This window comes from Camellia sinensis, chromosome 14 (assembly GCF_055761805.1).
Source record: "Camellia sinensis isolate YWXY chromosome 14, ASM5576180v1, whole genome shotgun sequence".
NCBI classification, from domain to species: domain Eukaryota; kingdom Viridiplantae; phylum Streptophyta; class Magnoliopsida; order Ericales; family Theaceae; genus Camellia; species Camellia sinensis.
The window spans coordinates 79,607,960-79,680,048 of NC_138974.1; the positions used below are offsets into that span (position 1 = coordinate 79,607,960).

At 33.8% G+C, this 72,089-nt stretch overlaps 2 protein-coding genes and 1 long non-coding RNA gene across 4 annotated transcripts in view; 1 reads left to right on the plus strand and 2 right to left on the minus strand.

Moving 5' to 3' along the window:
- Positions 1–13,625, minus strand: part of LOC114272381 (uncharacterized) — a 14,120-nt gene extending 495 nt beyond the window's left edge. Inside the window, exons 1-4 of the long non-coding RNA XR_003632719.2 lie at positions 13,500–13,625; positions 9,368–9,645; positions 9,184–9,251; positions 2,846–2,937 (exon numbers count right to left, since the gene is read on the minus strand). This is a non-coding gene — a long non-coding RNA (uncharacterized LOC114272381). The remainder of the gene's footprint in view (positions 1–2,845; positions 2,938–9,183; positions 9,252–9,367; positions 9,646–13,499) is intronic.
- A 13,418-nt stretch (positions 13,626–27,043) lies between these two features.
- LOC145807512 (short-chain dehydrogenase TIC 32, chloroplastic-like) lies at positions 27,044–31,643 on the plus strand. 2 transcript variants are annotated; one of them, XM_082905860.1, is made up of 6 exons: positions 27,044–27,340; positions 27,437–28,427; positions 28,588–28,766; positions 30,297–30,381; positions 30,799–30,845; positions 31,184–31,323. In XM_082905860.1, the coding sequence occupies exons 2-6, from the start codon at positions 28,409–28,411 to the stop codon at positions 31,211–31,213; spliced, it is 360 nt and encodes a 119-aa protein (XP_082761986.1). In that variant the 5' UTR covers positions 27,044–27,340; positions 27,437–28,408; the 3' UTR covers positions 31,214–31,323. The 2 variants fall into 2 exon arrangements, with proteins under 2 accessions (XP_082761986.1, XP_082761985.1); XM_082905859.1 differs by having other exon boundaries at positions 27,054–27,340; positions 31,235–31,643.
- A 7,450-nt stretch (positions 31,644–39,093) lies between these two features.
- LOC114272382 (DNA glycosylase/AP lyase ROS1) lies at positions 39,094–55,072 on the minus strand. The gene is made up of 20 exons (XM_028214070.2): positions 54,896–55,072; positions 51,737–52,430; positions 49,897–51,456; positions 49,454–49,798; positions 48,793–48,883; positions 47,387–48,695; positions 47,013–47,092; positions 46,791–46,875; positions 46,615–46,706; positions 46,467–46,535; positions 46,314–46,350; positions 46,144–46,226; positions 43,058–43,567; positions 42,618–42,654; positions 42,431–42,488; positions 41,959–42,089; positions 41,793–41,858; positions 41,589–41,703; positions 41,452–41,490; positions 39,094–39,589 (listed from the first exon to the last, which is right to left on the minus strand). The coding sequence occupies exons 2-20, from the start codon at positions 52,413–52,415 to the stop codon at positions 39,471–39,473; spliced, it is 5,505 nt and encodes a 1,834-aa protein (XP_028069871.2). The 5' UTR covers positions 52,416–52,430; positions 54,896–55,072; the 3' UTR covers positions 39,094–39,470.
- Positions 55,073–72,089: the final 17,017 nt, after the last annotated feature.

A 72,089-nucleotide genomic window follows, 5' to 3' on the forward strand; every position in this document is an offset into this window, starting at 1 on the left:
TTAATTTAATAAAATATAAGCTAATTTGAAAAAAATAAATGTCAAAAAAATATTTTTACATTTTTAAAAACTATTTCTACTTACTAAAGATAAAATTATATAAAATTGATAAATCTCTTAGACATTTATTTATTTATTTATTTATTTATTTATTTACCAAATTAATTTTTATTATGTGTTTGGATGATAATCATATAATGAGTGATTGTTTGTATTTTCATTAAAGTAGTTTCTATTTTTTTTAAAATCAAATATGACAACAATTTTGATATCATTATTAAACCAATCCATTAAATCAAAAAATTCAAAACTAAAAATAATTCATATATTAAACATATCGATTACACATTAAAATCTTAACAATCACCCATTACATGATCATCATCCAAACACATAATAAAAATTAATTTGATAAAATAAATAAAGGATAAATTATAAATACACCCCCTGAGGTTTGATTAAAATAAAAATCGCCCCCTACAGTTTTGAAAATTACATTCCACCCTTTGAAGTTTCTAATTTCATAACAAATCGTCCTTTTTATTAATAAATCATTAAGTCAATTAACAGTTTTTAATGATGTTATAAATATGTTTCAATTAATAATTTAAGTAATTTTATTATTGTACAAGAGAGTAATTATAAATTTCTTTTTTTTAATTAATTCTGTTAAATAAAAATTTTTAACAAGGGGATATTTGTAATTTTTCAAACTACAGGGGATAATTTGTATTTTAAGTAAATCTCAATTGGTATATTTGTAATTTACCCAAATATAAATAAATGTCTAAAAGATTTATCAATTTTACATAATTTTATCTTTAGTTAGTAGAAATAATTTTTAAAAATTTAAAAATATTTTTTTAACATTTATTTTTGTCAAATTAGTTTATATTTTATTAAATTGACAATTTTACCCTTGAAATTAAGCAATGATATCTTTAATTGTCCTTATTTAGAACAATAATCAAAATTTAAAATCAAATGTGTCCCAAAATCAGAGACCAAGTAACACGAGTCCCAAACTATAGAGACTATTAATGTAATTCGCCCAATTTTTTTTAATAATTAGATGCCATTTAAATAAATATCTTATTTTAAAATGACAAGTTCCAATACTAAAGTTTTAAAGGCAAGTTCCCTATATAGCAATTAAAAGCCAAAATAACTTCTTTCCATTGAACTAGTATAAATGAGAGAAAAAGAATCTGCATTCAAATTTTTTCTTTCTTCTCTCTCAATTGATAGAAGAGGTAGTAGTAGAAAGAAAACTGCATTGTACAACCATGTGTAAGAATGCGGTAATGCCACCTACACTAATTAATATACTAATTAATATACCAACTCTAGTTATGATATTATTATTGACCTCACTCATTATACAAATTATAAATATCCAAAACCTCTTAGATTATGTCACATCATCAATTAATACACTAATTAATATACTAATTGATGTATATAACATTATTCATAAGAATGTGTTATCAACCCGACCAAAACCAAGCCTCTTGATATTCTCCACTCATTTATCTATCATACCACAAGAAATGTTTGGAAAGGCCAGTCACACCAAAACCCATCAAAACATGGGCAAAGCAATCCGGGCCGAGTTATCTTAATCCATGGCAAGATTGTTTGGGGGTCGATCCGTGAATTGGGCTCACTTGGGCCCAGATCATTTGTTTTCCTGAGCTCAATAGTTGGCTCGGTTTGATCAGAAGGAAAATAATAATAATAAATAAATAAAAATAAATGTGGTGGAAAGTCAAAGTCAAACCCAAAAAATATATATATATATATATTCTTTCTTGAAAATTTTAGATTAAGATAAAAATTTTGCAAGACGGAAATTTAGAATTTTATATAGACGTTATCTATTGCATAGACAAATTTATTTATTTATTTTTTTTTTTTTTGGTATGTTTTTAGAAATGAAAAAACTAGATACCATGCATATATAAATTGTATAACTTTTTATTTTTTATTTTTTTGTATTTTTCACAACTTTTATACTACACAAACTTATAAAAAAATTATTTTATTCCTCTTCCCCTCACATTCCACCACTTACTTAAGTTGCCCAACTCTTAAAAGGCGATTTGGAAAGTTGGTTAAAAGTTAGTTTTTTAACTTCTTTTTTTTTTTAATTTTTGTCATTTTGTGTGTAAAAAATATGAAAAATGATGTAACCCAAAATAAGTTGAAAGTTAAAAGCTAAAAGTTAGCTTCCTAAATCACTCCTTAATCACAGTATCATATATCTAAAACCTTCAATAGTAATTTTAAAGAAAAAGGGTTGTGACGGGTATTGAAACGGGTTATGAACTGTGAAAGTGAGAGATCCTATCATTTTTCCTTTCTTTTTGCCAAAAAAGCAAAAACAAAAACATTAGGAAAATGGGGATACATCATTTGAGAAGTTTGGTCATAGTTATGCTATTGGAGTTTGGGAGTTTGAGATTCCCAAATCTATGAAGTGGTGTGTGGATGTTGTGGTGGTATTCTGGCAAAAGTTCCTCCTAGCAATACCAAAAGCAACAACAAAAAAAGTCATCACTAGGAGACGAAAAGAGGCTTCTGCTTTCTCCCTTTCAATCCAAAAGCTTTATCACGCACTTATCTAATCCAAATTTAATTCACTTTTTCAATTTTGGATTACCAATCTTAATATGCGTCTGGGCTAAACATTGTTAATCAGATCCGAATTATATCAAATTATTGATCATATATTTGTTATTTAGATTAAATCTGATCTATTGGCAGGCCTTATTCTAACACTAATTCCTCCATTTTCAGCTAAATTTAAGATTCACAAACACAACCAAAGTCAGTCATGTAATACCTAGTCTTGATGACCTCTGTTGCTACCTTGCTAATTTGTAGCAATCTAATCCAGGTCCATCATAATTGCAGAGAACACCACATATCATATGCCTTCAAAAATTCAATCATAACATAGGAAAAGTTTAATACTCAATTAAGCAAATAAAATCTCTGCAATCAAGTCTGATAATTAATTCAAAGCAATAAGATAAAAGAATAGAAAAACTAATATGAAATGCGATAATAAAAATATATATATATATATTTATTTATTTAATTTAACTAAGCATATAATCAATAAAAGAGTATAATGTCAAAAAAAAAAAAAAAAAAATCATGTAGTAATCCCTCTTGATTTGAACACAATATTTGATAATAGGATAAAAGAATAAAGGAACCAAATTCCAAAGCTATATTCATGTCCATATAGTCCAAATCCTTCTCATGAGTCTAATAAATGCATGTTTTCTATTCAGATTTGTCTGGTACTAGCAGACAAAACCTTTGTATATTCCAGTTCAGTTCTGCAAAGAATTACTCCCCTTTAAAAAACATATTTCTACACAGAACCCAAACCCACCACCACCTACAAGCATTCTTTTAAATATTTTTGTTATTCTTTCCGCAAGCATATATAGATTCAAATCCCTCAAAAGAGAATCATATAATCTATATTTCATTTAAAATATAATCCACATCCTTAATTGAAGAGATATCATCATCATACAATGGCCCTGTTTGGTAGAGCTGTGGGAAAGTGCTTATAGCTTATGCCTCAACAGCTTATAGCTTATAACTTTCAGCTTAAGCTGATTTTCAGCTTATTCTTAAAGCATCTCCTGCGCCACTCAAAGAATAAACTGATTTCTGACTTCCAAAAAGTTATAAGCTATAAGCTAAACTAACCACATCAAAATAGCTTAAATTAAGCTGAAAGCTAAAATAATCTGTAATTAAGTTCTGCCAAACAGGCACAATATACACTGAGGTAAACTGAAGAAGAGTGTGCCACTCCATCATTGTCAATGAAGTCCTCTATTCCTCTATTTCTCAACGTATAGAATGAACCATCAAACCATTTGATTGCAAAATGAAATTTTTAGTTGGAAGTGCAGTTTCACATTAACCAACTATGGATTGTGTGGTAAGTGTAACAATACAACAAAACTAAAACCCGCATGGATAGCCAATGGTAAAGGAGACTTTCTTGAGATTAATCATAAATCCAGACATCTCAAGTTTTAGTTCCTTGCGTAAATCTTATTTGAATTTGATTTCGAAGTAACTGTAGATATTTAGGGCTTATTCTGCAACTATATGTCCAATGTAACCCTACTTCAGAAGATTTCTCATCAGAGAAAAGCTATAATAAAATTATATAAAGAATAAGTCTATGTACACATAAATCAATCAAATAATCGGATATAAAATGTATATGAATGGATCAGACTTTTTAAAAATAAATTCTACTAACAAACCTAGTAAGACCTTAGTTGTTCATATATATTCCGTGCCTAACTTTATGATCGATTGCTAAATTTATAACATAAAAAAAATAAAAAATAAAAAACAAAAAAATAGATGAGAGAGTTTGGTATGATACCACATTAGCACTTAAGTGTGGGAGAACCGATACCACTCAAAATAGGTGGAATGGCCACTAATACAGGTTGCTTACATGTGGGCAGTGGGAATCAATTTCACTGATGGATTTTATAGTGTTCTTCAATGCTTTCTTTTTCTTTTTCTTTTTTTTTTTTTTTTTTTTTTTTGAACGGTTCTTCATTGCTTACTTGTCATACAAATATATAAGAGTGTTTTGAAAAGATGATTAAAAGCTGATTTTTTTAATTTTTTAACTTTTTTTATTGTTTCATGTAAAAAATAATATGACCTAAAATGAATTAAAAATTAATTTTTAACTTTTTTAATGTGTCGCTAAAACAACCCATAATAATCTCTTCATAAGTTAACTACACATGGCAGTATATAGTGTAAATGGGGAAAATTATTAGATGCTTTTGAAACAATGCTTGATTCCAACTATTAATTGATATTTTTTTTATATTACATTTTAAAATACCAACTATGTTTAAAATATTGAATTTTATTGTCTATACAAATAACTATCAATTTTTTCTTTTCTTTTTTTTTTTTTTGGGAACGAAATTACTATTAATTTGAAACACTACTTTTTCTTTTTTTTTTTTAGATTCATAAAATGGATATGTAGATAGACTACTTCAATATATCCGCTAGAGAATATTACCCCTTAGCACCTTTTTAGATTCATAAAATGGATATATAGATAGACTACTTCAACATATCCGCCAGAGAATATTGCTCCTTAACACCTACAGCATATCTGTAGGGAACCCCACCGCTACGTTGGGGCGAAACTTAGGCCCCTGCGTGCTCCAGGCGCTAAGGAGTATGTTTAACCTCAACAAGGGGCTATGGAGACTCGAACTCAAGCCTTGAGAGAGGGATTTGAAAGTCTTATTGACTGAACCAATCCCTATTGATGAAACACTACTTTTACTTATTCGAAGAACACTGAATAATTCCTCAATTATTAAGGAAGGTGATGTGGGAAACAGCTATAAGCATGTCCAAAAGGTTGACTTGTTGACACTGTCAGCCTCTATTTCACATTGATTTTTGTAGCCTTTGGACTTTACCTGGACCACTACCTTGACAGTGACTAGAGCTCTCTCTCTCTCTCTCTCTCTCTCATATATCAGATTATTGGTGTTGTGGTCACATGAGCATGGATAGAGTACAACAAAATGATGATGGTAAGTTGGGCCATCTCCATATGTCATTTGTAAGCTCAGAAACTGCCTTGTTTGGGGGCTTCACGGGATTCAAGAGTGGTTGCCCCCCACTCTTTGCATGTATTTATACCAAGCATATGCGGCCTCCACTACCCAAGCTCCAAACTACATAATCTCTCTCTGTCTCTCTGATAAGCTGAACACAATGAAGCAAAACATCCATTCTATTTATGTTATGTTCTTCATTATTTTCCTTGTTACCACCTCACAAACAGTAGCTCGTTTCTTAGCAACCAAACAAGGTTTTTTTATTTATAAATTCGTTCTCCTCCTTGTTCTTTTGGTACTTACTATGGAAGCTAAAACTTTGCATTTTTTTCAGGAGAAAAGGAGACAAAGCTGAATGAAATCACTACTGGGGGTTCTCTAGTAGAGGGGGAAGAAAATGACTCTTTAAATGTAATCATCTTCTTTTCTTTTCTCAGTTTTCTTAGCTACCAAACAAGGTTTTCTTTGTTTCTAACTGTTATTTTAGCTTGGAAACTCTCTGCAGCAGCTGATGGGGGTGGAAGAATGTCAAAATGGAGATGAAGATTGTCTGAAGAGAAGGATGGTTGCAGAGGCACACTTAGATTACATCTACACCCAACACCATAAGCCCTAAAAGACCCACCTATCAATAGTTTAATTATTAGCACCATGTCTTATTTTCCTACTAAACCTATCCTAAAGACCCATCAGGAGTCGTCACTTGTTGGCAATATATTCTTCTAACAATTGCCTTTTGAGAAATTCCATATTAGTATTGGATTTGGGCTTTAGATTTGTGTTTTGTTGTATGCATATATATTGTAACTGTCACATTCAAGTATATTGTAACTGTCTCAGGGGAATTATGAATTGCTTGCGAGAAGTTTTTTCCAAAATCTTATATGGAAAGCCAAGCAGAGACATTTCGATCATGGTAGGTAAAGCTTGAGATAAAACATTAAAACCATTTATTACACAGTTGGGAAGTCATGCTCAGAGAATTTGGAGACTGTTCTTCCAAAAAACTTTATTCTCACCATTTATGTTTGTTATTCCATGGTTTCATCATGAAATGGATCGTGCTAAGCTGGCTTGAATATGAGCCAACTTTTTTAGGTGATATTTTTATGGTAGAAAATTATTGAGTGTTCCCAATTTAATTCTTATTGGTCACATCACTTTTATATTTGTTTTTACAACAATGATTCATCCCTTTTTTTTCCCACCCCCTTTGACCCCCTCTCTCTCTCATTGGTTACATTTTCTTTTTCTTTTTCTTTTTTTTTCTACTCCTTCAATCACCACCCGCCACGTGGCAAAAGGGGGTGAGGGGTGACCCCAAAAGGGGGTCCCAAGTATTATTCTTGTTTTTAAGAGACAGCAATACAAGTGTCTGAAGATGAGTCTGTTAGAAAGGATGGTTTTAATTTGCCCGAGAGAAGTTTTCTCACCCAATTCATCCCTAAGGCCCCGTTTGTTTGGGATTACAGGGAGGGGATTGGGTTTGATAGTGAAGTGGGACTACTATATGGGGTATTTATTTTGAGAGATGTGGAGGGGACTCCTAATCCCTTGGTATTAGTAAAAGCCTTGAAAGGGGGATTGGGAAAGAGAAGGTAGAGATGGTATTAGAAAAATAGTGAGGGGATTAGAAATTTTTTTTATTTTTTATATATTGAGAATTTTTTTAAAAATATTAATGTTTAATTTTTTATATTTTATTATTTTATATAAAAATAATTTAACAATTCCTACACTAACAATTATCATCAAAACAAATATAATTTTACTTAATCTCCTCACTAACAATTCCCTTATTAATCCCCTCCATTCTATCTCTGAAAACAAACAGGGCCTAAGAGCATCTCTATTATTTCATGAGGTTTTGAAATTAATGGCTAAGATGACCTTGCTGTTAAGTGCATGTTTTATGAGCATTCTTTAACTCTAATATTTTGGCATTTAAGCACTACCTTCAACAAGAGCTGAAAGATAAGGCCAAAGAAGAAAGATTGGTTGCAAAAAAGAGAAAAAAATATTGAGTAAAACATGCAAACACAAAACTTACAAGGAGGAAATTTTAAATATAATATTAAAAAAAAAAGGTTTGTCCTTTCAGCATACTAAATTCTGTGCTCTTAGAAAATCACTCAAGCAAATGGAAAATGTATTGACTGGCATGCCAGCAATGTCAACAAGGATGGCTACACGAATATATACTACACATAATTAGTAATGGAGTTTTTCAAGCAAAATCTGCATTTAATAATTTTTTTATTCAAGCTAAATATTAAGGTTCATCTGGCTACCTTATCAACTGATTATGCTATTCTGACTAATCAACATTAAAAAGCTAAACCAAATAGACACATGTTTTGATCATGTTTTCCAAGGAGAAAAATAGAGTATTTATTCTCAATAAGTATTCTGTTCCAGATAGTTTAAATGTTGTAACTTTAGTTATCTTTTTTCCTACCTTGGCAATCAAGATACGCATGTAATTTTTGGGGGTGAACAACAAATATTTCAATTCATCCAAACCAATCGAATCAAACCGATTCCCAGTATTTTGAACAAATACATGATAACAAACGGACGGTTACGAATTAATTTTTTTCAATCCGCCTAATTTTGGACGGATGACAAATTTGAGATTTCTTTAACCACAATCGAACCACCAAGCCACGAGCACCCCTAATAATTTGTAAGATTTTATATTTTCAATTTGTTTAAATATTCTGTGTTTTTAATTGAAAAAAAAATGTTAGATATTTTGTTGTGTTTTCAATTTGGAAATCCTTTCATCAAATGACAAGTGCTATATTTGGTATTTTTGTATGGAAAATATAAAACTTAATTTTGTCATTGTTTTTAAAAATCAAATTAAATAGTTTTTGAATAAAAAAATAATAATGAAATAGTTTTAATAATGCATAATTTTCTTATATGTAATTATTATTAGTATTTGACAATTTACTTGATAATCTTTTGATTATATTGAGTTGGATTGTTATTCAAAAAAAATATTGACAAATTGTTATATTATGTTCAAAATTTGTAAAGGTTTAAACCGCCAAACCGATTCGCATCCATCCACCAATCCGCGCAATCCACATATGTCAATCTAACAGACAAATGCGGATTGACTTTTTCCAATTCGCCAATCCGGTAGATAGATACGGATTAATTTTTTCTAATCCGCCAATCCAGTGGACAGATGGTGGATTAGAGTTTTTCCGGCCACAACCGAACCACAAACAACCCCATGTCATTTGACCTCCCATTATTGAGTTTTTTTTTTTTTTTTTTTTTTCAAATACTGAAGAAGTTCATGGAGGGTCCAGGATAATATTTTAAATTGAATATCGATCTATCTTTTTCCCTTTCTAATTGATATAGATTTGGATAAGATATTCTAAAATCAATAAATTTAAATACCTACTGTCTTATCCTCAATAAGAAGGAGAAAAATAATAGAGGGGAAAAGAACCAAACAAAAAAAAATAGAAATAAAAAAAAAAGAGACCCTGCACATAAATGAATAGTTTACCATGGAACTATTCTCCAAAGCCTTGTTAATCATCAGACAAGCCCTTTCATTTTTCATCAGCTCCCACCCTGCAATCACATAAACATCGAATTTAAGGTAGTAATTAGCGCCGGGGGGGGGGGGGGGGGGGGGGGGGGGGGAATAAAAAATAATAAATAACGTAGCTGAATGGTCATGCACAGACCTCACAGATTATGCTTTCTTCTAGTGGAACCACGGTTTTTTGGATACACAGAAATTATCTACACCTAAGGGAAAGGGGGAGGGGCTGTCGGGCTTTGAACAGCCACCCTGATGAGTTGGGGTGAAGTGCCCTTTGCCAAGGGCACTCATGCACTCAGTGGAACCACAGCTTTTACATGCACTCTTTAGAACATATTCCCTTGGGTAGGGTAGGGCCTGCCCTTGTCTTCATTGCTTTAAATAATTGAAGCCCTTGAAGAATACAATCTTTAAGGATCCCTATGTCAAAAAAAACAAAAAACAAAATTAGAGAAAAAAAATAAAGCAACAGATTGAAACTGAGAGTAACACTGTCGAATGAAAGAAGCTGTAAAAAATGATAAACTCACTATATTATTTCCTAATGCACACGGTAAGATACTGTCCTAAGATCACTTAATGGTCCTTAAATTTGCGGTCATTACATAGTGGAAGAGATTTTTTTGAATTTTAGCATCATATTTTGAAATATAGCACAGAAGTGACATTGGAGAAAAAAACTGAGATACATTTGATTTGGAATTAAATTTTCTATTCAATTTCTAATCAATTGGATGGAAGAATAGCATCTTGTCAATTTTCAACCCAAGTTGTGATGGCAAAACACTAGTGTTTTCACATGAAAAGATCTACTTTACAATCCAGCAAAGATATTTTGGATTATGCAAAGGTTTGTTTAACCAAAAGAGTATATGAAGCAGGTCAATTTGAAAACTACAGAAAATCAAGTTAGTATGCAAACAAGTTCAACCAGGCTACTCTGCAGTAGATGATCAGGGGCTTCATATCAAATCAACGAAGACTACCTAGTTGCTGGCAAAAATTATGTTTTACAAAATCATTGTCTAAAATTGATCCCAAATGAAGTTCGCTCTCTTCATTCAACATGTAAAACGAAAAATAAATAACAGAGATGTAGAGTTTCCTGAAACTATTTTGCTTGATCAATTGAGATGGAATTAGTCAAAGAGAAACCAAATGCACGATGCTCCCACCACAGTGGGGTTTGGGGGGAGCAAGTTGTACGCAGCTTTACCTATGGACTGGTTGTTTCTGTGACTCGAACCACGCTCCATCAGGATTGTCGAGTCGTGATATATCATTTCGGCTATGTCAATGCATAGTAAGAATTTTATTTTTGTAAAGAATGTGATTAATTGAATATGCACCCTGACCCTTTCTAACCCTGATGAACAACATTGACTTAAGAGCAGAAAATGGGGGTAATGCATAATTGCATTTTAAAGGACTTTTATATTAAGAAAGTCATAAACAACACGTCAATAAAAAATTTCACACTTTTCAGTCCTTTAACTAGGTGCTGGGATGGGATGGCAAATGACTGACTGATTTGGCGTCTCGTGACCACTATAGTTATTTTATGCATGCCAAAGAATCAGTGCACGGCCCTGTAGTTTGAATTTCCTCAAATAATTTTGATTAGACGTTTCTTTTCACATGTAAATTCATACAAGACATCAGTAAATTGGTTTCCTAGAATTTTCAACTTGCTAATCTGGGCAATTGATGAAGGAATGATTCTAAGGCAAAGACAATAAATGAAATCAAGTATTTGACCAAGGAACTATTTACCAAATTTGTATGACTCAGACTCCACTCATCAATCGACAATGTCGACCCATGGCCACCGCCCCGCCCCCCCTCCTGGCCACCCAACCCTACCCCCTGCCCTCTTTCTCCAGAGTAAAGGAAGAAGAAAAGAAAAGAAAAGAAAGAACCCACAATCATTTTGGTTGAATTGATTGCCGGCCCTATTAAGCTTTAAAGTTGTTGCTGCATAACCAATTGTCAATCAATCATAAAGAGCAAAGAAAAGAACTATAACATTGGAAGTTAATGTCACAAGGCATCTTTAGAAAGAAATTTTGAGCATCGTTCTCTATTTGCGAAAGAAAATCCTATTCCTGAGTGGCCGACACAAACTAAGGTCAGTGAATCAAGAAATATGAGTTATTGTCAAGCTCTTCCCTTTTCCAAACAGTTAGTTCAGGTAAATGAACATTTCCTCTATGTGAGATTTTAAATAGCTGTTGTTTCAAGTTCACTAGGAAGTGCAACTTAATCAAATGACTGTCAATTTAACAAATGCTAAATATAATACAAATTCACAAACTTCTTTAAGACAGGAAACATTTAAAGAGAACAAATCAAAACAACATATCTATCTAGAGAGCTTCAGAGGTTTAATGGAGGTAATCATTTCCTCCATATCTTTTCAAGTTTGTCACAGAGGTTTTAAGCAGGATGCTCTACCAAGCAGGGAGAGGGTTCTTTTTGAGGTTTCCAGCTGCTTTCAAAAAAATCTTTCTAGTTCTCAAATCTACTCAACTCCGCATAGCTTTTTCCAAACTACTTGGGGTCGGCTAAGGATCCATTTTCATAAGGGGTTTGACGAAGTTTTATGCTGCCTACCAGCTACCTAATGCAACCCTCCTTTGTCTAGGCTTGGGACCGGTTGTGTAAAGATAAAATACTAAGCATGCACAGGTGGAGTAACAAGAACCCTTCTAGCTGTTATCTCCTATTTGTTGATGATATTCTGAACTTCCTTAAGTGACTAGCAGAATTAGTTGCCAAGAAGAAGAATTTATAAACCAAGTATAAACTCTCAAAATCTTTTCTTAGTAAAGTTGTTAATGGATTCAGCAAGTAGATTGACATAATTATGTCTGGCATGGAATCAGATAGCTGAATAGGAAGCCTTTTGACTCTGACTTTGGCATCAGTTCTTATGAAGCACAAACACTTCGAAAATATTGTTGTACGAGTTAGAAGGCAATGAAATATTACCTGGCTGCCCTAAAGATACAAAGGCTTCCTTAGGAGGGTGCCAGCACAAGTTACTTCAATGAAAGAATATTTGTCAAAACTCCCAACTAATTTCCTTTCCTTGTTTTCAATCCCACCATAGATAAAAATAACTAAATAAAACCAAACCCATAATTAAATGCCTTTAGGTTATAAACATGTTTATTAGAATATTGAGTCCCAAATGCAGCCTAAAAAACCTGAAATCTGTGCAAACTAAAGATTCAAAATTCCTGGGTTAAACCTTGACCTGGGCTTCAACATGTAGGAGGGCGGCAGTGGACGACTTTTGGTACAAGTTGTAGTGATGTACAAGGCTACAAGCTATTGCTTGGTTAGATAAACTATATCCGCTATTATTCACTATCATCATTCAAAGATAATAAGAAAAATACAACAAAATGCTAATTCCTATAAATCTACATTGTTTTTTATTATTGTATTTTGTTCAAACTTAAAATTAATTTCATGCGAATAAACAATGGACAAATGTGTCCCCCCAAGAAACCAAAGCACATCCGTGTCTCAAAAAAAAATAAGAAAAAAATAATAAGACATGTTTGGACCAGTATCTAACACGTGTCGGGAAATGTCTGAGAACTATCAGTGTCAGACACAGACACCCAACCTTCTTAGAAGTGTATTTGCTTCTCAATTAGTAGATAACCCTAACCAAATTATTTTTCTTTTTCCTCTCACATATTTAGGGTTCCAATAGGTCGAATGCAAATTTCTTTCTTTCTATTTAATCTTTGGCCACAACCAAGTTTGTGAAGTGCCGAAAAAAAAAGGAAGGTGTCGGTGAGGTGCATAGGAGAAAAAAGACTAAAAAAACTAAAAATAATGGACACATAATAACATGCCCATTTTTTACAAGTATATTCCCTTAGCGAACTGTCCATGCTTTATTAGGCACCAACAGTTTGCACCAAACACAACTCAGACCCACCCATGTTTTGAACAAACCTGTTAACCTACTCATTTGGGTCTAATAAATCAACAAACATTCACGGAATTATAGGTTAATTTGGCTAGATAACAAGATTGTGAATGAAGTGATGGAATTTTTTAACATAATTTTTTGTATGAACATACTAACAAGTTTTGCAGATTTTATGGATTTTTGGGTTTGTAAATTAAGAATAACACCAGCATTTTTTATTGCATAATGAGTCCTAGATAATTTCTACTCATCCACAGTGCCAACAATTGACCAAAAAAAATGCAATCTACTTGCAAATCAAACAAAGAAAAGTCATTAATACCTGACTTGCCTCAAGAATAAGCATTGGAAATCAGGTGGAGGGTCTTCTGGATTTCAAGGTCCGAAATCTCTCTCTCTCTCTCTCTCTCGTATGTTTTCTGTTTTTTTCCCCCGGGAGGAAAATGAATCGGGGCCATTTCCCTAAATAAGTTAAATTATCAATTCAATTTCCAAATTAAGTCAGTTTTGAAAGATTTTTCAAAATATACTAAAACGTGGTTCAAAATTGTGCGGTTACGAAAGGCGTTTTTAATTAAAAAAAATTTCTTCTGAAATCGCTATTCTGAACCACGCTTTTAACTTACAATTTTTTTGTTCTGAAAGCGCGGTTGTGAACCATGCTTTTAACTAAAAAAAAATTCTTCTGAAATCGTGGTTACGAACCACGCTTTTAACTTAAATTTTTTTTCTTCTGAAAACGTGGTTATGAACCACGCTTTTTAGCAAAAAAAAATTTCTTCTAAAAGCGTGTTTGTGAACCACGCTTTTTATACGATTTTTTTTCTTTATGTGAAAGCGTGGTTTGTAACCACGCTTTTAAAACTTATATAAAATCTCTCCAGTCCCGTCTTTTGCAATCACGCTTGTTACACTTAACACCTTTCACTCTCGCTGCCTGCTCTCTCTCTCGCTCCCTGCTCTCTCTCTCTCACTCTTACTACTCTCTCTCTCTCTCGCTCTTACTGCTCTGTCTCTGTCGCTGTGCTCGAGCTCCCTTTGCTTCAGTACTGTCGCTCTCTGTGCTCTCTCTCGTTGGTATGGCTTATGTCTCTCTCTGTTGATCTACTTTAATGCGTTTTTTGTATTTATGAAAATGTGAATGTGGGTATAATGTTGGTAGAATAGGATTCATGAATGTGGGTATAATGTTGGTAGAATAGGGTTCATGAATGTGAAAATGTTGTGAAATTAGAAATAATAAATTAGGGTTAGGGTTTATAATTGTGAAATCAGAAATTACGATTACAGTTTGAGAAATTAGGGTTTTGAATTGTGAAATCTGTTTAAAAATTTGTGAAATCTGTTTATAATTGTGAAATCTGTTGAATGTGAAATCAAATTTCTATTGAATGTGAAATCAAATTTCTGTTCAATGTGACATCTATTGAATGTGAAATCTGTTGAATGTTGAATCTGTTGAATGTTGAATCTGTTTAGAAAAATTTAAATATTATGTTTGAAATAAGAAAATGAGAGTTATGGTTTTCTATTGAATGTAAAATCAGAAATGAGAGTTTTGGTTTTGAATTAAGGTTTTGAATTGATGAATGTGAAATCATTTTTCAATTAGGGTTAGGGTTTTAAATTGTGAAATCAGAAATGAGGGTTATGGTTTCAGAAATTAGGGTTTAAGAAATTTATGATAAGTGAAATTTTTTTAATAATGTTATATGATTTTTTTTTAGGAACAAATAATTTTTAGGAACAAATAATTATCTATAATAATAATAATTTTCTTGCATATTATTATTGTAACTAACTTTATAATTTCTTGGAAAAAAACATGGCAGAACACAAGAAAATCTAATTTTGTCTATATAAAAATTATCTATAATTAAAATTTCAAAATTTTCTATCCCTTTCTTTCAAAATTTCCAAATTATTTTTTTTTTTTTCTTTCACTTTCACTTTCCACAAATTTTTCTTTTTAATCAAAACATATTTAAGGAATAATCAGGACATTCCCTTTTATTTTCATTCCAATAAATTAAGCACAGCTTAACAATATTTTCGATATATTAAAAAAAATAAAAATAGAATCATATAATATATATCAGTGTCATACAAAATTGAATTACAAGGAACTATGTTTAAAGTTGTCATGGTTAGTCTAGTATTAATTATCCCGAGTCCATAGATCCAACTGATCATTATATCATTTTTTCTTTCTCTATTATGGAAAGTATAAGGGGATGTTTGGCATAAAAGAAAAGCAAGTTCAGCCAAAAGAAAATGAGGAGAAAATTTAAGGGAAAGGGGGAGAAAATTTTCAATTGTGAGAGGGTGGTCGTGTCCTTCGCCGCGAATAGTCTGAGTGAAACCCAAGATGGTCATCGACGACGTTCTTCTGATTGTGAATTACAAATATATTTTATAGGGTTTTCAATTGTAAAATCAGAAATTAGGGTTATGGTTTCAGGAATTTGGGTTTTGAATTGTGAATCCTGTATATATTTATTGCATTGTGAACTGTGAATCTTATCTATTTTTTTACAAATTAGGTTTTTGAATTTTGAATTGTGAATCATGTCTATATTTTTTTAATTGAAAATTTAATTTCTGATTGCTTCTTAGTCCTGTCGATATGGTTAAATCTTGTTATTCTCTCGTTTATCTCTTCAGCTTCATCATTAGGCCACTATAACTAGTACAAACAATTTTTTGGGTTGTTTTAGGAAATAAGTTAAAAGCTAATTTTTTGTATTTTTAAAATTTTTTTTTTGGAAAAACGTGTAAAAAATTACTGAAAATGCCTTTTTACCTCTTTGCCAAAAGAGGCCTTTGAAGTCGTCCTGGAAAATGCTATTATCAAAACATTTGATATAAATAAAAAAAAAAAAATTGTTTAAAAATTATGTTTGAAAAAATTAAAATATTTGATTTATAAAATGACTCATTCTCGATAATTTTTACCCACTTGAATTATCCAATTGACTTATTCTCTATGCGCCTGCATTATGTTTATTCAATTAAGTTTTAACTTTTTATGATAGTCGGATGTCTGAATCAGTTTACGTATTTATGGACTAATCTTACAATCCACACCAAACGTCCCTTCCACGTAGATCCGACAAATCTCAATTAATACCTATAAACATGACACATACTGAGAGTTCAACTTGAGACCTAAAAGGAGCATACCTAATTTTTAACACATAATGAGAGCTCATTAATATTAATGAAACTCAAGTTTGACTCGGTTCAGGTCGATAATTTTTTTGTTATGTACTTGTCACTGCTGAGAGACATTAACGAGAATGGGCAGTACAGCTGAGGTAGCGCGGCTCTGGCATGATTGTATAGGATGCTATGTCGATCAGCTTAGGTGGGTACGAGGGAGATTGGAGGACCACTTATGTTGCTACAGGTTAGTAAGAATTTTATTACATGTCAATTCATATTGTATGCCATATATCAGTATTGTAATTGTGTTCAAACTATTGCAGATTTGGGCATGGGAGAGATTGATTCGCATTGCCCCGTCTAGGCAGCAACTGATTGGTCCTGGTGAGCTTCCTATGGGTGAGGGGGACATGCAGTTGCCCCCCGGACCGCGAGGTAGCCGGTGGAGGGTTGATATGGGCCACGAGGTCGTCTCGACCCACGTAGTGGTAGTTTATAGAGACCAGTTGGACCGGATGATCGAGGGCGAGGTATGAAATTTTTTTAATTGCATTTTAGTTTTCTTCTTCATTGTATATGTTTTGAGTTCACGAGCAAAATTTAATTTATTTGTCGTCATTGTAGTTTATCTGGCAACCTTATGCTGGGGTCCTCAGTACGCTCCCCGACTACTGCCGATTGGGTCAGGAGATATGGATGGCGAGAGTGCCACTTATTTGTTTTGACGTGGTTGAGTGGCATCTCCCCCATCGTGTCCTCCGACAGTTTGGTCGGGTCCAGTCCGTGCCAGATCGGTTCGACACTGAGTGGCAATTGCACGTCACTGATAGGCGTGGCCGAGCTGGTACTGACTGGAATCTGTTTTATATGCCATATATATAGTTGTGGGATACCCGTCGGGACAGTATTGTACAGGCTGACTACAACAATGAGGTGATCCCCTCTTCCGACCCTTATATGTTGTGGTATCGGCAACATACACACCTACTAGTCGGGAATCCGAGCCACGTGTCTGAGTTTGGATATCAGGGAGTTGGGCCTTATCTTGAGGCATTGGTGAGTATCATATTATGTGTCAGATAATTATTAAAATCATACTTGATTTACTTTCAGTCAACTGTAGCCTAATAATACGTCTGAATGTTTGTTCAGGTGGCTGGAGCTGGGAGGTCGTATCATTTGGCTAAGGACGCCCATTTCAGACGTAATGGACAGCATGCCTTGCAGGCCGTTACAGAGATCCGAGAGTTATTGTACCAGGCATTCCAGGTTGCCCATCGGGGAGATCGTCTGCATTACGGCCACTACGGTGTACACAGTTCAGCAGCTGCTCCAGACACATCAGCGTCGTCCACGTCAACGCCTACCACATCAGCCCCTTCGACTTCAGTCACCCCACCAAATACTACCCCATACATATCTGGCATACCTTATGTGCTTGACCCTGATTGGACACCGCCCCGATACATGCATGATATTATTACCCCACCCACCTAGTTACCACCACCAGACAGTTCGACCGCGACCATGAGTACACATGATGCAGTTCTCACATTTCAAAATTCATCTAAGTCACATCAATACGACCACATGGCAATAGTGTTGATAAACAATTATGTGATGGACTGAAGGAGTAAAGTGTAATTTACCGAATATAAAAAGAAGCAGAAAATGCAAAGAGGAGAAAATGGGATGACTGTGAAGTTCATTAAGTGAAAATAAGATAAAATATAGGCTGCAAAGTTCCAATCGTGTTTACATATTAAATGACCATTTTATTATTTCGGTGAAAAAAACAACGATAGTTTTGCAGGTCGAAGTGAGTTGGACGGTTGTGTATTTACTTGCACTCTGTTTCATAGTTGTTTATGAAGAATATTACTTTAAAACAAAGAAAATTTAAGCATTTAATTTCATTTATAATTTTTTGAAAACACCAATTTGTATTGAAATCGTCAATTCCAAGTGACTACTTACTGTATTAAAAAAGTAAGCATGAAAAAATAGTTTCATGTGGCGATGTGACAGCTCACTGTATGTTGTTTTATTTGACAACTCACTGCTTAAATATGAAGAGATTGCATTGTCATCCTCTGGCCTACAATTATGATTTTATCTGACAACCATGTCCGTGACTACATCACAGGTACACAAAGTCACGGGTACTCAGGATTGCATGAAATGAATAACATAAAATAATATCACGGGTATCACTTCTTCCATAGGGCCCAGCATGCATTATCGTCACTAGATCATCTCTAGTTAACCCTCAGTATGATGTCTATAAATAGCGACACCCCCAATATGATGTTTGTTCAAGTCATAACAATAGTAATATATCTACAATTACTATTATTATTTGTTTGTTTATTTTATGAACAATGTCTTCAAGAGGTGCAGGAAGTTCACGCCGGCAAAGAAATCCGAAAGTGTGGCTGCTACCTCCATTTACTTATGACTACAAGAGCGAAAAGTACTCGAGTCCGAAGGATTATTATGCTGGTATCCGAGCAGAATGGGCGTTCAGGGTAACGGAGCAAGAAGGATTGTTTAATGATCTACGTAACTTTGGGGCACCGGTACCTCATCGTCGTTCATTGACCATGGCTAGACGAAATGTGAGTGACTATGAAAAAGCAGTTAACAGAATAAAGAAGGAGAACAACAGAATGTTGATACGGAGATGTCGACATTTCATGCTTCAGCTAGCCACCGAAATGGCAGAAGCAAGCAACAGAGATTTGACAATGATTGAGCGAAATAATATCCTAAACAATGAAAAATATCTCTCTGACTACTACATGTCAGATGAGGAATGAGAAATTAAACACCTTTATCTTTCATATATGTTTGTATGTTGTCTCATATCTTCGTTAGTGGAGTGTAAGACAATGTTGTTGTTCATTTAACGTACGGATGTATTTCAAGTATTTGTTTTATGAACCTGAAATTTATGAAATAACTACATTTATAACTGCACATTTATTAGTTCATGACTTTCTTTATTGAATTGCAATGAGTTAATGAATGTTCTGGATTAATGGATTAATGTATGTTGAATTATGTGAATACTTAAAACACATAAAACGGAACAGGTAGCTTGGTGAAAAGCTTCCCTTAATTGGGGCTCGTGAAATAGGGATCATGTACGTAAAGAATGTCAATCTCCATCAGAAAATAAGAAAGAGTCGCCTTCCAATTCTTGGAAGTCCAGTCAAAATGATGACTCTGGTAAGGAATGGGGGGTTGACAGATAACTAAACTTGGGGGACTGGACAAACAAGCTCAAAGCCAAGTGGTTGGTCCAGTTGGGGGACTAATAAAGTTCATACAAACGAACCAGCGCCTTCAACAACACATAAAACAAAATAGGTAGCTCGGTGAAAAGCTTCCCTTAACTAGGGCTCGTGAAATAGGGATCCTATACGTAAAGAATTTCAATCTCCATCAAAAAAGAAGAAAGAGCCGTCTTCCAATTCCTGGAAGTTCAGTCAAAATGATGACTCTGGTAAGGAATGAGGGGTTGACAGATAACTAAACTTGGGGGGCTGGACAAACAAGCTCAAAGCCAAGTAGTTGGTCCAGTTGGGGAACTAAATTTAAAACCCAATTGGTTTTACTTGATTTGCTTGTCAAAATCATTATTTACAATTAATTATACACAAACAGATTGTTTTCTGCGCCTTTTTCAAGAAATTGACGATTCTCTTAGTATAGAATAGCAATCAACGCAAGGCCAAAAATGTAAAAAACTTGACTTGTACCCAAATGACAACAAATAATTCAAATAGTCATACTTTTCAATGAAACACACGAACGTTTGGTCGTAACAACGAATGATGCATAGCTAAGTGAAACACAATATTGTCTACATAAGTTTCATTTTTTATTACAGTCTCAATTCAGAAAGTCACATGGCAACAGTGAATTCACTGATTTACCTTACAGTGAGCATGCCATTATTTTGTCCGTATATGCAGATGGATTGTCAAGTCATGTGACTTGGTGCACATGCTTTGGTTTTCTCGATTTTTTTCTCGATTTTTTTATTACAGTGACAACTCATTTCTTATTAATATATATGGGATTCTCAATTCCGAAAGTCACATGGCAACAGTGAATTCACTGATTTACCTTACAGTGAGCATGCCCTTATTTTCTCGGTATATGCAGATGGATTCTCAAGTCATGTGACTTGGTGCACATGCTTTGGTTTTCTCGATTTTTTTCTCGATTTTTTTATTACAGTGACAACTCATTTCTTATTAATATATATGGGATTCTCAATTCCGAAAGTCACATGGCAACAGTGAATTCACTGATTTACCTTACAGTGAGCATGCCCTTATTTTCTCGGTATATGCAGATGGATTGTCAAGTCATGTGACTTGGTGCATAGGCTTTGGTTTTCTCGATTTTTTGCTCGATTTTTTTATTACAGTGACAACTCAACACCAATTTGATATATGTGGGATTCTCAATTCATAAAGTCACATGGCAACAGTGAATTCACTGATTTACCTTACAGTGAGCATGCCCTTATTTTCTCGGTATATGCAGATGGATTGTCAAGTCATGTGACTTGGTGTACAGGCTTTGATTTTCTCGATTTTTTGCTCGATTTTTTTATTACAATGACAACTCATCTCTTATTGATATATGTGGAATTCTCAATTCATAAAGTCACATGGCAACAGTGAATTCACTGATTTATCTTACAATGAGCATGCCCTTATTTTGTTGGTATATGCAGATAGATTGTCAAGTCATGTGACTTGGTGTACAGGCTTTGGTTTTATCGATTTTTTGCTCGATTTTTTTATTACAGTGATTCTCAATTCAGAAAGTCACATGCCAACAGTGAATTAACTTATTTACCTTACAGTGAGCATGCCCTTACTTTGTCGGTATATGTAGATGGATTGTCAAGTCATGTGACTTGGTACACAGTATTTGCTTTTCTCTGTTTTTTCATTCAAGTGACAACTCATACCTTGTTCGTATATGTGGAATTGTCATGCAGGGGCATCTTTCTAAAGCTGTTCATAACCAACTATATAAACGACTAAAGGTGAAGACACAACCTTACAACTCATTTCACCTTACGAAATTATCATTCATTTGTTTTAAAAAATTAGCATGGCTACATGGTTCATGGAAGGGAGTGAGAATCGCAGAGGTGGTAAGAACTTGCAAAGGGGTGACAGTTCACGACAAGGAGGGGGAAGGGGACGTGGCGATGCTGAAGACGATTCATGGGACGGAGTGGGAATACCTATTTTAGATTATGCTTGTGGTTATCGTGATAGGTTTGGGAAGCGACATTTTTTGATGCCCAAGTATTATCCAGTTCAAGGAGGTTCATGTATGGATCCATCAGATAATCAAACAGGATATGGTTTAGCAGACGCTAGACTTCTGAAGTGGCCCACACTATTTATAGAGCGAGTGCAAATGGAAAGATTATGTCGGGAAAATCGACTGAAGGTGCCAAAAGCACGTTCTGTTGAGATCCAAAAGGAAGATCCTGATAATGTTGATCGACTATGTGAAAGACTACAACGTGAGATTTCTCAAATGTGCTATAGGTTAGCCCACGATATGCAGCTATACACAGTTAAGAAGGATGCCCAGAAGAACAGAACAGAACCAAATGTTGCGGCTATCAAGGGTATCATGGAGGATCCTAAGCTTGTCTCTGACGCTGAGCTTTCGGATTATTCAGACTCTGAACCACCTACCGATTTAAGCGCGAATTAGGTGTTAATGTCTACACTTCGGCTATATTAGGTCATGCATTAATATGCAATGTCTGTGTTAGATTAAGTGTTTCCGTAATGAGTTTGTCAGATTGTCTGGCTAATATTTGTCTGTCTAACTGTTATGTTTATGTATGTATTGTGTGTTCAGTTCATGGTGTCCAGAATGTATTGTTGTCGGAGACTTATGTCTGTACTACCTATGTATTTTTGTGGGAGACTTATGTGTTTTTTCCTCAAGGTTTTCTGAATTACATTATCACCTTCTAACCAAAAATAAAGACAACAGAAAAAAAAAATTATTTAAATGAAAATGGCTTAGTAAAGCCAAAATAAATTTCTGAATAACACATTCTAACCCAAAACAAAGATAAGAGAAAAAAAATAAAAAATAAAAAACTTTACATGAAAACGGCTTTAGTAAAGCGAAAAGAAATTTTTGAATTACATTATCACCTTCTAACCCAAAACAAAGACAAAAGAAAAAATATATATATTTAAATGAAAACGGTTTTATTAAAGCCCAAACAAATTACTGAATAACACCTTCTAACCCAAAACAAAAAAAAAAAAAAAAAAAAAAAAAAAAATTACATCAAAACGGCTTTACTAAAACTCAAAAAATTTATGAATTACATTATGACCTTCTAACCCAAAACAAACACAAGAAAAAACAAAATAAATTTACTTTAGTAAAGCCAAATTTTTTTTTTCTGAATTACACATTCTAACCCAAAATAAAGACAAAAGAAAAGAAAAAAAAATTAACATGAGAACGGTTTTAGTAAAACAATTTTAACCCAAAAAATTATTTTGAAATACATTATCACCAAAACAATGACAACAGAAACAAAAAAAAAAAACCAAAAAAAAAAACCAAAAAAAAAAATTTTCTTCTTCAGAGTTCAGTTAAACTGAAACTAAATAATTGGTGTATTTATGTAAAAAGCGTGGTTCACAAACACGCTTTCACAAGAAAAAAATTTTTGCCAAAAAACGTGGTTCATAACCACGTTTTTAGAAGAAAAAAATTTAAGCTAAAAGCGTGGTTCATAACAACGATTTCAAAAGAAATTTTTTTTTTATTAAAAGCGTGGTTCACAACCGTGCTTTCAAAAGAAAAAAAAAAAGAGTTACAAGCGTGGTTTAGAACAACGATTTCAGAAAAAAAAATTTAATTAAAAGCGCCTTTTGTAACCGCGCTTTATTAATTAAAAGCGCGTTTTGTAACTACGCTTTTAAGACTTCCCAATTTTCACGCGGGACAAGTACACAGACGTTGAAAGCGTTGTTGTAAACCACATTTTAGCCTATTTTGAGAATTCTTTCAAAACTAGGCTTAGTTTGAGAATTGAATTGATAATTTGACTTATTTAGGGAAATGGCCCAATGAATCACCCTACTTTTCAAAAATTGATGCGCGAATTTGATCCATACCTCATGTATTCGTACCTTCTATTATTATTTTATTTTATTTTTTTAGGTTTCAATTCGAATTTGTATTAAAATAGATTAAAAGTTATCTATGTAAAAAAATAATTTTATCAGAAAATTATAAATATAAAAATAAATCATATTTTATTATATAAAATAAATGATAAATATAATTAAATTTAAATCATCTATTTTATAAAATAAAATGTAATTTGTTCCCATATTTATAATTGTTCGATAAAGCTAATTTTTTTACATGAATGACCTTCATTTGCGGGGACTATATGATAAAAGATTTAGATTATCAATGTAAACCTGAATTAAAACCCATAAAAAGAGTATAAAAAGGTAAGGTATCGAGAGAAACTTATCTCAAATTGGGTTTTCACTACAAGAAAATGGGGCTTAAAAGACGGAACTATTTGCGACGGTACATTTGCCGTCGCAAAAAGTGACTTTTTGCGACGATAAAAAATACCGTCTCAAAAAACAGAGTATTTGCGACGGTAAAAAATGCCGTCTCAAAAAACAGAGTATTTGCGACGGCAGAAAAATACCGTCGCAAAAAAAGAGAGTATTTGCGACGGTATTTTCTGCCGTCGCAAGTACTCTTCTTTTTTGAGACGGTATTTTTCTACCGTCGCAAATACTCTGTTTTTTGAGACGGTATTTTTTACCGTCGCAAATACTCTAATTTTTTGAGACGGTATTTTTTACCGTCGCAAAAAGTCACTTTTGTGGTTTTTTTTTTAAGTGAATATTTTTAAATTTTTAAATATTTTTTTTAGATGCACTTTACTTAAATGTATCTAAAAAAAAAATTATGAAAAAATATTTTTAAAAATTAATAAATACATACAAATATAAAAAAAAATGTATTGAATTATTGTATTTCTTTTGTATTTTTGGTATTTAGTGAATTTTTAAAAGATTTTTTTACTTTTTAGGTGTATTTATGTTAGGTGTGTCTAAAAATTAAAAAAATTAAATATTAAAAAAATTCAGTAAAAATAATATAACACGAAAAACAAGAAAGTATAATTTTCTCAAAAGAGTTTTTGAAAAACTCTAACCTAACATAGTGATTGTGGTTTTGAGACAGCTTCATATATATACAGTCACAAAATAGTTTGAATAAATTCAATGGTATTTTTCTGTCACAAAAAAAATAAAAAAAACGATGTCGTCTTACTCTTTTAATATAACATCTCTTTTCATTCATTTTTTCATCTTCCTGTCTCTCTGTATTTATCTCTCTCTGTTCTCTTTATCTCTTTCACTCATCACTCTTCTTTCTCTGTCTGTCTGTGTATCTCTCTCATTTTCTCTCTGTGTCTCTCGCATATCTTTCTTCTCTCTATCTCTTATGTCTTCTCTCTTTATCTCTCTCGCTCATCTTTCTTCTCTCTATCTCTCTCATTTTTTTTTCTCTCTCTCTTATTTATATCTCTCTCTATCTCTCTCGCCCATCTCTCTTTTTCTGTGTCCCTCTCTCGCTCATCTCTTTTCGCTCTATTTCTTTCTTTTTGTCTATCTTTCGCTCATCTCTTGTTTCTCTCTCTTTTTCTATCTCTCATTCTCTCTCTCTCTCTCTCTGTCTCTTTTTCTGTTTATCTCTCTCTCTCTGTCTCTCTCTCACTCTCACTCTCACTCATCACTCATCTCTCTCTCTGTATGCTTGTCTATTTGTGTATTTCTCCCTCATTATATTCGTCTTGCCCACTCTCTCCGTCTCATATTCTCTATTTATTGAGCTTCTCCTCGATTTATCTATCTTTTCTCTCATTTCTTTTCTGTCTCTATCACTTTCGTTCATCTCTCTATCTCTCTACCTCTCTCGTTCATCTCTTTTCTCTCTCTGTCTCTTTTTCTGTCTCTCACTCTCTATCTTTTTCTCTCTTTGTCTCTCTCTCTCTCTCTAACTCATCACTCTTCTCTGTTTGTCTGTCTGTCTGTCTCTGTCTCTTTCTTTCTCTCGTTGTCTCTCGTTCATATCTCTTCTCTCTATCTCTCTCATCTGTCTTCTCTCTCTGCCTCTCTCACTCATCTCTCTTCTCTTTATCTCTCTCGCTCATCTCTCTCTGTCTCTTTCTCATTTATCTCTTTTCACTCTTTCTCTCTTTGTCTATATCTTTTCATCCATTTTTTCATCTTCCTTTCTCTCTTCTCTTTCTCTCTCTCACTCATCACTATTCTCTCTCTGTCTGTTTGTCTATCTGTCTCTCTTCTCTCTATGTCTCTCTCTTTTTCTGTCTCTCTCTCTCGCTCATCTCTTTTCGCCTTATTTCTCTCTCTTTTTGTCTATCTTTCGCTCATCTCTTGTTTCTCTCTCATTTTCTATCTCTCCTTCTATCTCTCTCTCTCTCTCTCTCTCTCTCTCTCTCTTTTTCTCTCTGTCTCTTTTTCTGTCTATCTCTTTCTCTTTGTCTCTCTCTCACTCACACTCTCTCTCACTCATCACTCATCTCTCTCTCTGTATGCTTGTCTATTTGTCTATTTCTCCCTCATTATGTTCGCCTTGCTCACTCTCTCCTTCTCATATTCTCTATTTATCTATCTCTTCTCTCATTTCTTTTCTCTCTCTGTCTCTTTCGTTCATCTCTCTTCTCTCTATCTCTCTCGTTCATCTCTCTTCTCTCTCTATCTTTTTTTCTGTCTCTTACTCTCTATCTTTTTCTCTGTTTGCGTTGCTCACTCTCTCACTCCCGTCTTCTCTATTTACTGAGCTCCCTTTCGATTTATCGATCCACTATAAGAAAATGCACTTTTAGCGACCACTTTGTCTCTCCCTCGCTCATCACTTTGTCTCTGTTTGTTTTTTTTTTCTCTCTCTCTCTTTATCTCTCTTCTCTATCTGTCTCTCACTTATCTCTCTCTCACCACCCATCTTCTCTACCATATTCACCACTACTGCAAATGCCATTCCACTACTACCACTGTTGTCACTCCATCTCTACAACTATCATTACTACCATCATCGCTACCACTCCACTACCACCACTACTACTACCATTACCTCTCATCTACCACCGCTATTCTATCTCCTCTACCACTACCACAACTTCACCACTTATCTCATTCACCATCACTACCACCACCACTATCACCTCTTATCCACCACTTTCACCACTACTGCCATTTCTATCCTCTACCACAAAAAATTAGTTCTTGATTTTTAGTATAAAAAAAAAAAATGAGTCACAAAAAAATCATTGACCACAAAAAATTAACTTTATTTTAATGAAAAATATTATCCCTACTTCTACCAAATAAAAAAAAATAATTTTTTATTCATTAAAATAAATATGAAACAAATAAATTTTCAACCTTACTAAATGTAAAAAAAAATAAAATTCATCAACTATAAAAAAAAATTATTTTAATAAAAAATAATCTTTTTAACAATTCTTCCGTTGCCAAAAAAAAAAAATCATTTTATTATTTAAATATTCATTTGTAATAAAAATAAAAAAAATTCCAAAAAAACATTTCCAATCTCCCCCCCCCCCTTTTTCCATTCCCACTCGGGTTCTCCTACCCCAAACCCAAAATCCCCAATGTCAAAAATCCCTAATCCCTTCCCCCTTTTCCATTCCCGCTGGTTTTTCCCCCCTCAACCAAAAATCCCCAAAAAAAACCCTAATATGCACACAGCTCTCTCATTCCTCTCATTTCATCTCATCTCATCAGTCTCTTTCTCACTCTCATTTTCATCTGCATAGATCGACTCCACACCGATCAAACTCGCAAGATCGACTCCTCACCGATCGACCTCACTCTCTCATTGCACCGATCGATCTCATAGGTAAGCTTCTCTCTCTCTCTCTCTCTCATCTCATCAGTCTCTCTCTCACTTCATCTCATCAGTCTCTCTCTCACTCTCTCATTTTCGTCTGCACAGATCGACCTCGCAAGATCAACTCCTCACCGATCAACCTCGCAAGATCGACTCCTCACCGATCGGCTTCACAGATAAGCCTCTCTCTCTCTCTCTCACATCTCAACATAGTTTGTGTGATTAGAGAAAATGATATTTATTTTTTAAAGTTATGAAATTTGAATGCCATTGGTATTTATTATCAAGTTGAGCAGTTCATGTATATGTATTTTGTAAGTATGTAAACTTTTTGAACTTCTTGTTTTTAATGTTGTAAAGAGTTCAAGAATGAATAATTATTTTTAGCTGTATGCACTTTTAAAGTAAAAAACTAAACCATCTTCCGTACAGATATTACGAAATACTTGCAAACATTCTGTGTGTCAAAACTGACCAGCAGATTCAACCTTGGCCCTTGGGTACCTAATTTGTTGTCCCAACTTGGAATTTTGAAACATTTCCAGAATAAAGTGCTATTATCGCTTTGTTCCCATTTTTTAAAGATCTTCAATTTTGTACTCTTTAGAATCTTCTTGATGCTCTTTCTTCAATAAAAATTTATTTATCAAAAAAAAGTGCTATTATGGCTGGTATTGCATACCCGCAAGTAGCCCCTGTGATGTTGTTGATGAGATTAAACTATGAGTAGGTTATATGTGAGAAATAAATTCTTTAGCCTGGTCTTTATAAGACCTTTCTGAAATTTTTTTGGTATACAAAAGTATGAAAGAAAAAGACTATCTATCCTTATTAAGAACCATGCACGATAATTCCCTGGAATTAAAAATGTTTAGTTGGTTGCTCATGCTCCCTCTAACCAAGAAAGTAAATACTACGGGGGCAGAGAAATGAGAAGTAATTAGTTGCTGAGAGGAATTAGTGTGATTTGGGAACTTCAATAAGATTTTGGTTTTCAAATTTTACAATGTAGTCAATTTTCTATACTGCAGGTATGTGCATAGTTACCAAAGCTACTTGTGGAACCATGCTGCAAGTATGAGAGTGCAAAAAAATGGTATGTAGACTGCACAGTTTTACTTAGTAAATTTATGGATTATTTCATTTATATGATACATATGTAATTTTGTAAATAGTTATCATTATCAGATCCTTATTTGCATTATTTGAGGTTGACTGTGCCATTCTGTTTTTACTTCTATACGACATACTTGCAGGAATTGACCAAGTTGTGTCGGGAGATTTGGTATATTGTAAGGGAGAATCTACTGAAAAAGTAACAGGAATCAGTAGTTCTGAATGTGAAGGTGATAGCTGTAATGATACATATGAGTGTAGCCAACTAGATGAAATCTCTGAAACAGTTCTCCCTGAAGAAAAAAGCAACTCCGTGAAGGTCTGGTGCTTTAATTTTCTGAGCTATATATCCTGGGCTCATTCATAAACTCCAACCTAATAATGCTTGCATATTGCTTATCCTAATTGGCTTGCATATTGCTTATCCTAATTGAGTGCAACTTAGATACTTTCTTATTCAGATCAAATATGGTTGAAATTCTTTCAGCAGTCTGTTGCATGATTTATATGAGATGTTTGATTAGGCAAGTTCATGATAATGAGATTTTTTTTGCTTCTTCATTGTCCACTTAAATTACATCACTTATTGAATAACATATATGCCACAGAGTTGAGGCTTCTTTCAAGTTGAGTGGTGGGAAGGATCATCCCTTCTTTTAAGGGATTTGAATTTGTAAAGGATCTGTATTCCTTTCTTTGTATATGGGAGTTGGTGCCCCTCTTGACCTTGTATGTAGGTAAAGCTGGTTTACAATTTTTTATAAAACTAGTGAAAAAATCATTTGCGTATGGTCTCTACTAGATCCAAAGGTGTTCATATTAGTAAATAAATAAAAAAAGAAAAAAGAAAACTCTATTCATATATAAAAATTGTACAAGAAATTATGTGAAGAATGATATTCCTGTAAAAAAAAAAAAAATCTTCATTTGCATTTTGTTTGAAAGTGAAAGGTAGTCGCATTATTTTGTACAAAAACTTTGTAAGAATTTGTGGAGGGATTTGGAAAAAGGAAAAGGAAATTTTGTCCATTTTCTGTAATTTTTCCATGGATGCTAGAAAGATTGGAGTTCCAAACTAGATTCATTTTAGCAATTGTTATTGATTAGATATATTGATGCCCAAACATTAGTTTTTACTAGGTTATCAAGGTTAACTGATGTTTTATCTTTATGGAAACATAAGAGTCAAATTCCAAGAAAGTCGGGGATTCTAAAACAGTGATGTTAATCTAACTTTGAACGTGACATGGAAGAAGATCCTTTATCTTCATTCTTTCCATATCTGCCATTGAATATGATTAGTGTTCGGAGAATATTTCCTTTGTTCTCTCAAGCCTTCAAATAATTACTGCAGCCTACATAATTACTGAAAATGTAACTTCCAATTGATTTGATTTATTTATTTATGTATTTTTCCCATTTGTTTGGTTTTGGTTTTGGTTTTGAGGTCTAATGTCAATTAAAATGGTTAGAATTCTATCAATTGACCTGCTGTAGAAACTGAAAATAGTCTACTTTCTTAATTTTGCTTCGTATTTGTTCTTTTCCTTTCGTTGAAGAGGATTTGTAGATTATAGTCGCAGTTTATTTCAAATGGGAAATGACCAACTAGTCTTATTTACATTTGTGATGGTAATTTTCTTAAAGCTCCTTCCCATGTATGCTCTGTTCTCTTGAAATATATTTACTTTCTCTGGGTCCCACTACTCTATCATTAAAATGCATAAAGCAACTGTGCAGAACTGCATGTATAAGAGATTTATGTTACCTTTGTACAGGTCATTTTCTTTTGACAAATCTTTTGTTGGAGACCATGAACATTTGGGTTGTCTTCTGTATAATTAACCAGGAAGAAGGGGTGAAGATAACTGCTAATTCACTTCATCCTGGAGCCATTGCCACCAACCTTCTGCGTCACCACGGCTTTCTTGATGGTAAACCTCCGAGCCTTGAAATTCATATAGCTATGTTCTTAAAGTATATTTGTGGATATTCCAATTTATTGGATTGGTAGTGGTTCGCTTGCATTTAAAAAAAAAAGACAAAGAAAAAGAAAAGAAGAAGCTGCAGTGATGCTTGTTTTGGATCAGTACAAAAATCTTGGTAGACAATTTTTATTTTTATTTTTAATTGAAGTATGTAGATTGTGTGCCATTTTATTTGATATTTTACCTGGGATATTTTGCAAAATATGTAACTGTACCGGAAGAGTTCTGTTCATGAAGTATGGTTACAAATTTGATAGGTCTTTTAAAACAAAATAAGCCATGGATAGTTGAAACTTAATTGTCTCATAAGGTTCATCATGGTTTTTAGACTGATATTACTGCTTTGGTTCTTGTCTGTTGCAGGCTTAGTTAATCTGGTTGGTAAATATGTGCTGAAAAACGCTGCGCAGGTTTGTTCTCTGTCTTTTTTATATTTAAGACGCACAACAGTATTTCTTTGAACATAATTTTGTTTTCTAGTTTTCTGTTGTGGAAAACAGAAAAACAAAAGCTGACACAAAAAAAGTTGTTGCCCAAATTGTTTTCAGGAAAGTTTTTTGAATACACCCATTTTGTAGGAAACACTTTTTAATTGTTTTCTGAACTTTCAAAAACTATATTCCCACAAAAATGAAAATGTAGGTGTTTCCTAACTTCTCTTTGTTTTTGTTTATGGAAAATTAGCACGTACAAACATCTTGATGGCTTCACTTGACGAGGAAACATGGTCAACCTTTTTTTTATATAGGGTATTTCTATGACACGGTATGGTAATTAATTTCAACGGTTGTGGTTGTAGGGGGCGGCAACTACATGCTATGTGGCATTGCATCCGCAAGTCAAGGGGGTAACGGGGGAGTATTTTTCGGATAGTAACATAGCCAAACCAACCGCTCAGGCCAAAGATGCCGATTTGGCGAAGAAATTGTGGGATTTCAGCTTGAGCTTGACTGATCCTAAGTGATGCTTTGTTGAATTGATTTGTGTAGAATGAAAGCATTTTGTCCTAAGTTTTAAGTGTTATGAAACCCTATTGTGTGACAGACCTACTTTGAATAGCTGTAAATTTATGGAATTTAATGTTGTGAGCTTTTGACATAAGTTCAGTACATGCTGTAATCTTTTCTCATAATCAACTTGATAGACATGCTGGATGGAAGCTAAATAGTTTATATACGAAGTATAAGAGGATAGAGCTCACCTTTTTACGTCTTGTTTGTGAACGGTTTTCTATGTAAATAGTTTTATTCTTTTAATCCAGCTCGGCAATTAGAAAAAATGTGCATGTTTTTACAATAATAATTATAAATTTGTAAAGTTAATCAACACAAATGGATGTGCAGTATAATTATTCTTTGTAAAATATTGAATTTGATGGTTTGATCAATTTTTATTTTTATTTTTTGTTATGATGTTTTTGTGAATGGAATGTAAATAATCAGCTCTTTTCACTGTCGGAAAAAATAGAAATTTTTAATATTTTTATTAATTTTGTTATAGGTTTTACTTTTTGCGACGATATTATACTGTCGCAAAAAATAGAAATTTTATTATTTAAAATAAAAATTTTATTATTTTTTAATATTTTTTGCGACGGCATTACACTGTCGCAAAAAATAGAAAATTTTATATTTTTTATACTTTTTGCGACGGTACCACACTGTCGCAAAAACAGTATTTTTTTAAAGAAAAAGACTATTAGCAACGGTATTTTTTGCCGTCTCAAATAACATTTTTAGCGACGGTAAAATAGGGCCGTCGCAAAAAAGTCAAGAAATTTCAAACGTTATTAGCGACTGCACGGTGCCGTCGCAAAAAGGTAAAAAATGCCGTCGCAAAACATTAGCGACGGCACTTACCGTCGCAAAAACTCTTTTGCAACCCCTGCAGTTGCGACCCCCTCTTGCCGTCGCAAAAAGTCATTTTGCCGTCGCAAAAAGTATTAGCGACGGCATTAGGAGTATTAGCGACGGTATTTTACCGTCGCAAAAAGTCATATTTTTTGTAGTGTTTAGTCCTTTTGTCTCCAGTGCACTATTGGACTAGATGGTCCAATTCGCCCTATTGGGCTCACTTTTAGATCTTGTTTTGAATATATGAGTCATTCACATTTTAATATTCATTAAATATATTATCATTATAAAAAATTAAATTGATCTAATAACGACAACTATATGTTCACTTTTGGGCCCTTTTTATACACCATTAAGTTTTATAATTGTCTCATTTTGGTCTTTTAAAAAAAAACTTTATCTTAATTTTTCTATTTTTCTCTAATTTTGCTTCAATATCTTTTTCTATCTAATTTTAAACAAATAACATTTCGTTGTAAAATTACGTTACATTAAAATTTTGAATAAAATATATTGTGCCTACTTTATGTTCATGTTTTTACGACTTTAATCTTTAAGTCATGTTTGTTTGGCTAACTCTAGAGTGTGATTGAATTGCTAATGAGACGGGCCACCATGTTTGTTTGGCTAACTCTAGAGTGTGATTGAATTACTAATGAGATTGGCCAACATTGACTTGTTTGGTAGTGTTACCTTTTTCACTGGGCCTAGGGATGCAACTATCTCCTGAACTATTCATTCCATCATTGTTTATGAAGGATATAGTTTCTAATTTTGTTACCAAATTATTTATTTGATTTTTTGCTTCTTTATTTAAGTCAATATTTATTATAGAACCCAAATTGTCTATTTTAGATTCTATAGACTCAACTTTAGTTTCTAGATAATTTTGATTTATTTTTTTATTTTTATCTAATTTGGAAAACCAAAAACACATAATATCAGTAATATTATTTAAACTAGAACACACACTATTTATATTTGCAGACTCTTTAGTAATATGCAAACTATGATCATATTTATTATTAACATTATTTTTTATATTTCCAAAGCATATTATATCGTCAGAATTAATTGTCATTTTAGATTGTTGTTAGTACCTAAGACCCTCCTAGTGTATTATCTGGTGCCTAAAACCTCTCTTTCTGATCTTAAAGACTTAATTATGGCCAATAGTCAAAAGATCTTAATGAGTATATGGGTTTTGGCATACACTAAGCATACAGATTTTACAACAAGTACAAATGAAACAAATAATTATAAAGATACAAAATATAGAGGATACACAAAAAAACTTAGACGGAATTTTTAATAATTTTTTTTTTTTTTTTATAACATAAAACACTCCATACACACTTATATATATATATATATATATATATTAAAAATTTATACATAGATAGAAATATTTACATAGCTTGTTCTTGCTTTCAAAAGCTCTTCACCAAGCTCTTATAGCAATTACTAAACAAAAAAGGAAATGAGCTTTTTACTATTTTTCTTATGGAATTGTGGTGATAGTCAGCTTAGGTTTTCCTCATAGGACTTGGGATTTAAAAAGTCTTATAAATTATATTAGATTTTCAAATTTTTAATTTTTTTATTATAATAATAACCTCAAATAAAAATATTAAAAATGATATCATTAATTTTGGAATATCTCATTTCACAATTAAATCTATACACCCACTACATCATAAATTAGGGTTTATGAGAGCACCCACCTCTATTACCACCCATCCATCTTCCCCAAATCTCATCTTCAAAACCTATCCATCCTCAAAATCTTGAAAACCCTTTGGCAGAAATGCTCCGGTGGTAACAGTAGCAACAATTCGACTGCCTACACTTCTCCCGCAATGGCAATATTCCGGCAGTAATAGTGGCAACCCTTTGGCGAAATACAGGCCCGAACATTACTTATTTGTTCGGGAATGCAAGTCCAAACATAGAAATTTCTTAACACATTGAACGGTCAAAATTGTAAACGTTTGCAGAAGTTTTCATTTTTTCAAGTTCAGGAATACAAGCGTGAACATTACTTATTGGGAAATTTAGCTATAAACCCCTTTTACCTTCCTTTCATTGTTAAAAAGATTAAGAAAAAAATTATACTTTCTAAACCCCCTCATAATTATAAAATCTTGCATAAAGGACAAAATTTATTATTTAAATATTTTATAGGACTATTATACCCTCAACTTCTGCATATATAATCAGTTTCGTCATCAACTGTATCATAATCACCATAGTTGCATCTTCCAAGTTTCAGCAGAAGGTCGTCGACAAGCCGCCGCCATAGTAGCGTCTTCCAAGCTTCAGCAGAAGGTCCTCTCTTCATCTTCATAATCAGCAACGATGAGGCTTTGAGTATGTTGAAATTGAATGAGGGTGTCGTTAAAGATTCGAAAGCTAGGGTTTCGGAGCAGATGGAGATTCGGAGTGCGGTAGAGATGGCTCAATTGGAAGCGGAGAAGAAACATGATGAGGTTGTTGATGAGATGCTGGCGATGTTGAATGCGAAGGCTGAAGCTTCGAGATTGAAAGAAGTTGAACAGGGGGTTGGGAAGGATGTGGATGAGGAACAGTAGAATATATGTATATATATTTGTGTGTATGAGTGTTGTTGAACACATGTATTCTTTTTCATTGAGATGTGTGATTGTTGATCGAGTTTTAGAAGTTTTTCGTTTCAATTAGATATGTGGATTTGTTGATTAATTTGTTTTGTTTTTGTTTGTTTGTTTTTTTTGAAGTTTTTTTTCTCAATTAGATATGTTAATTTGTTGATTAATTTGTTTTGTTTTTGTTCGTTTGTTTGTTTTTGATTTATTTTTGTTGTTTTTTATCTATACAGAGTAAAATTTTACTTTTGTGTAGAGTCTAACATTTTACTAGTTTTTCAGAGTAAAATTTTACTTTTAGTTTCAGAGTGTAACATTTTACTCTTATTCAGAGTAAAATTTTACTTTCATACAGAGTAAAATTTTACTTTTAGTTTCAGAATGTAAAATTTTACTTTTATACAGAGTAAAATTTTACTTTCATACAGAGTAAATTTTACTTTTAGTTTCAGAATGTAAAATTTTACTTTTATACAGAGTAAAATTTTACTCTGAAATATATAGTGAAGATGGCTTAATAGGAGAGCTGATAGATATGAGGGTAATATAGTAAAAAAAACAAGTTTTAAAATATTATGGGGTTTTGAAAGTACTTATATAATTCTTGTCCTTTTGAAAGACAAATTAGATAGTGGGGGGCTATCACCAAATCCCCCTTACTTATTTGTTCGGAAAGGCATTCCCGAACAAATAAGTAATGTTTGGGAATATATAGAAATTTCTTAACACATTGAATTATCAAAATTGTTACGCTGACAAAAGTTTTAATTTTTTCAAGTTTGAGAATGCAGGCCCGAATATTACTTATTTGATCAAGAAGGCATTTCCGAACAAAAAAGTAATGTTCGAGAATGCAGGTCTAAACATGAAATTTCTTAACACATTGAATGGTCAAAATTTTTAACACTTGCAAAAGTTATTGGAAGTAGTCTAACTTCATTATCAAGTTCAAAAGTTATTCCTTCATCGCGTAACTTTGATAATATTAATGCGTAGTTCTCTGTTGAACTCACAATTTTATAATATATACCAACAAAACTAACCAAACCAATTGTTATAATTTTTTTCTTGTAAGAGAAGAAATTATCATAAGAAAATTAAGAAATTATGTATATTTATATATATAGAGAGAGAGAGAGATAAAGCATATAAACTGTAACAATGGTGGGTGAGATAGCAGAGACAGTAATTACATTGACTCTTTTTCTTCTTTGTAGGTTTTGTTAAGGTTTTTTGGAAGATGAGTTTTTTTTGGGTGTGGGGGTGTGGAAAATGTGCGTTCAAGTGGTGAAATATATTCATAAGAATAATTTTGATATTATTTAGAGAGGAAAAGAAATTTTAAGGATTTCAAAATTTATAAGTGAAGCCCAAAGAAATGGAGGTCCAAAATAATTCATGCATACTAGTAGCACCACTCTTTAAAAATCAATCCATCTGCTTAGAGTGTGAATTACGATTTTGCCCTTCAACTATTGCCCTACATATTTGTCATACATTAGCAGGATACAAAGGTTTCCTTCATGGGAAGAAAAACAGTAACATCTTAATCGAAAAAGGTACATCTCTGGTCGACGACAACATCACGATAAATTAAAAAACAATTTGGTAGCTGCATGACATAAATATACAATATATTAAAATTTTAAGACCCAAATCTTATAATTTAAACCTAAAACTAAAAAAATTATGTAATGTTACGGAGATAGCATTGTGTGTTTGTAAAAGGTTGTCGTGCAAACGGGGGACATTAAAATGAAAGGCAGAAGAGAGCGATGAAGGTGGAAGTTAAAGGGCAGAGATTTAGAGGTAAATATGCATATATATACATATATATATATAGAGAGAGAGAGAGGGAGAGAGAGAGAGAGAGAGATTAATTGGAATTTGGGTTTATATTTTGAGTTTGGGTTTGAATTTTGAGTTTAGCATCTTAAAATTGTAGAGAAGTTGAATTTTTGAGTAAATTGAAAGATATTACTGTAAGAATTTTTTCTAAATATGGCTTAACATGTGACTTATACATGATTATACTAAATTCATCTCATTAATTAAGATACATATACATTAATTAGATGGTGACTAATCATTGATTAATGCACCCATATATACATAATGTATAGAAGACTAATGAAGATAGTGTCAATGCATTGAATGTGATAGATTCATTATGAATGAACCTTAGAGATGTATTATATATCTATTATGAATGTAGAAGATACATTAATCCATCTAATGAGTTCATTAATATAGAAAATGCATTATGTATCATGAATGTAAAAGATGCATTAATCTATTTAATGAAATTCATTGAATGAATGGATTATTTGATGAGAAGAATACTAGTATAAATAATGTAAGGTCCCAAACCACACTCTCTAATACAAAACTCAAGTTGTCACCACAAGAAGACTCCCATCATCTAGAGAGAGAGAAGTGGTTTGGAAATTTTAGACAAATGAAGAACATAGGGGGTGTTTGTTTCGGAAGGATTGGGCATGGGATTGAACTATTAGTCCGGATAGACTAATAGTCTGTTGTTTGTTTCAAAAGTTTTGCTCCAGACTATTAGTCCCATATTTGTGGGACTATGGTATCCCATGGGAGGGGTGATAGAAACCATGGGATAACTGATCCCATGGGATTAGCTAATAAAATTACATTTTTGCCCTCTGGTATTTAGTTATGTTTTATATTTAGTAAAATTTAATAAAATTTAAATGTCTCAATTTAAAAATAAAATAATTTTATTTAATTTTTATTTTTGTTTTATTTATTTAATTTTTTTAAATAATTTTTTATAAATATTTTATTGATATTTTATTTTAAAATTTTGTTTATATTTTATTTAATTTCACTATTTAAATTTTAATAGATGTTTTATTTTATTTCATTATTTAATTATTATTATTATTTTAAATTTTAATTAAAAAATAACATATATTTTTATTGATATTTAATTTATTTAATTTTTTAAAAATAAATTTATTTAATTGTGCAAAAAAATAAAATAAAATAAATTTTTATTTAATCTAGCTTAAAAAATTAAAATATTAAAGCTTTGTTTAATTTGCTATTATTTAGTAAATAATTGAAAAGGATAAAATAGTCATTTGAGCATTTATCCTTCTCCATAATATCCCAAGCAACTATTGAATTCACTAAAAATAGTCAAATCCAGATATCTAATCTCGTGACTAAACAAACGTAGGATACAAATCCAGTCCAACCAAATAGTCCAATGTAGGATACAAATCCAGTCCAACCAAATAGTCCGGGGACAATGTATCCCAGGGCTAATAGCCTGATGGATTACAATCTCTCCTTATCCAGTCCATCCAAACAAACACACCCTTAAAGATCAAGGTCTTCTATTAAAGGTTTCTTTTTCTCAAAAGAAGTTTTCATGCTACCACGGATCAAGGTACGTATACACTTTTTCATGTATAAAATTGAATCCTTAATGGTTTTTAGTTTATGTTCCACAAAATTTTCTATTAATTACATATCCTAGAAGCCAAGGTATAAGAAAAAAACAAATTTAAATCCAAATTTGGGAAACATTGAAACTTAAAAGGGAGGTAAAATGTAAAAAAATTTCAGTCTTATTATTCTATGTAGTTTCCAATGTTACATTTTCGGTTCAAAATTTGATGGAAGTTATTTTTTTGAGTAGATTAAAAAATCGCAAACATAAAATTTAGACAAAAAGACACAAAAACCTAGCTTTCAGCATATCACCACTCAATGATTATATATGAGATAGCATGTTTAGTGGTAGAAATTTAATGCAATGGTGCTCCATTTGAACCTATAAAATTGAACTGATAAATGACATGTCTTGAGCCTGCCACATTTGGCATAGTCCAAAAAATATTTCAAATTATTTTATTTTTATTATTTTAATGATATGGGTTTCATATTTAAATAATTTTAAAAAAAAATTAAGCAAAATAATAATATATGTGGCATATTGGTGGAATGTTTCTTTTATAGATGCCATGCATTCTTCAATTTCTTGACCCCTTCTTGTTTTCCAATGCAATTGAATTTTGAAGCAATGTAAATTACAACATTATCTCAATAATTCTTTGTGAATTCTAGATAATGGAAATCAGAAGTTTAAATTAAAACATCTCTATCTCTAAATATGAAAGAATGTGCAAAAACACAAACAAACATCAAGGAATCAAATATATTTATGTTGAAGTCGGTAAAAATTACGATGACAATTCTTTCTTTCGTCTATGCACATCTCCATGAAACAAACATAAACATTGTATAACAAGAAGCACCCTTTGTTGCAGATTTAAATAAAGAATCTAGTCTCCCTCGTGTCATTCCCATTCTGTGTTTTATTATTGAATGGTGATGTCTCACGTTAGCAATGACATGGTATTACTGAATTTTTACACGTCATAGTATTTACAAATATATGAACAATTACATGATGACACGGTATTACTGAAATACTGAATGTTGACCCACCATTGTAGGTACAATTATATGAACAATGACATCAGACAATCAATCTCTTATTTGTTTCTCCGACAACATCCTACTGGTCTTCTGTGAATTTTCTCTTCCCTTTTGGAATTACTGTCGAAATGTGAAATCTATGAGCCAAATGCGCAGGTGCCCTTGTCTTTCGGTTGAATGCCCTGACACAAACAAACCCTGCAATTTTCCAAGACATTAACTTCAATGAAAGAGTTTGAACCAAGCAGCATAATTCTAAATGAGTAATATGGGCTCTGTCTTTCAAAAAAAAAAAAAAATGGGCTCTCTTTTTTTTCGTTTTCTTTTTCTTTTTTGGGAGATGCAGCACAAATTAGAAGCAAGATTGGTTCGACTATTATCATAGGATCTTAGTCAATTGGATTCAAGACAAATATTAACATACCCACACTTGTGCATTCCCACATTTTGCGACAACTTATTAGGATCAAACTCAAATTATGATATTATTTATTTATTTTTGGTCAAGATGTATCATCATAGGTTCTTGGTTGAGTTCAAAACAGATATTATGCTCAAGCATGATATTATTATTGTAGAAGTAGGACCCATGTCAAGAACCAGGGTCAAAGGCAGGCACTTTAATGAGATTTGAGATAAGGAGCCAATTTGAGCCAACCCCAAAGAAAATTGTAACAAGAAAAAAAAAGTAACAAAATTCGCCTTATAAAGGAGAGGGTGTGCATGCATACAAATACATGTTTGTATGTAGATATGAATAGACATATATATGGATTCATATGATGGATTTGAATGTTTCTTCACAAGGGACAAGGTCACAAGAATAAGAGTAAGAAGAACAGAGCCTAATTGTATAGAAGAAAACCCTAAAAACTCACATTTATCTTCTAAAACTAATCCTGCCCAACATACAAACCGAACTCAACTAAAATTTTATCAAAAACCCTAACTAGATTAATCACATAATACTAGTAATCAGCTTATCATCTTGCCATGGATCCGTCATCTAGGTTGCATCAAATCCTTATTTATAGAGAAAACTCAACCCTGAGTTTCATGGCTCTTAAACAAATGAAAGATCTTTGTAGCATCATCTCTATTATGGCTTTGCTTTGACACGAAACTGACGGAGTTCGACGCATGAGATATTCTTTGAACATATACAAAAAGTGCTGACCTTTTTGTTTTTGATGAAGGGTGAGAAATTTATGAAGAAGATAAAAGAGAAAGGAAAATATGGAATAAGAAAGAGAATAATGATAGATAGAAAATTGGATGGGATAAGGATAAAAAGGTAGAAAGGACATAGATATGAGAGAAGAGATGTGAGAAAAGAGCAAGAGATGAGAAAAGAAGAAGACAAGATCTATCAATCAAATCTGAGTTTTATTCATATTTGGATGCTAATTTCATTTTACAACAACAGACACTGTTTATAGGGTAAAGAAATATTCAAAAAACATATAGATATACTCTAAATTTAATCATGCTGAACCCTAAAATGCTAAGCTAACACATCTAAACTTCTATTACTTTAACTGAAACTACATAAAATTTATTTCAAAGACCCCTAACAAGACCAATCACTTGATACTAGTAATCAGCCTATTATCTTTCCGTGGATCCCACATCAACCGGGCTGCATCAAATATCTCTTAGGTAGTGATGCAAGTGAACTTAAATCTTACCCACTTAAATGTTGGAATTAGAATCAATTAGAATCAACTAGGGCTTATTTTATGGCCATTGTTTAGGCCTTGATTTTGTTTCCTTTTACATTATTTCCTATCTTGTAAATTTCTATCAGTATATATACACAGGCTAGTCTCCATTCTAGACTAAGCCATTCAATTCTTTCATTCTTCTTTAACAATCTGATTCAAATTATATAAAAGCCTAAATTGCAAAAATTTGGAATTTGGTTGTTGCAAAGACTTCTAAAACATCCTAATCTTCTGGGGTAAACTGAGTTGTTTGTTGTGGAAACTAGGTTCATATTTTTAATATCTTATAAATAGGAAACTATTTGCTATCAAATAAAGAAAATTGTCATTTAATACCTCTCCAAAAACAACTCTGGATTTCCTGCATTGATAAACCTGGTTTACAAAAAAATAATGTGGTGTTAGCCAAATTTTAAACTTCATAAAAGTTTGTTCAAATCATATCCAAGTCACAAGGTGCAATGATTCTTTACCTCTAAATATTGCTGATCCATAGGCTCCACAGTATAAAGTTCGTCTTCGCAGGTTCCATATCCATGATCTAGGAATAACAAGAGGGTGCTCACTGGATTCATAATCAGCAAAGACCTGCATAAGATAACAATTTCATTTCAATGCAACAGCATTATCTGAAAAATAATTACGGTGAGAAAAAAGATTTCGGAAGAGAAATTTACCTCATTAACCTGAAAGTATGTTCCGTTGAGTGGAAAGCTTCCTCTTGTTGCTGTTCGACATGGTATCTGTTCACACATTTTGTTTGTCAATTTCTACCATAGTTTTAGCATATCAAATTGCAGTGACACAATGCAGAATATAACATGGGTTGTAGCTTTTCCTCACCAAAATTGTTCCACTAACTGTTTGGAAATCTTGACTATTATTGCATGAAGAGCACGTGTACTCATTGCATGGTTCTGATCCCAAAGAGTCACATTGCTTTCTCGGTGATTTGGAGGAATTTGAAGTCTCACCTGATAATAGAAATTCCACTTGGAATATTAGCAAACATTGGCAAATGGTAACTTAATTTATTTGATAAAAAAGTTCATGATACACTGCTGCACTTTATTGAAGTTGTAATTTGAGTTCTAACAATGTGGGTCCTGCAATCTAGAGAGCTAGAATAAACCATTCATACACGGGGGTACACACGCACCAACACACAAAGAAAGAAAAAAAAAATCGAAAAAGGATAGCCCTTTCTCCAACATTTATGAGTACTGTGTACTGAGTATGTGCTACATCTTGGGACTTGTTTAGAATTGTTGGATTATAAGCTTTTCAAATAAAGCTTTCCATGTTACTTTTGTACCTGAATTCCATATAGCAAGAAGGTATGGACTTGGATCATCAGGTTCCCGTTTTTCTAGCTGTAACAAATACAAAGAGTTTATCAGAATGATATATGGATGAATGCAAATAATAATGAAATACTAGATATATGGATGCATGCAAATAATATTGAAATACTAGCATAATGGATTGGTGACACAACTTACCTCTTTTAAAATAATGTGAGAATCAGGAAGCTCATACCTGCATTAGGATAATTAATTAGCAATATAACATGCACTATGTAGGGAATTGTTCACTGCTACATTGCATAAATAAATTGAAATCAAGTATATGTTGATATAAAATCTGTCATACTATCCAAGCATATGTTGATTTAACATGTTCATATCATGGATGCTTTGCAAGTATTGTGCTTGACATTTTACTTATGTGCAATTATCAGCTCTAGATTTAGCCACTAGCTATTATCTAGAAAAAAAATGTTCCATTACATATAAAAAATGGGGCATTAGTTTCTTTAAAATTTTGTCTATGGTTTTTTTGTTTTGGAGACTAAATCTATTCAATTCATCTAAATATTCGTGATTTGTGTGGACATAAATTTTGAATAATTCCTCAGACATATCAAGATATGCATACTTACACATGGTGCACTGTCCTTAACCGGCTAACTTGCTTCAGTTTGGGCACAGACATTGACGCAGCTTCTGAAGTTAAAGCTACAAGAGCATTTGACATTTCACCCTCTTCAAGGAGAATATCGCTTTTGTAGATGAACTCCCGTAATTTTTCTTTGAACTCTTCAGTATCAAGTCTGACAGTAGGTATATCATCCTCGGACTCATAATAAAAATCTTCAATGTCCCTCTCCAAATTTTCTGCAGAATCAGGCACTGGAGATGGAGGATGTTCATCGTAATAAAAATCTTCAATGTCCCTCTCCAAATTTTCTGCAGAATCAGGCACCGGAGATGGAGGATGTTCAATAATAGGTTTCCAGTTCTTGGTTTGATATCTTGATTCTGAGAAGGTAGCCTCAGGCAGGGACTCAGTTACTGGTGTAATGACCATGGTGGAGTTTTGAACAGCTGCACCTGGAACCATTGAACTCACCATACTTTTCTCCTGTGGCCCTGGCAGGGCAAGCCTAGCACTGCATTTAGTATGTTTAGTCAGTAATCTAATCTATAAAAAAACGTGCTTTTAATAATATGTTCTAAGATGGACTGCTCTGGCTTTGAGCGTTGCAAAATCGAGTGCACCCAAACACTAATGTTTATTTATTTTCTTTTTTTGTTAAGTCCAAACCCTCATGTTTATGTATTAGAATTTACAAGAAACTAGAACAATATCGTTAGCTGTTGCTATATTAATGTCAGTATCATCATGATTTTTTCATAGAAAATAATGGCAAGTCAATGATCCTGCCTGATATTTCATTCTTGTTTGGATTTTTTCCTCCCCTTTTTTCCTTCCTTTTCTGTTTCAACAACTAGGATCAGCTGTAGATAGTTGAAACATTGGGAGGCTGGTCTAGGTTGTTAAAATCGGGATCCTACGTTGGATCATTAGAGTTGTTTACAGGATCGGATTGTAGAATCAAATCAAGAATCGTAAGATCCTACCGAAAAAACAAATTACGTAATAATTTAATTTAAATAAACATTTCTTAAAAAGTGTACACAATAAGCCTATATTCTACTAAAAAGAAGTGAAGATATCGTGAAAAATATAACACTCCATGTAAAATGTAAATAAATTATTACACAATAGAAATTTCAATGGTAAAAGTATAGCATTTCATTAAAAAAGAAAATGAAGAAGAACAATTCTATAACAAAATACTTTGCAATCTACAACAAATAATACATAAAAATTGAAGAAAAAATATTTAATAAAGTTGGATATGAAAATAGATTGAGAACTCAAAAGAGCGGCTTAATCGAATAATAAGGTTTGTCGTTAGCATCCCTAGTGTAGTGGGTTCAAGTCACAAAAATAATCTCTCAAAAAATTAGGGTAAAGTTGCATCATCTTGCCCTCTGATGTAGGCCGAAAGGTACCATATTAAAGCCACTTATGTTACATTTATAGTCTTTGAATTTTGTTTATTTGGTAGAAATGATGTGTTTTGTGCATTTGTACAGATTTGGCAAGCAACACGCAAATTCAAGCAAAAAGTGACACAAAAGCAAATTCTCTGTGCGAGTAGTGAAAATTCCCGGCCTACCACCTCACTACAGGTGCGGCCCACCACCGCTCGAGCGGAAAGTATGGGTGCTCAAGCAGCCCACCTAGGGTTGCATGCACGGAATTTCCAATTTGTTCTGCTGAGAATAAAAAGAAAAAAAGAGGCTGATTTGGGGGTTCCGAAAATTCCAAAAGAGAGAAGGGGCTAGGGTTTGGAAAGGGGGATTTTCAAGCTTCAAGAACATCTTTCATGGGGGTTTCATCTTCTTCCACCTCTTCTCATTCCTCCATGAGTGGCTAGGCTTCTATTTCTAGGGTTTTGATGAAACCCTAGCCAAGTAAATAGGGTTTTCTTTTTGGTTTTGATTATGTAATAGTTTGAACAAGTTGTATGGTATTCAAGAAGTTTTCATATATATTTTTTATTATTTCTTCAATTATTCTACTTTCTCTGATTGTTGAATGCTTTCCATACAATGGTTTTATATTCTTTCATATTCAAGGTAATTTAAAGCGAACAACTCGTGCTACTTGAGATGGTTCGTGCTCATACATTGAACGTGATAATTCTTTTGATCAATGCTTCAAACTTGTAGTTGCGAAATAGTATTTAGGGGTTGTTTGCGATGTTCTAAATAAGTGCACTTTTTGACTTTTTATGAAATATGGGTTGGGTTTGAAATGATGTGGTAGAGAGGTGATGTGACTTAAATAAGATAATGTGACTTAAATAGGATAGTGACTTTTTGACTTTTTTAGGGGATGCCAAACCTAGCCTTAGTTTGAACATTAACATAATTGATTTTCAAATTGAAACTTTATTTATGTAATTAGCGATGAATTCATTACCCTAGATTTTTCCAAAATCAGTAATCCCAATTTCATTTTTAATCGCTAGTTTAATTTGTTAGTATTTTAATTGTCATTAGTTTATAAACAATCATCTCTTTGATCAGAATTAATTTAGAAATTTAACAATTAAATTAGTTTAATTTCACATTTGGCCATGTGGATTGATACTTAGACTTACCATTATTCTAAGGAATTTGGTATAATTCAATATTTATTTTTTGTGTGTGTAACGACCCATCACCCTCCTCAGACCCTGCTAAAGCTAAGTTTACTTTTCTGACTAGTTAGTTTTCTTAAATTATTGCAATATTTAAATGTTTGTTTTTCTTAGTCTATTTGATTCAATACTATTTTTTTTTTTTTTATTATTCATTTGGACCAAATAAATTGATATTTAGACAACAAACATAAAATTGACAATAAAAAAATATCATACAATACAAAACAAGGCTTACAAATTGGATCAGATAGCATTCGATTTGGATCGGGATTCTACGATCCTATAAGATCCAATTACCGGGATCAAAAGATCCTACATGTAAGAGATTTTTTACACGATCCGAATCGATTGTGCCCAAATAAATCGTAAGATCCGGATCGGAATTCTGACAACCATTACCACTTCAGTTCAATGCCAATGAATGTTGCACAAAATTAAGAAAGCGTAGCAGTAAATGTGATGCAAACCTTGCAAATGCACTTGCAAAATGTCTGCACTCTCCTTTCATCGGACATGCATTGCAGTTTGGATTTCGCTTCCTACAGAAAACCTGTAAGGCCATGTCACTTCTAGATTTTTCTTGTCATAAAAAAATCAGATCGATAAAAATGAGATAAAATAACATATGATACCATACCTTTCCAAATGTAATCATCTGATAATGTAGTTCATACCTGTATTAGAGATTTTGTTTACTATAAAGCAATTTTGTAGTATTGTAAGCATAAGTGGTTTATAACAAAAATACACACAGATATTTTGAAGATTATTCTTGTTAGTTAGGAATTACAATGTTCTTTGATCGAGTGTGCACAGCCGTGGCCACAGGTATACTTGAATAGTATCCAACAGCGGGTACCTAAAGAAAAGAAATATCAGAATTTTGGTTTGATTGGAAATTTCATTGGGTATTGATCAGTTGCTATTACAGTACGTACTGCTCTAGAAGATGTATTTGAAGCGACTCAGGGAGCGGTTGCAAAGGAACCCATCCTAGACGAACTGCTACTCGTCCAACATTGACATCAACCTTAAGCAAGAATCATGTAATATAATGAGCATAGTAAAATTTTAATAAGCTAATAACCGATCAGAAGTTTCAATAAGATCTTACTGGAAAGGCATGATGATGGAGTGACAAAAGCCTTACACACTCCACACTTTTCAACCCCAGTCCTTTAAAGCTCAGCAAGTAATCCCTATAAATATGGACAATTTACAAACCAAATTTGCATATATTATTAATTTATCGTGCTTCACTTGACATTTTGCAGTCTATTAATGTTCCTACAAGAATCAGACATGATAACAGATCTAACTATTTACACTTTCTTACTTTGCTTTGTCAGGTGGAACATCCCGCAGCCACTCTAGATTGAGACTCCCATGATCTCTAACCACCCGATCTAGGAACTCCTGAAACAATCATTGGCACCTGTGAGCAATTATTAAGGATCATCATATTTAAGAGAAATTATTCAATGCTCTTGGAGCAATACTCCATTCCATTTACAGATTGACACTTAAAACACTTTGTCTCCTAAAACTCTTAACACAAAACTGATGGATCCCATGATTTAGACCAATAGCAACTCATTTGGAGCACCACCTAGACTTACTCCAGGAGTATTGAATAATTTCTCAACATTTAATGAACGGCATTGACCATCTGAAGGTCAGTTAGTCAAAACTTTCATTTTCATGATATACCTTAATCCGTCCTGCAAGCACACGATGCTGCCCTCGTCCCTTGATGGCGTCAGCAACCTCATCAACTGTCGCCTGCCTAACTTCCTCCCAGTCTAAGGAATCCATTGTATTAGTTGTGGTTTCTTTTGCTCTGTAGGTTTTCCTCAAATCATCCCAGTTGATTGGGTTATCTTGCTTCTCCTCAAACTTGCTTTTCTTTCTCTTCGAGGGAGTTTCAGTCTGAGGGATAATTTTACTCCCTCCATGGTGATTCTTGCTAGAGAGCCTGCCCTTTGCTCGGTTGACTTCTGTCTGTGAACTGCATTCTGGGAGCACTTGGCACTTGCTTAATGATGCACACTGGTCAACTGTTGCTTCTTGAGCTCTTGGTGTAGCCTTCTGCCGAACAATAGTTTCACTGCCAGATGATTCCACACATCCAATAATTTTTCTAATGTCCCCTACATCCTTCGTCTTGGTGTTTGTAGACTTTGCCAGGATTTCCAGAGAATCTGCTTCTAAATCAGCAGGAGTAAGGGGAATATAAGAATATGGATTCTGGGAACTGGATGAACACACATGAGCATGTGTGTCATTCGCATCAAACAATATGTTGGGGCTTGCTCCTTGCTTTTCATTCTCCAATTTTCTTGATAGGTCACAATCAACTAAGCTTTCATTGAATAACAGGTTTCCATTTTCACAACTACTAAAATTTAGGAGACAAGCTGTTTCTTCCAACTGCACAATTTCAGTGATACCACTAAATACTTCAATGGTAGAGAGCTGAGAGGTACTTGTTGGATTTCCATCAATTACAGAATCCACAAAATCGTGAGGTGAAAATTCATCTTTGACTACTGTCCTGTCTTCTGCTTCATCTGAAATTTCCCTTCCTGCCGTTGTGACGTTGTTCTCTACCAATTGATGACCCAAATCTAGTTTAGTCTCAGAGACAAGTGACCCATTACTGTTTGCATCAAGTGTTTGTGTAGAGAGCTGAGAGGTACTTGTTGGATTTCCATCAATTACAGAATCCACAAAATTGTGAGGTGAAAATTCATTTTTGACTACTGTCCTGTCTTCTGCTTCATCTGAAATTTCCCTTCCTGCTGTTGTGACATTGTTCTCTACCAATTGATGACCCAAATCTAGTTTAGTTTCAGAGACAAGAGACCCATTACTGTTTGCATCAAGTGTTTGCTCAACTGCTCCTATACTACTTCCAACTGATTCTTGACTGCATGCAATTTCCTCATCTTCATCACATGCTTTGTGGTTAGTTGTAGGTCGAAGGGGATATTTTGCAGTGAGAGACATGAAGGCGGAGCTATAGGAAACAGCAAGACGTAAGAAGATCATCCACCACATAATTAATAGCATAAGTCCAAAAATTTGGCAGTATAGATTACTGAACTCAGGTTTACCTTGAAAGATGGTCTGAAACATTTTGAGTAAGGAAGACTCCAACCACTGAGTCCACCACTGAACCTTTCCATGGCAAAAAACGTCTATCCCCTGTGAAGTCCATCACTAATCAGTCAATCAAATTTGCATTTAATTAACGTATGTCAGTATGTGCACTAGAAGTTGCACTACTATTCAGGACTAGTTTCTTTTTCTGGCTTAGATAGACTGAAATCTAAAAAATACAGCAGCTGTTTGCTACATTCAAAAACGTAACTGGTACAGGAAACACAGATTAAACTGACCATCTCAGCAGCTCAACGTAAAAGAGTCTACTCCACCCTCATTTGGCTACATGAATCCTTCTCTATACAGGGCCATATAATCTCTAATTAGTAGTAGGACTGCTAAGTTTTGTTAAGCAGTAACAGAGTGAAGGAAAAAAAAAAAAAGAAACAGCAGTGTTAAATTTATTTATACAAGGTCTTTGGGTGTTTCATAAAACCTACATAATTGCCTGTATCTTATTTGTTAATGGTGTTCTGTGGTGATCAATCTTTGGAGATAGCAACCGAAGCCATTTGAAAATTGAAATAACAATATTTACGATACCATGAAACTGATGATATGTCATAAAATTGTGATGCCTGGATTTCAATTATGAGTGAAATATTTTTGTACCTTGTATAAGATGCATACGAGCAATGAATGAATCCACCCGACCACGAAAAACTTCTCTCTGCTCTTCCCACCATTTCTCTTTATCTTCGGCTTTTTCCCCTTCAACATCTTCACCTCCATTTTCCATTAGTAGTTTCCAAACTCTCATTGTTTCTTGGTCAATATCAACCTTAGGTGGTGGCTTTCGCTTCTTAGGATTATAGGGAATGACTGGCCCGTGCCCCCCATCTGTGCCATATGCATTTTGATTGTACACAATGAGTTGACCATGTTCATTGCTTATACGCAGACCCTCTAGTCTCTCAATAACATCTGTGAATGCTAATGAATACTCATCCTGAATACCTGTATCAAATTCACAAAGAAGACAAATATTAATCCCTGATAATTCACAATAATTTGGAACTAACACTATACTTCATGAAGAAGGTTTAGGTGATTACTTTTCTGAGTGGACAAGACATCCTTGGGGCTGCCTTCCATTTTATTATGACCATACACTGCATTGTCAAGGAACAACCCCATCTTAAACTGCGTCTTTGTTACCATATTTTTGTTGTCTGCAAGTAGTACTGCCTGGTTCCAACCTCTACCATTAAAGGCTTGTGTACAAGGAGCTGATGGCAACTGGTTACAACTCGGTATTAAGGTTGTGTAACCTAAATTCAGCCTTCGAGTGGACTCATTTGATCTCTTCTTCGTTGTTGTGGCAAATGGGGTTAAGGATAGCACACACTTGAATGAATCTGGATCATTAACTGCTTTCAATCTTTGTGCAATTGTGGGTGAAATCATTATCCCCGAATAATTTGGCACTACAAAATTGCAGTTGGCAATTGTAAAGAGGAATTTTATATCACAGCTTTCGATCCCCACAGGTAGGTTCTTCACACTGAATTGAGGAGCCAATTGTCTGTCAATAGGTGTCGATGAAACATTGTTGGGTTGTACCCGTGTTTGTTCATTTTCTGCAGCTCTAACAGACCACCAAGTTCCAAACTTAGTTGCCTTTCGTCTCCTCAACCTTCTTTTCTTGAGTATCCTCTGGCCATCTTCTGCAGCTATAATAGACTGCAAAGTGCCGTACATGGCCGTGTTTCCAAAGGACGCAAAATTTGTTGTCTTCAGTCTCCTCATCCTTCTTTGCTTGCATATCTTAGGAAAATTGGGTCCAAGTTTTCTGCTATTGCTTAGGCATTGGAATATCCTTCGGTAGACTTTCATGGAGTTGTAGCGGCAACCAGTTTGATTTGTGCCATCATTAGTAGCTCCTCTTTCTTCCATGTAAGTAGTTTTATTCCACTTCTTGGACTGGGTAAAGCCAAACGCCATGTCTGCTGAGTTTTCAACCATTGATTCATTGTCTTCTTTGGACTGTTGTACAATTGAGTTTGTGTCATGTGATGAACTGTCCTTTTTCTTTTTCCGACGTTGATATTGATGAATAATGATTCCGGCATCTTTTCCATTGAATTTGAGAGCTCGCCTGGCTGAGGCCGTGATTCTATTATTCTGTACATACTCACACTCATGATTTTCCAAGAAAAAGGTGGAATTGAGAGCTGGTGTGCCTGATTCTAAAACACATCCGGTACTTGCATCAAATGTTTGCCTATCAACACCTATGTCTTTTGAGGGTTTGGTAGAGCCTTTGAGATTATTCTTCCTAACATACTTCCGCTTCTCAACTGAACCTTTCTTGCAGGTTGCATGCTTAGGAGGCTTTGGAGTGCGTGGTTTTGGAGTTGAAGGCTTTGGAGTTGAAGGTTTTGGAGTCTTCTTTAGCTTTCCTTCGACTGCTACTTTGGGCCAATATCTTTTCCTTTTGGTCCGTGACTGTTTGTTCAAGTTTACATCATCTTTGTATCTGGCATTACCCTTCTTTGATGGAGTTGAAAAGCCAGTAGAAGCTGATCGAACAGAAGGCCGAAATTTTTCATTGCCATCTTTATTGATTGCAAAAAGATCATCATCCTCGTGTTTGTCTTGATTTAGTCCATGAACTGCAACAAAATAAAACAAAAAAATTCACTAATAGAAAACATATTAATTTTACTTTCCACGAGAGAAGATGATCAGCTCTCTCACTTGGTGTTGAAATTCAGATCATTATAGCAAGCATCACAACTGATGCAGCTTGCGATGGAAACCCCTTCGGTTTGTGCTAGAAATTAAATATTTCACAAAGGAGGGGGTTTTCAAGTGTAAAAAATTAACTGATGTTTCACTTGTACCCTTGCTAAAGACAAAGCAGAATCCAAAGGCAAAGTTAAAATGACTTACACCCATATATCTCAGTATTATCTTTTCGTTCCACACAGTTGCCAAATTCAGCAAAGGAAGATGTTGCAAGTGGAATGTTCATGCTGCTGTCATTTTTAGAATATGAAGTAGGACACACACCATCACCAGGCATTCTGCCAACCCCACCCCATGGTGTTGCACATGTTTCAAAGGCTGGCAGAGTTTCAACTGGTAAACTTAAGAGCTCCGTGAAACGAATTTTGTCTAAGCAAGCTAATATTGTGCCACAACTATTAACACCTCTACTTGAATTCTCACTACTCATCAAGCCAGAACTTTCAGCCATCCCACCAACATGAGCCTCTGTACCATTTATCCCCTTCAAATACCCCAAATCAATGCATGCCTGATCATGATTTTCTATTCCTTGTTTCCCAGCCAAAATATCCTCACAATCGCCATTGCTTGAATCTCCAAAACCCAACTCACATGGACTTTTGTTCAAATCAAACTCATTAGCAATCCTCTCTTTCAAAGCCTGTGCTGCATCCATGGAGTCTGCAGAAGACATGGCATTGAATTCCGCAGAATCGTGTGAAGTCCCAGTCGAAAAACTTCCACTTACATGGTTTTTCCAATTTCCGTCCACAGAAACTGGCCCCCACCTTGCCAGAATGGACTTTGCAGGTGTCTTTGGTACCCAAACACCCTCTTCCATCTCTGCAGCTTTCCACTGGATAATTTATAACCCAATAAGAATGTCATCAATCTCAAAGTTACATAAACAAAAGAACAAGAAGCTATAAGCAACAAAATGATACTTTGTACAGTGCAAACAGAAACTACCTAATAGGTATCAAAAAAGATATTGGTTATTTAAACCAAAAATTATCAACAGCTATACATGACTTATAAAACAAAGACTAAGTACTAGAAATTACAATTAATTTAATTTAATAAAAATATTCCTTTCAAATCAAACACATTTATTATGTTAGTTTACTGTTATTTTTTCTTTCAGCTTCACTGAGGGTTAGATGTATCAGCCTTAGGTTGTATGCGGGGAGGCTATTTGCATGGTTTGAACCAAAGACAGAGCTAGGATTTTGTCTTAAGGGAAAACATCATGTACATAAATTTAGACAAATAACATGAACAATATATACATTCTTAAGACCCTATTTTTTAATACATTAAATATATCGGACAAAAAAATACCACTATAAACAAATATAGTTATGGTAAAACAACTGGAATAATTTTTTAAAGGGGAAATTGGTGATAAGTCCTCCAAATAGGTATTATAGTAGACTAGGTCCCGTAATTTTTTTGTTAACCCAAGGAGTGCCATTGATTATGTTTCTTAATAGATTAAGTCCTATTTTTAAAATTTTGTGTTTTGGACTAATTTGCCCCTCTTTTAAATGAAGCATATCTTCTCATTGCGATATAAAAATATATGAATAATATTATATGCACCAATTAGTGTACTAACTAGTATACCAATTGATGATGTGGCATAATTTAAAAGTTTTTGGTATTTGTAATATGATTAATGAGTGGGGTCAATAATAATGTCATAACTAGTTTTGGTACACTAGTTAGTACACTAATTGGTGCATGTAGCACCACCGAAAATATATTGTGAAAAATGATACTTGATCACATTTAATAGATTTGCATCCTGAGATGGCCTAAAATATCAAAAAAGTAAAACCACATAAATTTTGTGATTAGGATAGTAGTTTATACAAAGAAAGCCTCAATAGTAGTTGGAAGGCCTTGGGAGAAACTCAAGTTTCTATTCAATGTTCGGCGTAAACAGCCTGAAACAATTGACTGAAAACTGCAACCGATTTAGTAACATCAAAACATCAAATGAGGGATTTCATGGATATATATATGTGTGTGTGTGTGTGTGTGTTGGGCTTTTGCTATTTGAAGGCCTCTTTAGTATTTTGGTGAGTGCAAGCTCTCTCTTTCTTTCATCGCCAATCTACCCGTTTGCCGGTACTACATTCGAAGAATTCCACTGAAAAATTTCATAGTAAGACGTCCTTTTCTCCTTTCCCTCTTTTTTTTTTTTTTTTGGGTTTGGTAGATGATTTTTGAATTTTCAGTGTCAAAAAGTGAGAAACTTCACAATTTTTGTTGAATAATTTTTGTATTTTCAAAATTAGAAAAATATATATATATATATCAATGTTCACACTTTTTATCAAACATACATAATTATAAAATCATGATAAACATAAAATAAATAAATAAATTGAATGAAACAAACCTCACTTCCATATAGAAAAAAATACTATTCCAGTTAATATACAGCTTGAATATATACTTAGATACTGTAAGTACGGAAATATTATTAAAAAAATCTGAATATGTGTTTTATGTACTCAATACCCAGGAAGTACCCAGCAAAATACCCATACCCATACCCATTCGACACGATACGACATGTTTGTCAAAGTATCCATTCTTCATAGCTTAGTCATCTATCACCTTTTCTTTTCTTTTTTTGGATAAATTACAAATATACCCCTGAAGTTTGATTAAAATACGAATCACCCCAGTAATTTTGGAAATTACATTCCACCCTGAGGTTTCTAATTTTATAACAAATCACCCCTTTTATTAATAAATCATCAAGTCAATTAACAGTTTTTAAAGATGCTAGAAATATGTTTCAATTAATAATTTAGATAATTTTATTATTGTATAGAAGAGTAATTATGAATTTCATTTTTTTTAGTTAATTCTATTAAATAAAAAATACTAACAAGGATGTATTTGTAATTTTTTAAATCCCAGGACAATTTGTATTTTAAGCAAATCTCGGGGTTATTTGTAATTTACCTTCTTTTTTTTTTTATCACATAACTCATCATCTATAAATTATAATTTTTATATCTATACACATCTGCAATTTTCTCTTCTATGTACACAATCAACCAATTCGCAAAAGAATTTTACAAGAAATAATTACAACTACAAAAACAAACATCTTATATAATCAAAGTCACATCACATTGCATGATTTGCACTTATAGTACAAACAACAAATAATAATCTAAATCAGTAACCTCAAATCATTGATCAAATTCAACATTAAACCAAAAAAAAAAAAAGCATATACATAAACAAAGTACATACAAAGCACAGTAAGAAAAAAAAGGGTAATAGAACAGAACGTACCAATGTCGAAGCAACGAGTCAATGCATATACCTTCAGAGAGAGGAAAGAGAAGGTTGAAATTGAAAGAAGAGAGAATTGCAGAGTCCAAACTGAACACTGCTAGAGAGAGAGTTGTGAAAAAGTACACCATTGAAGAAAACAAAAAGTATAGTTTATATAAAACACCCTCTCTAAAATAGTAGTGGCGTGTGTGGGATTGATTAATTTCTTTTTTAGGGTTGTAGAGGATCAAATCATCCAGTGGTTCCAATCCCACCGTTTTCGCCACCTGTTCCCATCATATCTGATATGTTTTGCCACGCGTCGTCTTCTTATCAAATCTGAGCTTTCTCCGTCTCAATTTTTAATATGCTGTGACGCAACCCACCGTGTATTGATGAACCGCACTATGAAAATGAATGCTGCTATTAGCATCATGAATTATTTTGGATCCTTCAATTTTTAGTTTATTTTATTACAATAACAACTCAAATAAAATTATTAAAAAAAGATATTATTTTTGAGATATTTCATCTCACAATTAAACCCACACACCACTACATCATGAATTAGGATTTATCAAAGCACTCACCTCCATCACCACCCGTTCATTTTTTCCAAATCTCACCTTCAAAACTTACCCACTCTCAAAATCTTGAAAACCCGTTAGCGGCAATATTCCGACGATAACAGTAGGAACCTTTTGATTACCCACACTTTTTCGGCAATGATAATAAGTGAATATTTTTTCGACAACCACAACTCCGTGAGACGAGAGGAGTGCAACAATAAAATTTCAAAGGAAATTCATAATTTTGATGGTATTCTTAGCTCAAAGGAAATTGGCCTTGTAAGGTAAGTTTCTTAAAATAAAAAAATAAAAAAATATACAAAAATAATAAAATCTGTTTGTCATTTTTTAGGGACCGAACTCCCGAACATATGACCGAAATTTAGGAATACAGGCCCGAACATTATTTATTTGTTCGAGAACCAATAACCGAACATTTATTATTTGTTCTGGAACCAGAAATCGGACATTAATCAACAAATAAAATGATGAAGTGGCAGAGAGAGAGAGCAGAGACAATAATTACACTTGGCTCTTCTTCTTTTTCATAGGTTTTGTTAGGGTTCTTAGGAGAGAGATTTTTTTTTTAGTATTAAGGGTGTGCATTCAATTGAATGAGTGAAATATTTTCACAATAATAATTTTTGTATTATTTGAAGGAATGAAATATATTTTAAGAGTTTCAAAACTTATAAGTATAAGTCTAAAAAATAGATCTAAAATAATAGATGGGGTGTTGTGGAGGGTCAGAAATTAAACTCCAAATTAAGTATAGATCTAAGTGCTGATGTCGCCCTTTTTAGGGAACCAAGAATATCTAAAGGAGCATGGGCTAAAACCCAAGGGAAGTGGGCCAACAAATGGGCCGAAGCAGGTTCGACCCGCCAAATATCCAAACAAACTCCATAAAGAAGGTGTTTAAGTCAAGTTGCAGATGTACTACTTGCAGCGGTCAAAGTTACTGAGGCACTTTGTCTCAAAGCTGTCATCTCCAATATTGTCGGTTCCGTCGCCATTTCAAAATTGCTGAGAGAAACAGAACAAACGAAGCAACTAAGTTGTGGAAGCAACACTTGCAGCTCACAAGTTACAGGTACTTTGTCGACGCTACTATCCTTAATATTGTTGGGGTAGCCATTTAGACTTGAAACGGTAAATTGCCACCGCAGCAACTACAGCCACCACAACTAACTTGTGAATGGAGGCACCCCACGAAAGTGATAGCAACATTTGGGAGAAGTTTCTCCTCTGCAAGTAAAAGTTGCAAGTAAAAGTTGCTAGCAAGCCTAGGATTGATAGCAGGTTCCATATGTCACTGATTGGAGCTGAAAGTAGGCCCAATGGTAAACCAGAATACCGCGACAACTCCACGAAGATTGGAGTAGGGTAGCTCGAGTATAAGGAACTCCGTTTCCATTACCCAGGTCATGGACTTGCCTTAGTCGCACAATCAGGACTTAATGAAGCCTTCATTGGGCTTGGTACTAAAGCATAACATGGCTGACAGAAGGCTTAGTTATGGCCTTCGCCTTGGGAAGTTGGGGAGTTTGTGGTTAGGTGGCTAAGGGTGAAGGTTTCGCTGAGAAGAACACGAAAAACATGGCCGATAGCAGGCTATGAAGTCTTAAGAATACATGTATTGGCCAAATTGAATTGAGAATACAAGTGCAGCGGCAAGGTTTTATTGCCACAAGTGCACTCGCTGAGGTGTTTGTAAGGTCCATATTGAGAAGGCAAGTTACATCAGCAAACACTTCCGCCGCAAGTGCACTTGTAGGACAATCTTCACTGTATTTGAAAAATAAATTCTGTTTGTGTACTTAACAACAAACGGAATAAAGAAGAAATAAAGGAAATGAGAGAATTTGTTTGATTACAAAAATCAAACCAGAAAATAAAATAAAATAAAATAAAACATATTTTTATTTTGTTACAAAAACAAAATGAAAAATCTAAATCAGAAAAATAATAAAACAAAAAATAATTAATTACTTACCAAATTAATTTATTGAACAAATTTTTCTAATCAAGTCCAATGTTTAACACTGTATCCTTAAGACAGATTCGTCCTCTCCACGGTACTTTTAGATTGTGGACGTCTATCTTCCAGGATAAAATGATTAACAGCAAACAATAGCAGCACTACAAATTGTTTGCACAACGAACACACTAAGTATTTACACTATTTATCACAGAAATTTAATGTAGCAAAATGCAGAGATTTATTGCAGTAGAGAAGAATGAAAATTGTGAATGAATATCCAAATAAGGGATTGCCTTTATATAGGAAATTTCGTAGTTGTAAGGTTTGAATTAAACATGTGCAAAATCTGTTTGAACAGGTATGATACCTGTTCAGTTTGAATGAACATATATAAATCTGTTGGGTTCAAATTTTGAACAGATAAAAACCGTATTGCACAGATTTGAATCTGTCCGGATGGGGAAAATAAAACCAGAGCCAATTTTGAAATTAATTTTCAAAATTTAAATTCCAAAAAATTAGAATTTAATTTTAGAAAATAAAATTCAAATGTTTTTTGGCTAAAAAAATAAGTATTGGGTTGGACAAGCCCAACCCAACCTCACATCATGCACCCGTGCTCAAGCCCAGCCTAGCCCAGCCCGCGCCGACTGGACAGCGGCGGCGTGCGTGCGTGTTTTTTTTTTGTCCAATGGGTCTAGTCCAATTTGCCCATAACATCTCCCTTCTACAAACTTGGAGTGCTCATTGGGGCCCTCTCCAAGTTATAATCTCATGTCTTATAAACTTACAAAATTCTTCCTACTAAACCAATGTGAGACAAGTCTTTATTCAAACTTTAAGGAATTTTCACAAAAAACTCCATTTCCATGGAGTTCACTTTGACTTCAATTTTTCATTCACTCGATAATGGTTTTGAGTAACCAAATATATAACGTGAATCACAACGCGGCATAAAACGCGTTATCACTTAGACCCGCCAACTTTGGCGTATGGATTCTACCTAAAAAATAGACCAAAGTTTTAGAAAAATCAGATTTTTCCAAAACTTCAAAACCATTTCTAACCACACTTACTGCGGCAGTTGTGCCAAACAGATAGTACACGGTACGTGCAGAGAAACGCGTGTCATTTCTAACCTGGTAGCTCAAGGCAGAATATTTCATGTGATCCTCTAGGACACATGTCTTTTCTCTATTTGGCCACTTTGGGTCCTCTTGGTATCAAATAAAAGCTTATAAATAATACCTATTTCCCAACCCAAGAGATGATGATTTGGGGATTTGGGGGAGATGTTGTCTATCTGTGCACTGCCATTGTCTTTTTCTTGAGCTACTTACTTCACCCTCACCCAGCTACTCACTCTCCAACTTCCAAGACAGTTGCGCTACTGCTCATCCTTCAATCATTTCACCATTGTTGGATCATTAGTATAGTTTTGTCTCTCTAATCATGTTTCTAACCTCGAACCTTCCTACAGGTGCTAACAGCACCACTCATGAAAATTCATTATCCTCTTTACCGAATGTACCGAGTTTACAGAATTACCCCCCCGGTTGTTACATGATATTGCCATGGATACTGTTTTAGGATTTTATTGAATTTTACATATTTATAAAATAATACTCCCTCCGTCCCAAAATAATGGTCCCTTTTGGGGAATCTAACTTTTTTTGGTAGTACAATTATTGTATTTGGAAAAAGTTAATTTTCCAAAATTACCCTTTTGATAGTACATTTTTTGGGAATATCAATGTCATAATTGTACTTTTTACATTGTTTATTAATTTAAAAGAAGGGCAAAATAGGAAATTCACATTATTTTTGTACTTGATTTTTGAAGAGGGACTAATATTTTGGGACAATGAAAAATGGAATAAGGAACTAATATTTTGGGACGGAGGGAGTAATATTTATTATATAATTATTGTTGAATCATAATAAGTGCGTTTTATTTCAATTTTCTAAATTTAGTTTTTTTAAAAATTGAATTTTATTTTTCGTGTTTTTTTATTTATTTTTAGTGAATATTTTTCAAAAATTAAGCAATTTTTTTACTTTCTGGGATGCATCTTACTTAGATGTATCTAAATAGTAAAATATTTGTAAAAAAATATTTTAAAAAATTAATAAATACAAAAAAAATATTTAAAAAAACGTATTGAATTTTCGTATTCTTTTGTATGTAGTGTATTTTTTAAAGATTTTTTCACAAATATTATATTTTTTAAATGTATTTATGTTCGGTGTGTCTAAAAATTTAAAAAAATTGCTTAAAATATTTTAAAAAATCATTAAAAGCATTAAAATACAAAAAATAAAAAGTAGAATTTTTTGAAACTGATTTTGAAAATTAAAACCGAACAAAGTGATTAATTCCATATATATATATATATATATATATTTAACATTGTCTCAACACACTCTCAACTAGAGGTGGGCGCGGGTCGGTTACGGCTACGAAATTTCTAATTTATCATCTGTCTGCCAGATTGGCAGATTGGAGAAAATCAATCCGTATTTGTTCGCCAATCTGGCGAATGTGGATTGAACGGATTGGCGGATTAGCGGATGGATATGAATCGGTTTGGCAGTTTAAAATTTTATAAAATTTCAACATAATTTAACTTGTGCATTTTCTCAAAAAAAATTACAATCAATGACTTAAAAAATATTACAATCACTGCATGCTTTATCCAAAGAAAGAAAGTTTGAAACTTTAGAATATTACAATCACTGCATGCCTCATCCATATATTACAATCACAGCATACTTCATCCACATAAAGTATTATAATTTGTGGTTCTTAAAACATAAAAAAAATTCAAACCACCAAAATCATGAACATAGCAGTAGTAAAGATTGTATACCTCTATATTATTACATTTATATCTATTTTTAAAAACAAAAACCAATCAGCATATATCATATTTTTTGTTTATTATTTATAGAGTTAGATTTAAAAATCAAAAAATATACATAAATAATACATTAATTTTTTTCAATTCAAAAAATATATTCAAGTTGAAAACTCTTTTTCAACAGAATATAATCAACAAAATATTTAAACTCTTTTTTAATTGAAAACACAAACAGAATATCTAAATAAATTGAAAATACAAATTTTACAAATTAATAGGGGTGCTTGCGATTTTGGTGGTTCAGTTGTGGCAAAAAAAACCTCAAATGCGCCATCCATAAAAAACTAGGCGAATTGAAAAAAAATCAATCTGCAACCGTCCGCTCGTCATTACGCATCCGTTCAAAATGCGGTGGATCGGTTCGGTTCGATCGGTTTAGACAGATCGATATATCAGTTGCTTACCCCTACTCTCAACTGATTGAGATAGATGTTCCCTTCTCGAGCGCATAGTCTGAATTTGAGTATTGTCATTAAGACTTTAATTTCTTTTTATTTATTTCCTTTAACGACAAACTTTTTTAAAAAAATTAGAGATTTAAGGATAGAGATTTAGTTATCTCAGTACTCCAAATCTTTATTATATTCTGACAAAATCTTTCGTAGAGTTTGAATTCGAGTCGATCAATATTACGAATTTTAACTTCTCTTTCTTTATTTTCTCTTTCTGACCACAAAAACAAATATAAATTTAAGAATTGGGATTTTCTCATCTCAACGTGCTCTAATCATTAGTATATCTTGACAAAAAATTTCGTAGAGCTTGAATTCAAGTCTATCACTATTACGAATTCTTTATTTATTTTTCTTCCTCGCAAGAGAGAGATATAAGAGCATATTATCAAAATAACAAAAAAATTAAAATATAACTAATAAATCATCAAATTCTCTCTCCATCAGTCTTAGTAATTTTTTTTTAAATTAACGTTTTCTTAAATTTCCTACAGTACTTCAACAATTTTGTTGAGGCACTGTTCATTCGTTATATATTTTTTATTATATTTTCTGCAAGAAAACTGGGTCAAAAACTGTAAATCTGTCGTCCACCAGGATATCCCCAGGACATCCCACCGGATGTCCCGTGAGTATTGTAGCAAAAGAAGAAAAAATGCCAAAAATTAGCCTAACCGGTCGACTGGTCAACGACATTTTTTTTTTTTTACATTTTTAAAGAATTGTTTGGGTGGCACCTTATCATTTTAATAAAAAAAAAGAATAAAAAATATAATAATAAATTAATATTTAATAAGATTTAGTTAGAATAGAGAGATTGATGCAGTGAATACTAAAAAAATGACTAATTAAAATAGAAAAAGTGAATTTTGGATTAAATTAGTCTAAAAATTTGAAGAGCCCGATGCGAATGCTCTAAGGATAGGAATTTCCTCAGTTTATTCCAAATCATTAGTATATTATGACAAAAATTTACGTAAAGTCTGAATCCGAGTTTTATTACTATAAAAGTAACTTCTCTTCCTTTAGTTTGTTTCTGACAATTTTTTGTTTTTTTAAAAAAATAGAGTTTTATCAAAGATTTGCTTATCTAGTAGTGTACCCCAAATCATTAGTTTATTCTAAAAAAAAATTGCGTAGAGTCAGAATTCGAATTTTATCACTACAAATTTAACTTTCCTTCTTTTATTTCCTTTTCTCACAAAAAATAATATATATATATATATATATAAATTTAAGGACAGAGTCCAAACAATTAGTATATTAATGTACTCCAAACCATTAGTATATTCTGGCAAAAATATGATGGGCTGAGAGATATGGAGATAGTGAACCTAGTGTTACGTTAATATGTTTGAATTGATTTTTACTAAAAAATAAAAGAAGAACAAAAGGATTTGAATATAGAGAATCTCATGCCAATATTAACATGTTCATATTTGTCTTTACTAAAAAATAAAAAAGGACAAAAGATTTTGAAGATAAAGAATCTTGTGTCAATATTAACGTTTTCAAGATTTATTTTTACTAAAAAAATAATAAATAAAAAAAGACAAAATAATTTGAAGACAAAGAAATCTAGTGTCAATATTAAAATTTTAGGTTTATTTTTATTAAAATCAAAATTTTATTTAACACAAATATATTTTTAAAACAAACAAAAATGAATATATATATATATAAATATATTTAATGAGTCATGGGAGTGTGGGATTTGTGTGTTGTGATTAGGGGTGGGCGCGGGTCGGTTGCGGCTATGGAACCTCCAATCCGCCATCCGTCCGCCAGATTGGCGGATTGAAGAAAATCAATCCGCATCCGTCCGCCAATCCGACGGATGTGGATTGAACGGATTGGCGGTTTGGCGGATGGATGCGAATCGGTTTGGCGGTTTAAAATTTTATAAATTTTTAACATAATTCAACTTGTGCACTTCCTCAAAAAAAAAAAAAAAAAATTATTACAATCAATGACTTAAAAAAGTATTACAATCACTGTATGCCTTATTCAAAGAAAGAAAGTTTAAAACTTTAGAATATCACGATCACTGCATGCCTCATCCACATATTACAATCACAGCATGATTCATCTACATAAAGTATTATAATCTGTGATTCTTAAAATATAATAACAATTCAAACCACCAAAATCATGAACAGAGCAGTGTCTACATATGTTTTTGAAAACAAAAACCAACCAGCATATATCATATTTTCTATTTATTATTTTTAGAGTTAGATTTAAAAACTAAAAAATATAGATGAATAATACGTTTATTTTTCTCAATTCAAAAAATATATTCAAGTTGAAAACTTTTTTTTAACAGAATATTTAAACTCTTTTTCAATTGAAAACACAAACATAATATTTAAACAAATTGAAAATACAAAGTTTTATAAATTACTATGGGTGCGCATGATTTGGCGGTTTGGCGGTTCGGTTGCGGCCACAAAATCTCAAATCCGCCATCCGTCCGCCAAATTGGCGGATTGGAGAAAATCAATCCGCAACCGTCCGCTCGTCATCACGCATCCGTCCAAAATGCGGCGGATCGGTTCGGTTCGGTCGGTTTTGGCGGATCGGTATATCCGCTGCTCACCCCTAGTTGTGATTCACAAATAAATGTAATATAATATGACACTGTTCAACCTAATTATTATTATTGTTATTCATTTTTATTTATTTTTTTTTGTAAAATCAAATGGAAGGGAGAACAAAAAAATAATTGCATCTGGAGCCATACAAAAAAATTGCAAAAGAATAGACAAAATTACATAATTACCCCTCTCATTTGTTTGTCTTAATTCCCTCTCTCTCTTCTATTTGCCTTTTTATTCCCTATCCATCTCCAATAACCGACCAACTTTATCTCTCACAATGCCTCTCTTCGCAGCCATCACTATACCCAATCTCCTCCGACCACCACGGTACTCACTTATTCAACTCATTTCACATTCTCTCTATTTTCTTGCCAGCATCATCGCAACCCTGCTCTTCCGATACATCCTGCCACTAGTCTCATACCCAAAAAACCATATCCTTACAAAATTAGGGCCCTAACGACTAGATCACGACCCGGACCAGGTCTCTCTCTATATCATGCTTTGAGAGGTTTAGGGTAGGGTTTATAGATGGTGGAGGCAAGCTTCACATTAGAGTTTATAAAGGTGGTGGGGTAGAGAGTAAAGAAAGAAAGGTTGAAGGGGGTTGGTAGTAGTGGTGATGGCACGAGAGAGATGGGAAAATGAGATGGTTTGTAGAGAGGGGTTAAGGGTTGTTAATGTAAACCCACATACTCCACCTACTCCACCTACTCCACTACACCTACACCTACTCCACCTACTCCACTACACCTACACCTACTCCACTCTCCACCCACATCTCCTATATAATGTACATACAATATAACAATCAAAATCAATAAAATCAATATATACATAATTGTTTCTCTCTTTCTTTCCCTATACATTTATTCTTACATGGTATCAGAGCTAGGTTAAGAACCTAGTATTTTCGTTCCACCGGCGGGCGGCAATCTCGCCTTGGCCGCCCGCCGGACAAACCCAAATTTTCCTAATTTCTTCTTCAATGGCAGATTCTTCAACAACACTTCACCACCAGCAGCACCACCAACTACTCCACTGTCAAGCCACCACCACTGCAACTCCACAACCGGGCCATCATCACCGATAGCCTCACTCACCTTGGCTGCTTCATGTTTTTCTCAGGCCGAACCTTACACTAATCCAACACCCAGAGATCCCATTGAACTCCATCTGCACACACTGATAAACATACCACACGCACACACAGCCGATACACCAGGCATACACCTGCACACGATTCACACAGACCACAGCCCAGCTCACACACACCAGCGATGCATGATCTCTCTCGGCACCTGGTCTCTCTCTCTGGCATGCACTGGTTCGGCGATGAAGAGATGACACACATACGCACATGCATCTGCTCTCGGGCACTGTCACTCTCTCTCTGCGGGGTGTCTGTGTGTTGGGTCTCTCAGCCATGCATTTTTTGGAGGACATTCTATTCTCTCACTCTCTCTCTCTCTACAACGCACACGGGTTTCTCTCTCTCTTTGAGGGGGCCACCCAATCAAACCCTCTTCCTTTCTCTCTTTCGGCACCTCACAGCAGATGCATACACCCACGGCCATGAGCTCTCTCTTGGCTCTCTCTATGGACAACACATGCACTGGCTCTTTCTCTTCTCTCTCTATAACACACTGACTCACGGCATAGACATTGATCATTCACAAACACACACCAGCTCTCACACACAGACTGAGCTCCTTCTCCCTCTCGGCTCTCTCCATAGACACAGCCCACATACACACTGACAAACACACACCCTTGGAGCTACACAACACACCCAGATACACACCATACATTCACACCCCAATACAGACAGCACGACACAGACCCACACCACTCACTTCCCGTGGTCTCCCACATGCACTTTATGATGAAAACATTTACCCCTCTCTCTGGTCCCTTTTTCTCTCCACCAGACCCACTTTAATCATATTTATCATTTGCCTTCATTTATTCCACCCACCAGCGCACATGCTTTCCCCATTAATCCATTTTTATTATTATTATTTTTATTATTCTTATTATTCTTCACACCAAAAAAAAAAAAAAAAACATTCACCAACTCGTTTTTCATTCCACAAACTTGTCATTTCTTCATGCCGGGCTCAATCCCGATCACAATTTTACATACACACAAAAAAAAAAAAACAAAAAAAAAAAAAAACAAACCAAAACAAATCCAACACCCACAAACAAAAGATTTGTTTTCTTTTCTGCAGACGGCCATCCACCGACCTCACTTCTTCGCCTCTTCCGCCGATCTTTTCTTTTTGCCTCCGTCCTGGGCGGCCCTTGCCGGTGCTGCCTCCGTGTTTCCCACACCGCCGAGCACGTTCACTCCCCTCTGCTCCTCCACTACAGCATATGGCGGCCCTCCAAATCGGAACATCACGGTGGCCTTCCGCTTCAGCTCCTTGTTTTCCGCCTTTAGCACACTTATCTCTGCTCGCGCATCCTTATACATGCGTTGGAGCAGAGCCAGTTGGGCGTTTAACTGTTGCACCTCATTTGTCCTACTCTGCAGCCGGTGCGACAAGTTTGTGACCACAGTCATGGTCTCCACACATGACTTCAATGTATACTGATTGGCCTCAATATCAGTTTGCACCGCTATTTTTTGCTCCACAGACCGCATCGGAAAGTTCAACGGAGCAAAACCGGAGGTGTTTGGTTGAGGTTCACTGGCCACCGCACCAGTTATCTCTCTTGTTGACTCGTTGAGGTTGGGAAAGAGAGTGAGCAGACCACGGGAAGACGAGGCTATTTTCTGGGCAACAGAGTGTTACAGAGTTTCTCTCTCAGAAAATCTCTCAGAAAACGAAGAGTTTTTCAGAGGTTTTTAGCAGTTTTTTTTTGCCTTAGCCTCTGCCTCAGCCTCAGCCTCCGTCTTGGTTAAATAGCCAAGGCAGACACGCGCATCATGCGCCGCTCGGCGCTCGACGACACATTGGCACGCCTTTTGGTGGCACGCCTTTTTATGAATTGGGCACGCCTTTTGATGGCACGCCTTTTGAAAGATTGGGCACACCTTTTGAGGACGCGACTTTTGAGGGCTCGATATATCTATCTACATGTATATCTTTTAGGCAGCCTATCTACACACTCATACAGTGTTTTCTACAACGGTCAGCTTTATCACTCCCTTTGTTTCAACCTCAAATAGGTTTCTATCTTCACACATATTTGAGTTTGAGGGGGGGTTATACATATATCATGTATCATGGTGAGCATGGTTACACACCATGGGAACCACCCAAGCCACCCCATGGCGCACTCCCTAAGTCGCCCCCTTGGTGCACCACCACAAGCTTCTACAACGGTCCGACATGACCCCATAAACTGTCCCGACATTGATTCCGGTCAGCTTCTACAACGGTCCGACATGACCCCGTAAACTGTCCTAACATTTATTCCGGTTCGCTTCTACAACAACGGTCTGACACGACCACACAGTGTCTGCTACATCGGTCCGGCATGACCTCGTAAACTGTCCTGCTACAACGGTCCGACACGACCATACCGTGTCTTCAACAACGATTTGACACAACCATACAGTGTCTCCTATCCTATTTTATTTTATTTGTCAGTTTACTTTCCTGTTTTGTTACTCTCTTCAACCTCAAGTTGGTTAGTTCCTATCCTCCTTGAGTTTGAGGGGGGCTGTTAATGTAAACCCACATACTCCACCTACTCCACCTACTCCACTACACCTACACCTACTCCACCTACTCCACTACACCTACACCTACTCCACTCTCCACCCACATCTCCTATATAATGTACATACAATATAACAATCAAAATCAATAAAATCAATATATACATAATTGTTTCTCTCTTTCTTTCCCTATACATTTATTCTTACAAGGGTGAAGGCGAATATAGGAGAGAGAGGTTAAAGGGGGTTGGCAGTGGGCGTGATGACGGTAGGAGGTTGGGGAAATAGAATGGTTTTGAAGAGAGTGGTTAAGGTGGAAAAGAGAGAGACTGAAGGGGGTTGGTGGCATAGAGATGGCAACGAGAAGAAGGGTTATAAACGAAACGACCCAACCCGAGCTTTGCTAAGCTTGATCTTGAGCTTGGCTCATTTGCTTATCAAGCTTATTTACTGAGCTTGAACTCAATTCGATAACTAATTGGGTTCGAGCTCGGCTCAGCTCGTTAATATTAATGAAACTTAAACTTGACTCAACTCGACTTGATAGTATTTTTTAAATATATTATTTATATTATTTAATACATAAATAATGTATTTATGCTATTATTTATATATTATTTAAATAAAGATAAAACGAGCCGAGCTCGAGCTCGCATAAGCTCGACTTGTTAAGCTCGGCTCATTTATCTTTATTTAAATTATATAATAAATATATAAATAATTTTATATATTAAAAATATATGAATATATATATATATATAAATAATAATATAAATAAATTTTTTATATATTAAATAATATAAATAATATTTTTATTTAAATATTTATATTTAAATAATATAAATAATATTAAAAAAAATTTATCGAGTCGAGCTAAGCCGAGCTCGAGCTTCATTAAAATTAACGAGCCGAGCCGAGTTCGAGCCCAGTTCCTTATCGAGCCGAGTTCGAGCTTAATAAATGAGCTCGATAAGTAAACGTGTGAAAATCCATATTTAAATTATTCTTGAAAGAAAATAAATAAATAAATAAATTAATTAGTTTTAAATTAACCAGATCCTATCACTAACAAAGACCCTATTAAAAATAATAATTTTGTGGGTGTTCAATATTTGTTGTTTATAAATTATTTTAATTAGGATTCAATATAATAATTATTCTTACCAAATACCTTAGATAAAATCTTAGTGTATCAATTTTCAAAACCCATACAAATACACACACACACACACAAAAAAAAAAAAAAAAAGAGATGTTCGTAGCTATGCCACCTGCTTGTTTGCATGGTGGTATAGGAACCATAAACCACCATCCCTCTTGGAATTTAGGGAAAGAAACCACCATCCCTCTTAGAATTTAGGGAAAGCTTTCATTCTTGGAACTTTGAGAAAGTGAGCAAGATAAAATAATGGAAAGAATGAGAGGGAGAGAGAGATGTCTTCAACTAGCATTTTATATATATATATATATATATGCATGCAAGCCTTCCTTGTGCATGCAAGCATTCGGTAGAAGAAAAAAAAAAAAAAAAAAAAAAAAAAAAAAAAAAAGAGAGGAGAGAAATCTCTTAAGCAACCAAGTTTAGTAGTAGGAGAGGAAGAAGAGTAGGAGGTTAAGGAAACCAAAGTTCTCAACCATTTTGTCACCCTACTACTAGGTAAGAAAACCCTCTCAATCCTCTCATTTTTTTTACATAATTGAAATTTTTAGATTGTATACATATGATACATTGTCTAAATTATGTTGAAGATAATCTATGTTGAATCTGCCAGCATGTTGCCCGAATTTTTAGACAATTCTATACTCAGAATTTCGAGACGATTTCTTCTACAAAGTTGTTGATAATGATGTCTAGTTTATTCAGAAATTTTTGGAAACAATTTTCGAGTTTTCTACGAATTTATACAAATTTTTAACTAAATCTGAAACTGTGTTGAGAATAATCTGTCTTGAATCTGCCAATATGTCACTCGAATTTTTTAGATAATTTTATACTCAAAATTTCGAGATGATTTCTTCTACAAAGTTGTTAATAATGATGTCTAGTTTATCCAGAAATTTTTGGAAACAATTTTTGAGTTTTCTACGAATTTATACAAATTTTTAACTAAATCTGAAACTGTGTTGAGAATAATCTGTCTTGAATCTGCCAGTATGTCACTCGAATTTTTAGATAATTTTATACTCAAAATTTTGAGATGATTTCTTCTACAAAGTTATTGATAATGATGTCTAGTTTATCCAGAAAAGTTTGGAATAATTGTTGAGCTTTCTGCGAATTTATACAAAATTTTAACTAAATCTGAAACTGTGATGAAAATAGTCTATTTTGAATCTGCCAGAATGTCACTCTAATTTTTAGACAATTTTATACTCAAAATTTCGAGATGATTTCTTATACAAAGTTGTTGATAATGATGTCTAGTTCGTCCAGGAATTTTTGTTAACAATTTTTGAGCTTTCTACGAATTTATACAAATTTATAACTAAATCTGAAACTGTAAGACAGATTTTACCATGTATTTGAAAATTTATTAAAAATTCTATACTAAGCCAAATCTGGTAATTTCTTACTAAAATATGAAATTTGAGAAGTCTAGTTTCATGATAAATTTTTAGATTATGGGTTTGATCTATAAATTTAAGCATGGAATTAATGTAAGGAAATGTGACAAATCTGTGTCATAAACACCCTTGGAATTTGTTTAGAATTATTTATAAGTTATTTTTGGAAAATAATTTCTGAAAAATAACCATAACATATTTATTGAGTATCCTGTAGATTGATATGAATTTTAGAGTTGTATAAGTAATGTATTTATAATTTTATTTGCAAGATATATACTCTGAAAGTTTTTCTGGACAGGATAAAATCACCACTTTAATATTATGCTAGTCTAATTTTGTAAATCAAAAATGTGTGCATGTGTGTATTTATGGTTTAGTTCTTGTATCTAAGTTATTATTTCATACCATGGTTTAAATAAATTGTTTATTTAAATTCTGTACTTTTATTTAGTATTGTGTGACACATGCAATATTTTATGATTGGAAATTTTAATGAGTTGGTATAACATTACTTGTGATTAAAAATTTGAAATTATTTGTGATTAATATCAAAATTAACTGAAATCATTAACGGCATATACAAAGTTAACAATTGACAGTTAATACCAGTTGTTCGGGGTGAGTCTTGGTTTAAAGATTGTACGGAATTAAGGGTTGACGGTTAACACTGGTTGTTCAGGGTGAGCCCTGGTTTTGAGAATTCTCACGTAAATTGTGTTGCGAAACTCTAAGATGGCACGGGACTTATTTGAACCCTTTTCGGTATTCGGTTTTAGAATAAGGGTGGATGTGCAGGTGGCACACAGGGAGGTTACTTACCCCTGGCAGACCGTTTCCTTAGGGTAGACCACGGATGCCACTACTTGGGTATATAACTCCGGACGTGGGTATCCCTGGTAGTTACGGTTGGTAACACTTAAATATTTGACCAAGGGAGGGTTTCAAATTAACCGTTGCCATGCTTAGTGGTTGGTAAGTTAAATATCTTTGGTGAGATTTCGAGTGTCACCTAATTTATAAAAAAAAAAAATTACTGAAATTATTCTAATGGTTGTAAATTCTGTGTATAATTATATTGTTATCTCATGTTTAGAATATTATTATTTTTCTCTTAAAAAGAATGGTAGGTTGGTTACGTTTTCTTACTGTGTTGCAAAACTCATGGCATATATTTTGTTGCCCTGGCGTTTCATGCCAAATTATGTCGAAGAAGGGACTAAGGCTGAAATTGGAGCTGCTGCCAATATCGAACCATGGCTGACTTAGAGTCAAGATTTTATCAAAATAAAATCCTGTTATCTCTTGTATTAGGATTTAACTATGTTGTGACGTTGTGTGTGAACTTGTAGTTTTATTTTGTCGTTGGACTTTGACTATGTAAGAACTTAAAAGTTCCTAATTAGTAGTTAAAACTTTTATCTAGCAAGTTATCGTTATTTAAATCTTATGACGTTTCAAAAAAAATTTGGGGCATCACAGCTTGGTATCAGAGCCTAGGTTTGAACCTTTGGGCCATGGGTAGTAGTTTATTATTTTTACAATTAAGAAAACCTTAAGTTAATTTGTAATTCTCGGTGACCTAACTAAGTTAGAACCTTTTTATTTGTAGGATGCTAGGGTCATCAGACATTAACTCTAACGAGGAAAATTCGGTGGAAAACTATGACATAGAATCTGACCCAAGTGAAGAAGTGGAGATGCCTATAAAAGACTATGAATCCATAGAATCCGACCCAAGTGAAGAAGTGGAAATGCCTATAGAAGACTATGAATCTGAGCCTGAGCTTGACCCTAAACCTGATCCTGAACTTGAGCCTGAACCTGAGTCTGAAGAAGTTAAAGAAGTTGTACCAATATACAACCCCCTGGAGGTTATTGTGATTGAGTTAGACACTGAGGATGAGTCTATGGAAGGCAATACTGAGGGAAACCCTGGAGATATAGGAGCCACGTTTGAGGGTTGAGATGTGCAAAACGGGTTGGAGATTGGCTCTTTTGTATATGTCAGACTTTATCCCATCGGAGGTTGTGCTTGGAAAAATGAGAGTTGGGTGGGCACCTATATCGGACCTATCCAGATTCTAAGACAAGAGACTCCCTGGGTATATCAACTAGGCCCCTTTCTGGACGATTTCACCGAAAGAGTGGGCGACCTTTTTGACTTTTGGAGCCTTCAGTATATCATACCCGACCCAAGCAGAATTGTGAGGAGAGATGGGTTAGTGGACTTCAGGGACTGGAGGATCTATCGGGAGGAGCCGGTGATGCTACTAGGGCATCGTGTGTGTGAAACTGCTATCTTCGTGAGGGTGCTGTGGCGATTCATGGGACTTTTCCAAGCCACATGGGAGCCGGAAGTCCTTGTGTGGAGAGACTTTCCTTGGCTATTTTAAGGGGTCTTAAGGGAATTATAAACTAGGCTAACCGATTGTTTTGTATGCTCAC

Bases quoted from the DNA above. Each gene is read 5' to 3' on its own strand.
- LOC145807512 (XM_082905859.1), top strand. The intron at 28,767-30,296 runs GTCTGGTGCTTT...ATAATTAACCAG, and splicing joins AAAAAAGCAACTCCGTGAAG to GAAGAAGGGGTGAAGATAAC. The intron at 30,382-30,798 runs GTAAACCTCCGA...TGTCTGTTGCAG, and splicing joins TCACCACGGCTTTCTTGATG to GCTTAGTTAATCTGGTTGGT.
- LOC114272382 (XM_028214070.2), bottom strand. From the start codon at position 52,415: ATGGAAGAGGGTGTTTGGGTACCAAAGACACCTGCAAAGTCCATTCTG. The intron at 42,489-42,617 runs GTAAGTTGTGTC...TATTTGTTACAG, and splicing joins CTCACATTATTTTAAAAGAG to CTAGAAAAACGGGAACCTGA. The intron at 42,090-42,430 runs GTACAAAAGTAA...TTCTATTATCAG, and splicing joins TCTTGCTATATGGAATTCAG to GTGAGACTTCAAATTCCTCC.